This window comes from Stylophora pistillata, chromosome 4 (genome assembly GCF_964205215.1).
Source record: "Stylophora pistillata chromosome 4, jaStyPist1.2, whole genome shotgun sequence".
In the NCBI taxonomy this organism is placed as follows: domain Eukaryota; kingdom Metazoa; phylum Cnidaria; class Anthozoa; order Scleractinia; family Pocilloporidae; genus Stylophora; species Stylophora pistillata.
In genome coordinates this window covers 20,965,802-21,036,827 of record NC_142522.1, presented here as the reverse complement: position 1 = coordinate 21,036,827, position 71,026 = coordinate 20,965,802, and the positions used below count along the sequence as shown (strand labels likewise).

Here is a 71,026-nt window from a genome sequence, read left to right as displayed (position 1 = left end):
AAAGAATTTGGAATTGCAGCAGCATTTTACAAGGCTAATTATCAAAAGGAGTGAAGTGTCAGATGTTAAATAATCCTGCTTTTCACTGAATTGTTACAGTGAGGACATTACTTTTTAAGTGTAGATAGCATTAGATATTGTGGTCGAAATTTTTACTCAAGACAGTTCACCCCACAATATTGCAAAAAATACTTGAGCGATACTCAAAACTACTCCAATAAAATTTTAACCCCTTGAAACTTTTGAGGTAACATATTACTCACTTTAACACTGCCCTCTCTTAAATGTTGTCCCAGATTTAATGTCAAGGATGGGAGAAAAAAATTGAGACAATGGCTGTGCAGCATAATTATACTAAAGCATTCCAGAGAGAAAAGAAACAGAGTACAGATTGTCACTTTAAACACCATAGCTAGAAAGTTTTACCCAAAGAGTGATGCATTTGAGCTCTACCCATTTCATAATTTAGGGATAAGTGTTATCAGTGATTTAAGGTTTATGATTTGGAATAGCCCTCAAGAAAATCTGGTACCCAAATGCTAAACATTAAAGTAAGTAGATGTAGTGTCAGAGGATTGTATGATTGATTTAAAATGGCATTTTCTTTTGGAATTATGTGCCATTGTGGGGATATTTAAACTAGAAAATTCAGAATTTGAAAACCAGATAACTGTTGATGTCATTCACTTAACCCAGTCGTACATCAACCTTATTGTATATTCTTTGTCAATATGAGGCAGTTAGAAAGATTGTGTTATTAATCCCCAGATAGAGAATGTGGGGAGAAAGTAGGGGTTAGGGAACCTTCTCCAGAATGTTTCTTACATTTTTTTTTTTTTACTTAATTAATATCACTTTTTTGCAACAAATTAGACAGGGAGCATATGTACCCAATTATTCTCTTTAGGAGAGAAGGTAAGGTAAAGTCTGTTTTCGGGCCTAGTGGCCCATTGGGCCGGTGCTTAACTCCGGTTTCTGTAGCATAAAGCGACTAGGAGTATTTCTACTCCCCCCTGGATGTGATGCCAGTCCATTGCAGGGTTACCCCCAGCATTAAATTGCCAGTACCCATTTAAACACCTGGGTGAAGAGAGGCGCTGTGAGAGTAAAGTGTCTTAACTACCTAAGAACACAACACAATGTCCCAGCCGGGGCTCGAACCCGAACCACTCAATCCGGAGTGGAGCGCACCAACCATGAGGCCACCATCACTTTTTTGCAACAAAGTAGGCAGGGAGCATATGTACCCAATTATTCTCTTTAGGAGGGAGCAAGGAACAAATTTATGGACTGATCCAGTCTAATCAACGTGTAAGATTTACATCTGAGCTGGTTTCAAGTGGCCAGTGAAGTCACCCACAAGAAAGTTGTGTACTAGAAACAGAAAATTAAACCAAAATCATTCAATATGATTTTCAAGTATGAAGTGATGTATGCAATGATTAATTTAGTGCTCTAGATTTGCTACCTTAAACAATAAGTAAATGCTAAGTAAGAGGACAATCAACACAGAATGCTTTATATCATAAGCATAAATTCTATTCATACAAGAATGCATTGTGCAACTTTCACTGTCATAGAAGTCCATAGTAGCAGTAGCAGTGAGTCATACGACTTGGGTTAGAATACATGATAGAAAACAAAATTGTTGATTTTATTAAAGGTACCATCAAAAAGAAAGATATCTAAACCTGTGAAGGGATTTCATAATAGAATAGTAACCAGCCAATCTATAATAATAAAATAAGTCCAATCATCTTAGATTGAAGCATTGCTCTCATCAATTATTCTTTCTACCTACTTAAATACAATTATATAGCAATTATAAAAGTGTAGCTCAAGTGCAATAGGATTTAATATTTGATCTGTTGTAAGTAGTTGCAGGTTGATACGAAGTATGCATAATGTGGCCATAGTAGTATTGGTACTGTGTTGTAATAAAATTACTGAGACAAGAGTTTGACAGGTCAAGCTGTATGATTCAACATCAATCCAGGCAACCCATGGGCATTTGACTACTGTCCATGCACTGGGGTGGGGAACTTGAACCTTACCTGAGTGGGATGGGGAATTTGAACCTTTGGAATACATTAAAGGGGAGTCAACTCTAGAAAGAAAATGCCATAGAAGAATATTATTTTCAAATTGTAGAATTATGCTTTCAAGTGAAAAACCAAACTGTGGCACCAAAAACTCTACAGCATTGGTGGATCACACAAAGAATCATTCAATAAAAACTTGTGCTTGGATAGGGCATTTGAATGCAGCTTTTGCTCAGAGGGGAATTTGAAAAAAACCAATCATCAAAAATTTCAAATGCCTGGGGGGTTGGATGGTGAAGCTTCAAGTTGATAGACGCATTAGATTCATACAACGTTGTTGCTAATGTGATCAGCTGCTGTATTTGTTTATTTAAACAAAAAGATTTGACCCTTTAACCTCCAATGATTGCCAACTAAAGAAGCTCTTTATCATTAAACAATTTCTTGTTATCAATATCATAGAAAATGTTTATACAACAGTATAGATATAATAATGCATATTGATTAATGGTAGGTAGGTAATGGTAAAAAGGCAAGTTTCTTGTTTTGTTTTTACTTTGGTTTCACAACCTGACCTAGAACTGTTGTTGTGGTTCTAGTAAATGAAATACCCAAACTTGGGCAAATTAACAAATCCCTGATTTATACGGCAATCAATTTGAAGCTTCAACTTCTGCCTCAGGCAACTCCCCCTTTCCCCCACCATGGTATTTCACCTATTTTTTAAGACTGGTTTGTTCAAATTCCTGCCCCCTCTCTCCTTGGAACACATTGATCAAGCTTTAATAAAACCTAGACCTATTCTTCTAAGCCATTTGCTAGCAAAAGTGAACTGACTACCTTTAACATCTCCATATTTAAAGAAAGACCAATTTTGTTCTGCCAGAAAGACTGGGCACTTCTGGTTCAATTTCCCCGGTGCAGCCAGCCCATAGGTTGCTGGGAGGGGTGGGGTGGGGAAGGGGGACAATGAAGCTTCAAATTGATTGATGCATTATGAAAACTTGGCTCAGACTTGACCAAATTCCTCCCAAAAAACTAATGCAAACCAAGGTGAATCTGACAATAATTATTTCAGTTTTAAGGTGGCTGAACACAGTTTATGATACCTTTGTTTCTTTCCCCATTTTCTCTAACACCCTTGATCTCTCAGTCGCCAAACTGGCAGCAAGCAAGTTAACAACACAAACTTTGTTTTTTTGATAGTTAAGCTGACGTATGTGTCATTGCCATGGCAACATGAATAGATATAAACAGGCAATTAAAATTGGTTTTGCTTCTTTATAGAAAATCTAGTTGTTAGATTTTCTTTACAATTAATTTTGCATGCAACGACCTTGTAACAATACTCACAAGTTAACACCATTTTGCTAACAATTTAACAGAGAGATCTTTAATTATCCCTTGTTGAAGGTTCACTCGATTTTCTAGAATTTCTTTTGTTTAAAATCAGTCTTTTTCAATACACCAGTTACTTATTTCCTAAAGTATTTTCGTGCCAAATTTTGTGAAATTCTAATGAGTGGTTCTCAAGAAATAAGCATATTTCCGAGAAAGCAATTTTCCATACAATCACAATTTTTTTACTTACTACGCATGATTTGCATTTAACTGGGTTCTTTCAGTAACGACGAAAAAGCTGAGAATTGCTGGGTTCTTTGCACTGTTAACTTTTCTAACATATCTTTGTAATAAAAGATTAAAGCCTTCAATACACTGCCCCAACTATAGAGAAAAATATAGCACAGATAGTGCAGGTACATGTTGAGTAAATAAAATGACCGCACTACTGACGGCATGTTTGTTTTTTGCAATCCCTGTGCGCGTACTGAATTGCATCAGCAAAAGCGCGTGCAAAAACTGTGTTCAGCCACCTTAAGTGGATTAATTTTTCATGCTTGTGTACACAAAGAAAATAAAACATTTGAAGTGTCACTATGACAGTGATTTGATGGTAAGCCCAAGTTCAGATATTTTGTCAACTACAAAATTTACATAATTATTAGGATCGCTTGCCATTATAGTCAACAAATATCTCATACCCTCAAGAAGTTTGACCACAAATTTTTTAGTAGAAATTCTATGAGAACTGTCCAGCTCCCAGGCACATTGTCACAGCAAAACTCTATGCCAATTAATGTAGCTAGTTCCTATTTCACTTTTTTCTTTTTGCTTTTTTCTATGACAACATTACTGCAATCAATTGGATTTATGTAATATGTATATAATTTTTTGGGAAAAAATTGCCTGATTCTAAATTTAAAAAATAAACATGAAACGAAGACTGCACTCTGGCAGACCCCCATTGTGACAGACAACTATCTTTTGCATCTGGGAAACTTGTATAAATTTGCATTTATGAAAGCTGTAAAGCACTTGCAAACCAAGATTTGGGAGACTGGAGCCTTCATGCACCCTGTGATTCTTCTCTGGGGAACAGTGTTGTAAGTACACCTTATCTCAAGATGATGACAGATACATCTATCCTTTCATGTTCTTGTCACATAACCGTGAATGCCTTGTTTCAAATTCAAAAGATCCTTATCATGGCAAAGAAGGCTAATAAGCATAAATATAAAACAATAATAAAATTTGTTGATTTTGGAATAAAGGTATTAATGGGATATGTCCAAAATATTTTTTAAATTGTTGAGTTAAAAATTAAAATTTAAATCTCATCTCTTTCTGAAATCTAACTACTTCAATACATTTTACAAAATTTATTTTGTTACAAAAATTAATAAAAATTTTCTAATTTTGACTTATACAGTACTGTGTATTGATACTTTTACACCACATTTAGCCTTCAAAGTTCTTAAAATATCATTAATTATTTCTTCCACGGTTTGATCAACTGAGACGTGAAGAGCAGAGTACTCATCACAAGTGACAGGTTCCTCCAGAGTTTCAAACTGAGAGTCAAGTAAACTTAATGGCATAAAGTGTTCTTGCCTTTTTTTCATTCTCTCTCTTATCACATCCTTGGACCCTTGAAGTAGTACAACTAGACAATAAAAAGGTGATGGCTTTGATAGTTTTTGCCGCTTGTCCCCATTGGAGCAATAAGGTGGGTTGTCAGAACTGGCTTCTGCTCCAAAAAGGATTGTTTGTCTGTATTGTTCTTTGAGAGCTGAACAAGCAAGCACTCCAGATTCAGAACGTTTGCTCCATCTACAGAACAAACAAAATTGAACTGAGTTACTTTTTAAACAGGGAAAGAGAACAAAATGATGAATGCATTCCAGCAGATATAGATCCTTCAGATGGAAAGTGCCAGTTCTGTGGGTTTGATCAATGTTATTGCTCTGATGACTGACTGACTGACTGACTGGACTAAAAAGAGATTAAGAAGTGAATGGTATGTTGGTTCTTCCTGATACTGGCAATCTTTTTCACAAAACAAATTCTCACTTGCCAGAAGCATAGTCAAGAGTGGGAGACATGGTGGCCTTTATAGACAACACCAGACTCTGGATAGAATCCTCCAGGTTTGAACCCTAGCACAATTACAGTGTTCTTGAACTCATCTTTCACAATGCTCCTTAAGCCACTCAGGGATTCACATGAGTACCAGCCACCCCTCGTAAAACCCAATGGAGTATTATTACGTGGGGGGAGGATGGGAGTAAACTGTGATAGACTAGCATCCTGAACCAGAGGAACAACAATACTCAGAGTCACTTCATGCCGCAGGAGACAGAATTAGCTATGTCTACAAGAAGGTTTACTTGCAGTTTAACCCTTTTTAGCAAAAAAGAATATCTTTTTACAATATCAGAACAAATTCAAGCAGAGTGGTAATGAGAAGTGACTAAAAAAACAACATCTAGGAGACATTGTTTGATTTAAAGTCACCTTTTTAAGATCTAAAATTCTAAGAAATGTTTGGCAAACAGCATGGAGAATTAGAAAATTGATATTTGGATCTAGAAAGTTGGTGGGATATTAAGCGTTTCACTGGAAAGAACAGTGTACCCTTGTCAACTTAGAGTTTTACTTCTAAATCAATCGACATCTAATAAATGTTTCATTTGTGTAAATGTCTGTTCACTTACAAGCAAAGAAAAATCAACAGTATTTTTAAAATCAAACGAAGTATTTTCACTCTGGTGTTCTTTAATGCCATCTTCAAGCAGGCTGCTCTATTCTAATTCAATTGCCAAAAAACAAATTTCAAGTAGATAAATCAATGATGAAATCAATATCAAATACCTTTCAATAACTTTGTGCAAAGCAAGAAGCCATGGTTGTCTGTCCTATAAAATATAAATCAATAAATAATCATAATACTTGAAGAAGAAAACACTCCTAAAAATTGTTATAAGATGAGGTGAATTATTCACAAAGTCTTACTGGTTCTTACTGATAATCTATTGGAGGACAGATACAAATATAGATGATGACACCATTATGAACATTTTTTTTTCCCTTTATCATAAAGAACAAATAAAATCCATGTTACTGTGGTTTGATTTATCATCTTACGGGTTTATGTCGGACTAATTTGATGACCTGCTCCATGTTGGCTTGTTAGCTCAATTGATAGAGCGCTGCACTAGTATCGCAGAGGTCAGTGGTTCGAATCCCGTACAGGCCTGAATTTTTTCAGGTCTGATTTTCACTATTGCTTAAATAGTACTCTTTCATGCGAGGATTGTGCACAAATACGTTACTGTGGTTCTGTTGAGTAAAAGATCACAGAAGACATCAAAATGTTGTAAAAATATCAGTGACACACTCTCCTGCACCTGGCCATGGTGTGCCACTCTTTTGTTGTAACTGCATTTTGGCATCATCTATGGTCTTTTACTCAACAGATGTACTGCAACATGGAATCTATTTGTTAGGTGAACACTATCTATGATGAGAAGCTAGCCTACTTTAAAACAAAATTACCTCATCTGTAAGTGCAATCCCCTGCTTCATTTTTGTAATGCTTTCCTCAGAATGGAAAGTGTCGGCATCCACATAAGGACAAGATAACTGTCCAAAAGAAATTATAAATAATTTTATGAAGGAGCTGGAAAAAGAGGAATTCTCAGTTGCAATATAATATGCTAAGTTTTCTGACATACTGATGGTATTTGTATTTGTATTTATAGATTCGTACAGTGTACCACAGGCAGCCCAAGCTCACTACCAGAAAAGCGGACGTGACTCTTAACGTGTTGCACAACGTTTTATATTTATAAAGGTTTGTATGGGATGTTATCAGTTTGCCTTAAAAGATGGAAAAAAATGTCTTGTTTTGAAATAAAATGGGCTTACCTTATTGCTTTGTTGTTTTCTTCGTTGATTCCGAGCGTCTCACGCCATTTTGAAGTGTTTTCGGTGAGTTAGCGCTATGTTGGTGTTCAACTGCTAAAAGAAAGACAAGGCCGGAAACCTATTTTAGAAGTGTCCGTCGCCCGAAGCAAATAATTCCGCCAAAAAATTACCACCAGTCTCGATTCCTCCAGAAAATCAAAGCAGAGTTGTTGCAGTCTCATTTCCATTCACTCGATTCCCAATTCCTCCCACAGATCTTTCACTAGCGATGCTTTTATCTCCAGATCGATCGGCTTTCCAATTTCGAATTTGGCTGCTTGAAACATTTGCGGCCCGTTGGCCGATCGCACAGTGTGTTGGGTAATAAAAATAAGCCCGGCGAGGGTAGCCAGCGACCTGCAGTCGACAGACAAACCAGTTAGCTCCCCTGGTCCCCTCGAGAGGTTTTGTCAAGACCGCATTATTTTGATCACACATTACCATTCAATGTTGATTGGTCGATCAAAACAATGCAGTCTTGACAAAACCTCTCGAGGGGACCAGGGGAGCTAACTGGTTTGTCTGTCGACTGCAGGTCGCTGGCTACCCTCGCCGGGCTTATTTTTATTACCCAACACACTGTGCGATCGGCCAACGGGCCGCAAATGTTTCAAGCAGCCAAATTCGAAATTGGAAAGCCGATCGATCTGGAGATAAAAGCATCGCTAGTGAAAGATCTGTGGGAGGAATTGGGAATCGAGTGAATGGAAATGAAACTGCAACATCTCTGCTTTGATTTTCCGGAGGAATCGAGACTGGTGGTAATTTTTTAGCGGAATTATTTGCTTCGGGCGACGGACACTTCTAAAATAGGTTTCCGGCCTTGTCTTTCTTTTAGCAGTTGAACACCAACATAGCGCTAACTCACCGAAAACGCTTCAAAATGGCCTGAGATGCTCGAATCAACAAAGAAAACAACAAAGCAATAAGGTAAGCCCATTTTATTTCAAAACAAGACATTTTTTTCCATCTTTTAAGGCAAACCGATAACATCCCATACAAACCTTTATAAATATAAAACGTTGCGCAACACGATAAGAGTCACGTCCACTTTTCTAGTAGTGAGCTTGGGCTGCCTGTGAGTGTACAGGCGAGAGAACAATAAGACACATAGTTCCCTACTAGGTTCACCCACCCAAACCAACCCCAACCCCAACCCACCCATCCCACCCCAGGGGAGGACATCCATCACACAGTAATCTTGTGCGTGGGAAATTAATGTCTCCTACCCTTTGGCCCTGCAGGAGACAGGACTTCCATTTATTCGTCCCTATCCAAGAAGACTAGAATATCTAACCATTTCCTGATGTTATAGAAAGGTAGCATATTCTTCTCAATTATTTTAAGACCCTGAGTGTTGGTCCGGCCAGGGTTTGAACCCTCGACCTCCTGCACAACAGTCCAGTGCTCTATCCATTGAGCTAACTGGGAGGTAGTGTAATGTATAGCATCTAAAATTTCCAGACAGTATCACCCCTCAATCACACAGCTGCAGTAAGGTCACAAGAATGAAGGAAATGATCACCAACAAAAGAACCTCTTGATGGTTAACCAAATTCTCCTTGTCAACATCTTAGGAAATGTATAGAAAACGGTATAGAGAATATGTGCATTGATATTAGGGTGCAGAGGGTTACGAATACCTTTAGCTAGAGAGGTGATTTAAAAAGAGACACTTCAAAAATATGACACCAAAGTAACAACAACCATAAATTATACAAGTCACACCACTGAGGAAAGGACATGATGTTAGTTTGGAGAATTTGGTACTGGATCGACTAATAATCTCCTGATTGTTACTTTTCTTTATTTTCATCACTTATCTGCTTGATACTGTACTGATATGGTAAGAAGAAATTCTGTCTTGATCACTTGCAAGAGCCAAGGAATTTAATGCCTACTGAAGCTAAATTAAGAATTTTTAAAGCTTTTATTTTACCCCAAGTTACATATTGTCATATAGTATGGCACCATTGTGGCTCATCAGACGAGAGAAAGCTAATGAAAGGCTGCAGGAGCATGCAGTGAGGGCTATTTACTGTGACAGGGCTAGCACTTATGAAGCACTTATCTAGATAAAGCAAGACTTCCAATGTTATGTAATCGCAGACTCCAGGACACGGCTATATTTATGTATAAAGTTATGACTAATTTAGTCCCACCATATATTTCTGAACTTTTTAGTTGCAGCATAAGTAGGTACAATCTTAGGAATGCAGACGATTTCTCCTTACCAAGATACAACACGGTTACATACGGAACACATAGCTTAAGGTACATGGGACCTTATATTTGGCCGAAGCTCCACAAATCAATCAAAATGGCTGACTCTCTAACTGCATTTAAAAATCAAGTCAGAGCCCTTGACCTATCAAATGTTATATCGAAAAATAATTGTGAAAATTGTGAATTATGTAAAACTTAATTTTATCAATTTTATACTGTTTGTATATAGTTTTTCTTATTATTATTATTATAATTATTAGTTTAGTTTACATAGTAGGTGTCGATCCCAAATAGTTTTTACTTGTAAAAACTAGAATGATTGACACATTAATAAAGTTATTCATTCATTCATTCATTCAAAGAGTTAGAAATTTAACAAAACCTCACACTGAAAAATCATGAAATGAACATTGAAGAGACCCACCTTCTTTGCCAGAGCACGTGCTACTGTTGTTCTATTTAAGAAAATAAAGAGGACATTCAATATGGTGTATTTTTAAAGCTTAAAAAGTAAACTGATGTAAACTATCACCCCAGAGCTATGATAAGGATCACAAAGTAGTCAGAGGAAATATCACTGACAGTAACCATAATAACAATAATGATTAAAATATTAATTGATAATTAATAATAATGATAATGGGAATTAAGCAGTGAACATTCAGCAAGGTGGCTCTTCTTGTCCCCTGTTTCCAGGTTGAATTGGAATTTGGAAAGTTGGTTTTTGTGGTGGAAGGAAAACTGGAGAACCTAGAGAAAAACCCTCTGCGAGAGGAGAAGAATCAACAACAAACTCAACCCACATGTGATGCCAGGTTAGGGAATCCAACCTGGGCCACAGCAGTGGGAGGCAAGTGCTATCTATCAGCAGTATGCCATTCCTGCTCCCCTGTGTCAGTGAAAAAAAATGAACAGAGAATTGAAAATAAGAGCTTGTCTCAACTAGCAGTGTTGTGGCAGGGGAGAAACCAGAAAAACCTTAAAGATTTTTTTTTTTTGGAGTGCATATTTTTTTTTTTTGGAGTGCATATCAAAAGCACCAACCATAATTGTGACAACACTGTTGTTTTGAAATGTTAAAGACAAAAAAAATGGTTTATTGTGACCTTTGGTTTGTCCAGACATAGAATAAAAGAGAATTACAGATTAACTTGAAGACATGAATTTTATGATCTCTTGGCCAGAAAAACATCTGATTTGTTTGCTTATAAACTCGCTCATTAGATCTTGTTTCTGCCACTTGTACATAAAATACATATCTTTGCGCCATTGTGTAATATCCTCTATTTATGAGCTGTAACAAAATGCCATGCAGTAAAATTATCTTCAATGTTTTCTGTGTAGGTAAGATTTTGTATAAATTATTAGGACAAAGAAATTCACAGCAAGTAATCAATTTCCATCCACATCCATCCCTTAAAAAAAAAAAAAACATAAAACTGGCTAAAACTTACTTTCCACTTCCACACACTCCTGTTATCAATACAACAACCATAATGACGAGAGAAGTCTGTATCTAAATCGCAGGCTGATATGTATGCTGAGTCAAACCTTTGAAAAATAAAAATGCAGATATTTTTTAACTCTTTAATTTAGAGTATTTTCTCAACTCCTGCTAAAAAAACTCAAGTAAAGGATGTATTTCCAATTATTGATATTTTTGCACAGCTTAAGTGTCTATTTCACAGCGTTTTTTTTTTTTATAATTATGCAAAATTACTTACTGATTTAAGACTGATGTGAAAAGTGATCTATAATAAATACAATAAACGCTCTGGGTTGATTGATAAAAATAATGAAAATTACCTATTAAAGACATCTAAACCGACGAAAAAAAGTGTCAAACCTTGAAAAGATCTTTGTGGATCTTATAAGATACAGATACAAGACAACTTAATTGTCTGCATCTGATTAAAAAAGACCATTAAACTCCTCATATTTGAAATTCAAAAAAGATGCATTATACAGCTCAAACTTCCTTCCTACATAAAGAAATAGTGTTTTGTCTGCACTATATGTGGTGAGACATCAAAAGATACAGAAAAATGATTCATAAAAACACCTGTGGACCATTCCATTTTAGAGTATAAATGTCAAAATTTCAAATATATTTTTTTACACCCAGACATGGTATTTGGAAAGAGGATACCCCAAAGTGTTCAGGAAATAATTAGTCAAAAGTTTGTTTTGTGGTAAACGGAAAAGAGAGGTCATTGATTTTTGACCAATGAGAAGCTTGCTTAAAATAGCTATCAAGCTGTAATATTTCAAATTATTATACCAGAGCACCTTAATTTCAAAAATCTCATCAAGTTAAAGAAAACTGACTCAACACAAGACAAAATTAAATCTTTAGATAGGTTTTGGGCTATCTTGAATGTTATTGCTGTTCAATTAGATTGAAAAACATTTCCGTTACAGACATTCCGTAATGTCCACAACAAAAACAGACCTTTTTTCTTTTTTCTCTGCAATTAAAATCCAGATCTTTTCATGAGCTTGAATCCTTTTTTAGTTTGAAGGGGCCCAAACTATGGTATCAAGAATTTGCAACAGCATTGTGAATCACTGGAGAAAAAGACACAAGTTACGGACATTACGTTATAGACATTACATTACGGACATTACGTTACAGACATTACGTTACAGACATTACATTATGAATATAATAATTATTCTGCCTAAAATCAAACAAAGTAGAGTAGCTTTGCATTCAGAATGAAGTTGCTGAGCACTGTGAGATGGGACACAATGAAGTTTACCGACACAGTGAAGTTTACCGATATTCGAACTGGAATACTTTAACCCTCTATTATAAACTTCAATTAATTAAACTACTCCATAGCGTGTTTATAGGTGAAGCACCTACGGCTCTGTCATACTCAACAAACAAATAATGCACCACATACAATTTTCGAAGGAGTAATTATAATATAATTGTCCCGTGTTTTAACTCGCCGTTTCTTAAAAACTCCATTAGCTATAGAGGCACTATACTCTGGAACGCTGTCTCGAAACATTTCACAGACCGGTTTTCAGTTTTTTATCGCAAAGTGAAGAAGGATTCTTATTTTAAGGATCTCGATTTTAGTGTACAGTCAGTCCAGTCACTACCCAGGCACTACCAAGACTTTAAATGCTTTTAACTATTTTTATGTTTTAAATGCTGTAGTCAATTTACTTAAAGATAAATAATGTAAATCATTTTTATTATTCTTACTGTATATTTTGTAGATTGATTTTAAGAGACACTATTCTTATAATTGTTATTGTAATCATATTCACACAACCCCACAAGCCCCCAGCTTTAAACCACATTGTGTTTAAATAAAGGATATGATTGATTGATTGATGGAGGCAACTAATTTCCAACATTATTTCTCACAAAAGGGGATTGGAGGAGAAAATAAATCTGTACAATTGTAATATCATTACTAAACTGTAAATAGTCAAATATTTTTTTTTAATTCCTTAAGCAAAAATGTTAAGTATAAGGAACTTGCCTGCAGGTACAAATTATCTGATCGAAAAGATAATATAGAGGATAAAGAATAAAATAGAGTTTCCTCTAAATGCTTACAAGAACAACATGTTAGAGCAATAGTAACAAAGCCAGCTCAGTTGTTTTGACAGTAACACTGCATGTGTACTCTACATGTGAAAGTGACCATACTCTGGCTCTTAGAGAAAAGGCACCTTGCAAATAGGCAAGTGTATACTCCACAGTCAGAGAGATTGGCCTGTTGGGAGCATCTTGTTTCCTATTTGAGAAGAAGCTCCACACACTCAGATCAAACACTCTCACCCAGCTCAACCAAGAATGAACCCATCTTAAGAAGTGCATCATGGATAGTAGGTTTAACAAAATCTCCCGCTTTGCTGTCAAGAGTTACCATTTGCTTCTTCTTTGGCATCACTACCAAGGCAAACCAGTGCTCACTCTGAAATGAATTGCATGGGACATTGACAATATCTTGGTGCCACAATGAACCTCCTTCCTTCCAAATTTCTCTTGCTAGCACAATGCCAACAGCTCTTTCAAACCTCTCCCAGGCAATGGTCTTGATTTTGAAATCATCCTTGGAGTATGCATTTCTCATAATTTCAAGGTAGTGATCAATGACAAAGTTAGAGAGCCAGTTATCTCTTTCGACTACGCTTGTACCCAACAGGGCCTTGAGGTCAGTGTCACTTATAATGCTCTGACCACCTCCTGGTTAGCTCAGTTGGTTAGAGCGCTGGATTGTGTTGTGCGGGAGGTCAAGGGTTTGAGCCCCAGCTCGACCAATACTCATGGTCTTAAAATAACTGAGGAGAATTTTCTACCTTTCTATAATATCAAGAAATGGAGATATTCTAGTCTTCTCCGATAAGCATGAATAAGCCATAGGCCCCATCTCCTGCAGGTTTAGGGGTAGGAGACGTTAATTTCCCAAGCACGAGATTACTGTGTGAGGGATGTCCTCCCCTGGGGTGGGATGGGTGGGGTGAAAGGTGAGGTCATTACATGGACTGAAGTGGCTGCCAGAGGTGCCTGATAATGCTGAGGTCCAATCTCAACCTTAATAACATTGTAAACCTTAGCAATTCAGCCCATGCTGCCATTAAGGTATTGAGTAAACCATTCACTTAACTTAACTTCAAAGAAAGAACACCTTTTTCAATAGCATCTGCCTTGCATTGTAAGTGGTAGGGCAAAGAGAAGGGCTTTGAAACATCAAAAAGAAGTTGAACATCTTGTGGCAGACAATGCTGTACTTTTATTAATGCTGCACTTGAGGTATGGACACCTTGACCTCGCTTTACATTGTTTCCATCTGCACTCTCTCAATCACTGGTACTGTCATCTCCATTTTCAACTTCCTCTTCATCAGTGCCATCATCATCTTGATCTTCACATGTAGTTATCTGTTCATCACCACCGGTGGAAGTTGTAATTCTCATCTCCCTCATCAAGCTCACTCACACCAGTGGTTGTTGCATTATCACTCTCCTCTGAGTCAGGATCACTTTTCTTGTGTTGATCTCCAAGCTCAACATAATCTGGTTGAGATGAATAGATGCGGAATCTGATCTGTCCATTCTCTTGTGGTTCAATGCAGTGATATTTTGATATGCCAGGGATGGCTGGTGCTTCTTGAAAGCAAGAGCTAAGGTCTAGCAGATCTGGAGACTTGTCTAGCTCCTCAGAACTGATGAAACTGACTTTAACTGCTTTACACAATGCAGATGCAACCTTAGCAAAAGATACAGCATCAGCAACAACTGGCACCCTCCTAGAGGATACTGCTCTCCACGCAACCCTCTTTACTGTCCCTCCAATACCATCAACAACCCCCTTCCCATGTGATGTAGCAAAAAAGTGCCATGTGAAATTCATGTCCACTGATCTAAGCTTGAGGTAGAAATTCACCATATATCTGTTCTTAAACTAAGAGCTGGGCCCATCTGAGAACACATGAACATGCTTAAGCTTAGGAACCTGGTCTGAAACAAGCATTTGAAGCACCCTATCCATGAAGACAGCAACAGCTTTCTTGTCATGATTTTTGTCATCAGTTATGAACACTTGGGAGCTGTAGGTCTTCTGGCTTTGATCATCATTGATAGTCCAAATGACAACAGGGAAAATGGTTACTTGTTCCTGGTTCCAGTGCGCTGTCTGAACTTCATCCTGCTGTTGGCATGTATAATTTTCTGAGAAGTCAACTTGCACTCTGCTTCATCTGCCTGAAGGTGCTCAATTTTGCTCTCAAAGTAATGTTAGTAATTATTGCCTCTTGATATAAACATGCTTTACAAAATTTGGCAGCTTCTCCATTTTCTAAGCACAGCTAATGCATCATTTGCTGTTCCTTCTTTGCAAACCTTTTCCATCCTTTTGACCACTGAATAGCTCTCTTTTCCATCCATCTTCTGCACAACTCTCTCCCACTGATACCAAGTTACCATCAAATTCAAATCTTCCTCGATCAGACACAGTCTCAAGCCACTGTGGGCATTTGTCACACTGCCCAAGCATACAAACCTTGGAATCAGGGCTGCATGCACACAAAACAATCAACAAACTGACCCAAATAGCTTGGGAAATCAGGGATGCTGTTAGATAAGCAGTCACACAACAAGCGAATGTTCTCATGATATGAACACAGGCATGCTTGGTGTGGGTATTTTCCTAATAGCAGGACATTTTGGGGGCGCAAAGTGCAAAACTTACTTAACCCAATCTTAACCAAGGAGTGCTCTTTCTTAAAGAGGGCATATGTTTCTTCTAATGACCACAACAAGTGCCTTTTCTGCATTTGCTGTTTCTTGCCATTGACTCTTACTGTCACAAAGTCCTGTTTTCCTGGTGCTTGTCGAGAGACTGAATCCAAAAGAAAAAAGCTTTCAACTAGTTTAACTGTTTCAGCGGGAATACAGTTTGGACTTCTTTCAACGGGCATTTTTTTCGCTGCTAACTTCATGACGACAGCTTTCCTCTTCCATGGACTGTGTTGGAGCACTGGTTTTACCCTACTGATCGCTTTTCCAAGTGCTTGAGGAGTCTTGTACACAGGTTCTGCAATCCCACACTTTCTACTTTTTTCAACTTCTTTCTTCTTTCTAGCCCTGAATCTTCTTACTCTCTGTCTGTTTAGTTTTCTCTTTCTGTCAGCATTAGCACCTGCAGTCTTTTTCTCTTTCTTTCTCACTTTTTGTTTCCTTTTTCTCTCCTTCTGCTTGTAAGCTTCATACTTCACAGGATTAGCTTTTAGCCTCTTCCTAAAATCTGATACTCCTTCTTTAAGAGACTTTGCCACAATAATATTATGGCAAAAGGCTGATAGTTTCTAAAGAAACTGTCTGGGGCTGTGTCGGTGGGGGTAACGAAATAATTTGAATAATATCAACAAAGTTGAAATGGTAAATTGGCCACCTGCACCATTACGATTATAAAAGCTGATGTTTTGAGCGTTAGCCCTTCGTTGGGGTGAATAGGGGAATTGTGGGTTGTGTGTGCTTTTAAAGGCAGAAAAAGGAGCTACGTGATTGGTGGGAACATGGCAACGAGAAAAACACGAATAAATTATGGCAGTGTATCATGGACCAGGAATTAAGAGACGGCAGAGACACTAGTCTGAGTATGCTCAATAAAAATGAATTGTACTGAGCATGCTCAATATGGGATAATCCACAGACCACTGTAATTTTTGCACCCAGAAGTGTATAGTTCAAATTTTAGTGATCAGTACAAATAAAAGAGAGAACTAACTTGGAATTAAACCTGATTTCGATCAATTTAACAGTTTTGACATTGTTATTTGATAGAATTTCATAGAAAAAGGCTAAATTTAATTTGCCTTTAACTTTATCTGTGTAAAACACACTTTCACAGTGTAATGTCCTTAACAAAAAACATGTAATGCCCGTAATGGCAGTTTTTTGCCTCTAGCTCAAAATGTAAGAACAGAATATATAAGGGATACAACATTGTTTTAAAAAACTAAGAAGCAGCTTTGTTCTTTTCACTATTAAGGAAATTAAGTCTGGCATGTTAATTCACATGAATAGTAGTATCTAGTGAACATGAAGAATCAAAGGTTGATTTTTTTTGTAATGGCTGTAACACTGTTTAACTGACGAGCATATTGGCAGCATTTGTAAAGGAAATCAAAGTTTCTTGTCTACTGCTAGTTAAGGACCCTGTGAGGGAAATTTGTACAAATTAAAAACTATAAAAGATAAGTTTGTAAAAAATAGTTTTATTTCCAAAATTTGCACTCCGGATGTAATGTCTGTAACGTGGTAATGGCCCCTGTCAGCTGGGCACCTGGGGAGACACCTGGGATAATGGAACCACTAGCACAAAACTAAATAGAATTTTTCAATTTTCTTAAAAAAAAAAATAATAAATATGATGCATGACAGCAAATTCCTCTCTTTTCCAAGCCTTAAATAATAAGATGCTTCTTATTAACAAAGTAGGATTTTGTGTTTCCTTTCATGCAGCTGTTTGACGAAAGTTGTAAGAAAGAAGAATAAAAGAGCATGGAACAACCCTGAAAGGTATAATTGCAAGTTTTCAGGTCATGGATCCTTAATTTAAGGATTTGCGAGGAAACCTGAAAATTCACAATCTACAAAAACAAATTTCTAAGATTGGGTGTAACATGAAGTACAAGGGATAGCATGGAAGAGGACTAACATCACATAAAAGTAGATTGCACCCTGATGCTAGTTAGGTAACTCTACAATCTGTCAAATTCATTAGTAAGATCAGGCATATGATGAAGCACCAGGGGTAACCTGAAAGAAGACTAACAACACAGTACATACAGGAGGAGCATTTATATCCCTGGTTGCTCTCTGCTAATTAAAGGAATGCCAGAGGGGAGATGAAAGGTCTAGTTTTCTGGACCTGTTGGCTATTATATTATGCATGACTACAAATTAAAGCCACAAGAGCTAAACAAGAAAAAAAAAGTAATCAGGTAAAAAAAAGCTATATATAGTAATTTCAGCGAAGAGAGATAATTTTTAACCCCTTCTAGAGAAAGATCATTAAAAAACAAACAAAACCAAAATTAAAGTTAAACCTCCAACCAGTTCACTATTTCTGCGGAGCACTGTATATACAAAATTTTGGGGTATGTTGTCAGAAACTGCAACAAATGAGCCGCTTCCAAAGGAAAATTCAGTTTTTTTTTTTCACCAAATTCAAACCAAAAAGGCCCAATTTGATGTAGAACCAAAGACAACTGCATTTGCCACATGGTATTGTAACCACCTTTAAAAAGTCGTCAAGAATTCAAAGTGTTTATGTCGACATGTACAGTGGGTTAACACAACTCAATGTTATACCCACAGGCATTTTTAAAGAGAAGCTGAGATTTGCCGTGTAAAAAGCAACTAATACAGGCTGGTCAAGATAGAATAACACTTTGAAAAATTCCCAGAATGTCGGCTTTAAGATTGAACCTACATCTACAAGGAAAAAATATATTGAAAATGTTCTTCATAATACCGCAAACATGATCTTGTACTGACTTGGATTCGTTTCAATTCCCATCCACCAAAAGCGCAATCATTCTTTTGCAATCAAAATAATGATTCGAAGCAGAAATTTGACATTGTCACCACGTAGGATATTGCAATTTACTCGTAAATCGACACAATCTAACGAAAACTCCGAGATAAGTTACGAATCGATGAACAAAACAAGAACGTCAGGGTCGATATCGCTAGGGTGTACAATTTCTGGCACGTTTTGGCACCTCGCGAAAAATCAGTAAAATCATGAAAGGTGTCGAAGAAATAAAAAGATTTTTCTACCTGCCGGCATAAATTCGTTTCTAAAGTGAACCCAGAAAAGAACAACCAGTTGCTTTACAGTACCTTCTTGTTGTGATATCTTCACTTAATCGGTTTCCAATTCAAAAGAGCTTTACGCTGTAAAAGCATTCATGCATTCAACGCGCACAGAAAGCAATACATATTTTTTCCGAGATAAGCTCTCTATCGATCATCTCTTTTAAAAATTTAAACATATCAAATTAAAGTATGAATTTACCTGCAAAGGAACTTGTCAACGGTAACCCAAAAACATGCTGTACCTCATCAATTCAATCTCCACACAGACCGTGATGCGTACCGCATACACGACATTAATAGGTCCATAAAGAAACCAAAAGAATCCGGCTTAACTCCAATTGGATGGTAAAAATAGCAGTATTTAACTTCACAGACCTACAAATCCGCGATATCAAAATATGGGACACTCTTGCGTCTTATGTGGGACACTCTTCCGTCTACAACATTAAATGAGTGAAATTTAAAACAAATAATGGCAAGATTCTTCGATTCGGGTTCCTCTCTCTCGTTCGACCCCAGGACTTTCTGTGAGCGCGCGTCCACAACAACGAGAAAATGTCATTCATGGCCCCCTTTCCTACTTTCTTATCAAACCTTAAACGTTTCTACAGACAGCCTATGCCTAAAAATACAAGAACTAACAATATTATGAAGATTTTTCCTAACTGACAGTGGAGTAAGGTGCTGTTATGTGATATAGAAAAAGAAGGTTGTTAAATTGGGAGTGGGATCACCGGAAGTTTTACGTAGTTTGTTATTACACTTATTCCTAAGCCATTCTCAAGGAAAAAGCCAGGCCGATTTCCAAATATTGATGGTCATAAATTTCAAGGGAAAAAATTAATCGTTTTTCTTTTTATAGTTTCCTTTGACATTCTGGGCAGGGCATTCAATAATTCTAATCCAGGTATAAATATCACTGCGTAAAAACGAAGTCAAATATCGCAGATATAAGCTTCCGGTGTGCAGACATTCAATCTCATTGACCGCATTGTCATCAAAAATGTGATCTTCTCAAAGGAAAGGAAAGGCTCTAATATTGAAATCTGACGAGTAAGTTTTCCCGTGTTAGCAAGTCTTAAAGTCAATTCGCCACCACAACAAACTCTCAAAGAAAAGAGGCCAAGTTCGTTTCGGTAAACTTCGCTGCATTTGAACGCGCTTTTTTTAAGGTCGCAGTATACTACTACTTCTTAGCCTTCATTTCATGAAATCATATGATTTCATATTAAACATCGGAGAAAATCACTTGGCGAAAATCACTGGGCTAATATCACTAGGCGAAAATCACTGGGCTAATATCACTAGGCGAAAATCACTGGGCGAAAATCACGGGGCAAAAATCACTGGGCGAAAATCACTGGGCGAAAATCACTGGGCGAAAATCACTGGGCGAAAATCACTGGGCGAAAATCACTGGGCGAAAATCACTGGGCGAAAATCACTGATCAACATCCACGTGATAACGTTACCGTTTCATAATTGAGATGTTACACGTAGCTTCCGAGTATCTTTCCCTTTTCGCAGTATACTACTTCATCTTAGCTTTCACTTTATGTAAGTTTCATTCGACAGGCTAGCCTACACATAACGTCAGGGTCAAATCGCCACCGGTGGCGATTTGACTCTCAGTGGTGGCGAGGTTTTTGTGGTGGCGAATTGACCGAACACCATAAGCAATATAACCCCTTTTCAGAAATGTTTGCGAGGGGGATGGGTAGGGGAGATGAGGAACGGTAGGGAGAGTGACGTTTACTTGGGCAGAAAGGCCTCATTTGCGTGGCTACCAAGAGGGTCTCAATGGGGTGCTGGCTCTTACGGTTATCGGCTAAAATTTTGGCTCTTTTGCGGCTATCGGTTAATTTTTTACAGTTACGGTTAACAAAAAAGTTAAAAATTAATTTCTTTGGTTCCAAAAGGTTAAATATTAATAAACCTGTGTTTTTTTTTTAATCTTTAAAGCAAGATAAAGGTGTTATGGTGATCTCAGGCTTAAATAAGTTATTCTTTTGAAAAAATTTAATATTTGATAAATCATACCACTTCTAATATTATTTTACGCATAGAATTGTGAACTACGAAAAAGGATTCAATACAAGGCCATACACAACTTAACTTACGTCATGCATTCTTACATTTACTTGTAGGAGTGGTGACCTGTTTGTCCTTCTATGGTGTTATATGCCTGTTAAATTGTCTCAAAATATAGCCATGCTTGACGCCTCAAAATCCTTCAATGTACAGTCTAGCTTGTCTAGGGTACCTTTTTTTGCCTAGACATTAAACCGTGTCCACACCTTGACTTGCCTTCCGGACCTTGTTACTACTGGGTTACTGATGATAAGATCCTCTGAGTCACTATCCGTATCAACATCGCTAATTTCAGAATCGCTTTCGTACTCCTCCACCTGGTTGAAATCAGCAGCAGACGCGAGCTTCACTTACGGAATGTTGGAATCGCTTATGAAACTTAATGACACATCGGAGACTAGAGGGTTGACCTCAGAGGAGGCAGGGAGGGTTCTGTCGTCTTGGTCATCGGGAAATCGTACCTTTGGAGTAACAACCTTTGGAGTAACATCCGGCTTTGGCTTGGCGTACGCTGCCGGGGGCAAGGCTCCTGCCTTGTCTTTCGTCGTTTCACTCCTCACAGTTCTTTGCCTCACTAGACGATAATTCTCCAACCATTCCTTCATTACTTACTTCGAGCGCCATATGCCTGGTCAGTTCCGCGACCAGTCGAGTCGTTTGCTGTTTACTGATAAGAGATGATAGTCGCCGCTGTGATAGCTATTGTTTAGCCCGAGTTTTCCGAAATCTACCTGCCCCACCCAAGCACTACGGTGTCTTTGATGTTTTGGCCGGTTTTCAAAGTTTTTGCGAACTGGAAAAGTTAGGGTCGCATTAGGCAATGTGCCCCGATGACAGATTTTTACACCAAAGTGACCACATTCACACCAAACTTTGCCAAGTGCGACCCATGCCTTTGTGATCAACAGTAAGCGTTTTGCAAACAGTGACGTCTCTGCTAGTTGCTTTACTCAGGTATTTCAAGCTCGCGATCTCCTGAAAATAACAAATATTAATCCTCAGTAAGAAAACCAGTATTTCGCTATCGAAACAATTAGCTCCCCAAACATGTGGGGAGCTAATTTAGTTTCTGCAATCCGCAAGATAAAAGACCCGCAAAAATTTCTTGCCACGCGGCATCCTTGTAGTCACGTACAAAATTCATAACTTAAAGAGTACTTACTGTTCAGCTCGCTTTCACTATCTGAGTCAAGCAACAGGGGTAGTTCCAGATCTAGCTGCTGCTGGGTCGATAAAGAATAATTTTCTATCTTGCTGCTGATTTTGGCGAGGCGGTAAAGTTTAACGTCAAATTGCCCAAGACCGAACTTCCTGGCTTGCTCGTTAAGACCAAGAAAGTCAATAACGTTTTTCTTGAACGCTGAAAGTGTCCGATGCTCTTCTTGGACTTTGAGTCTAGCCTTGTATCTTTCGCTTGGCCTTTCCTCACCCGTTCGATAAAAACTAACAACAGCTTTCAATACCGACATCGTTCAACTCTCATGCACACTGGGTGAAGAAATTGGAAATCTTAAAACAAAAAGCTGTCAACTTGTCCTACAAAACGCAGGCCAAGTGAGGTCAAGGGAGACTACCGGGGGTCCTTGAAATGAGCTTGGCCTATAAACGTATGAACCACATGTACGACATGTACGGAGTCAAAGTCAGCAAAGTAAGAAATGAAACAGGTCATAAGTAAGTTTAGCACCTTCCTTAAAATTAAGAAATTTAGAGAACAATTTTTTTTTTACGGTTACCTCTTTTGACCCCATTTACGGCTAACGGTTAAAATTTTTCAATTTTTACGGCTATCGACTAAATTTTTGGCCATTTTACGCCTATCGGTTAACCCCATTACCAAGGTTGTGGCTCCACGAACACCCCTCCAAGTCGTTAGCATTCCGGTAAAGAGGAGATTATTGTGCATGCAGGTTTCCGCTGGTATCTAGACGAACTGAACTCTGCTTGGTTTCCGCTGGTATCTAGACGAACAGAACTCTGCTTATGGTTGAGGCAATTTCCGATGGAGTATCTCGACAGCCAATCAGATCGCAGGCGAATACTACAAGGAAACCATAAGAACTCAAGAGATCACAGGATGTCTTACATTCTTCTCATTAACCTTCAACTCTCAAGAGAATTTCGTCTAACAGCATCAATACATTATGAAGCAGACAAGTGATGAGGGGATCGTTAGTTGATCCGATACCAGATCCTCCAAAGTAAAATTATAAGACTCGGCGTGAGTAGTCCAGTGGTCAGTGCGCTGGACTCTGGGTCAGTTGGCCCGGGTTCAAGTCCTGGCTGGGGCATGAAGTTGTGTCCTAAAGCAAGACGCTTAACTCACATTGCTTCGTCTTCTCGGATAAGACGTAAAGCCGTAGGTCCCATGCACGAGATTACTGTGTAGTGGATGTCCTCCCCGGGGTGGGATGGGGTGGGAAGGTGAGATCGCTACATCAACTGAAGCGGCTGCCAGAGGCGCCTGATCATAAAAATGAAAAAAAGTAAAAAAATGCTGACGTCCGATCTCAACCTTATGATACTGTTAAGCGCAACTGAATATATCCACATAGAAGTCTGCGCTATATAAATGTAAAAAAATGTTTAAAAATGTAAAATTGTATGGCAGACGGTAAGGAGAATTACTAAAGAGATCTTGGGAGTAGAAGGGTTAAGATGACGTCTGAGAAATTGCATTTCCTAACTGCATTTACTTTAACACAATGTGTGTTTGGCTCGCTGGTCCAGCTTCCGCATGCAGCCGCTCCAGCTTCCGCATGCAGCCGCTCCAGCCATATCAAAATAACAAACATTTTGACTTAGAAATGAAGTTTTAATGTCAACCACATGCTTTACAGTGAAAATTTGGCGAAGTATATTTTAAAATCCTACAGTGATATATAGAGCTTGAACAACCCAAATTTTCCAAAAGTGACCCATTATGGAATGTTTTCACTAAAGTATTCCCAGAGTAATGATTCTTTAACGTCCACCTCAACATTTTTATCAAGCAAACGACAGACAAGGCTGAGAAAATACATTGTAGCTGGGCCTGTGTACGTTTGCCTACCTAACAAAATCATAGAGTTTACATGACTTTCCAAAGATTTCAGTTTTCAACCGTGTATCAGCTATGTCAATGTCACAAAACAGTGAGGTGCCACTGTACCAATGCAAAGAGGATTCCTGTCTGTTCTAGAGAAAAACTCGTCAAGTGGGAAGAACAAGAAACCAATTGGGCATCGTCTCCGGGAATGGACTGAGCTTACGGACATTAATACAGGTTACTTGGAATCGCGTGGTATTCCTGTGGTCGTTCCATTTCTTGATCGGCAAAAAAAAACAAAAATCACCCTTTTTGTCACTTTGGCCGAAAATTTACAATTCATACTTGCTTTTCCAAATATATGATTGTGTGGCCGAGACAGAGAAACTCAAGACTTAAAAAGAAATTTATACCTACATCACAATAACATACCTAACGTCTAGTTATTTTACATTAGCGTCTCGCTCTACTTATTTTACTAGAAAACATTCTAAAATTCTCTCTCTTAAATACCCCTAAGAGGTGCATTCCCCTCTAACAAATCTACCACATAACAAATAATAATTGTTACAACTAATGATGATTAAGTTAAAACAACTCGACCACGTTCGAATTATGTTCCCAAGTCACGTATGACTTCTAAAAACTACACGAGCCTGCAACTGTTGTCTCAGGGACCAATCATTACCACTAATTCATTTCTCGCTGGGGTGGGGGTTGGGTTGGAGTTTATTGGGGGTAGGATCACATGGTTTTCAGGGAGACGGAAGAGGGCTCAGTTGTCGCTAACAGAGTGCAAAAGAGGGACTATAGAAAACTGACCGTCAACGAGGGTGGAGGGACATCAGCATAGTGAAGAGCCATAAGGGGGAGGGGGTAATTAGGTACATTTTATCGACATAACTAAAATCCACCGAGCCCCCCTCCCATCGATAAATAATAACCGGTCCCTGAGCTAAGAGGGTTGCTGGAAAACACGACAACAATATGATAACAGCTGACGAGCCAATAAAGCATTCACACGGAACATGTTGTCTCCGTTGCACGAGTCACACAAACGCTTAGCAGTCTCGTTTTTTCGATTTGTCCGCCCACTGCTTGCTTCTTGAAGGAATACAGAGTTCTCGACTCCTTTTTTTTACGAAAACTTTCTTTTAACCTTGAGATCCCCAGTTTCTTTCACAGAGTAAGGATGTTCATGAAAACTACTTTAAAAATGAATTTTTGTTGTCCAGATCATTCAAAGAAATATCAGTAATTCTCTAAGAGATAAGAGTTTCGTAGAATTGGAAACTCTTTTCAATTCGATTAGGTTGTTATTGCATATAATTATAGACTGACTTTGTATCTCTTCCCAACTAAAACAGCTATTTCTCAAAACATCTTCATTTAAACACGGAATTCCAACTGACCGACTTCACCGAAGCACGAAAAAAAAAAAAAGAAAAAAAAAAAAACCTTCTAACTAATCAAACACAAAACGGATGAATGGTTGACTAACTATTACAACGAAATTTTCAACGATCATGCCTGACGATGAATTGATAGAATTGTTCCTCAGCTAATGATTAGAAATTCTCAGTATCGAGTCACCCGTTAGATTTTGTACCCAAAAGATCTGAACACCCATTTGGCAAGTCCCTTGTATGCATCTGTAGACTTGATGTAGCTCTTTCTAGTTTCCCAAACGATGGCAATAGGTATCATTATCAACGCTAGAATGAACATGATGAAAATAAACATCTTGAAGCCATAGTTCTCCACTTCGGCGTGACTTGGAGCAGCACGCTTTGTGGTGACCTGCACAAAAAATGTAAAAGAAAGTTACGATTGGTTTTCTTTGAAGAAAGGTTCACGAGAAGTGAGTATTCAACCCTTCTCGCCCTTTAAGTGATAAGTATCTACATTTTCCCAACAGTATCAGCCCTAGGCTCGATTACCAGTCGGTGTTCGGGAACCGGAGCCCGCACTCCTCCCCGAACCCACGGCTGGACGCGAGAGGTTTCTTTTGTTGCTTATAGCCAATCAGAATTTCGCCAGTCGTTCTTCTCGGGGAGGAACGAGAAAGACCGGACCCGAGAGAGCGGCGGAAATCGAACCTATATCAGCCCCGCCGGCGAGATTCCTTTCTTTACCTCGTTCGACTGGCGATTTATTCTTGCTTGTCTCGCTAAATTCCGTGCCAAACACAATTCTGACGACGACTGCATATTTCTTTTGAGACTACCTTGACCAGATTTCGGTCACTACAAAGCAATTTCTTCAAAACGACGCGAAGATCATTGTGCGGCGATTTTTTTCTTGTCCAATTAAACTGACTACCTTAAAAATATAATTTTTGGTCTGGTCGAGAATTTTGACCTACCTCATTAGAAGGGCTGACGTCAGGGCCCACGTGATTGGTTGTTGGCGGAGCGTCAGTCATTTCAAAAGACGTAACAGTCTCGTCAGGGGGAGGACTGGGGGGGAAAACTGAAGTTTCGAACTTCTTCAATTCACTCTCTTCATTCGCTGTGATGTCTCCACTAGCTTGGCCGTTGGGAGTATTAGGGAGGTTCAATACTCCGGTACTTTCCGAGATGCTATCTGAGGGAACTTTAATCCGCCGGGAGATCCTAACACTTGGTGCCCTAACAAACCAAAAACGTTGTGTAAGTATAGTCGAAGCGCGATTATTCAGACCTCGATTATTCGCCTGTCTGGTCCCATTTGTTTAAGGACAGCTTTTTCCTATCACACACAGCACAAGTAATGAAGCAACGTTGACGCTATTCTATCAGTAGAGTTCAAAGAATGACAAAACTGGCGATGCGAACACACTGATATACGTCATCGTTTTAGGTCGTTTAGGAGAACCGCTGGACAAGGACCGGCCCCGGCCACGGCCACCGCCAACCACATGGTTGCTGCAAACGCTACAGAACACACGCAAACGCAGTGAAAACACTAGTAGGCAGTCAAATACGCAAACGGTAGGCCAGCAAAATGCTACCGACCAGATTAGCTCCTAGTCATTAACTATGTTAAATTTCATTTTACGATATAAAGCGTTGATGGTAAGCTTGGCAAGTGATAACAATAATACACAATGATTTACATGAATACGTATTCAGTTTTAATTTTGGCCATTTTCGATTATCTAAACTATTCAGCTCAATCCACACGAGTCAAGATAATTAAGGTCGACTGCAGTAACTTTAAACCCCCAAAAAAGTGTTGGACAATCTCCGCAATGGTTAGCAGTTTTAGAAGACCCAGTGAAAGCCAGGCACTGAAGAACTGAACTTAGTAAAAAAAACCCTTTTAATCTGAGACTCTACATCGCTAAATTTCGTGCCAAACATTACTATGACGACGACTAAATGTTTCTATGGAGACCACTTTGACTAGCTTTCATTCACTACCAAGTGATCAACGCACTAATTATTGTCCGGCGAGTTAAGAAATCTTGGGTGACGCTCTACCATAAGTAATCCGTAAAATCGCCACAGAAATTTAAAGTAGTAATACTTCATAAGTAATCCGTAAAATCGCCACAGAAATTTAAAGTAGTAATACTTCACGACTGAAATTGTTCTAGAGGTTGTAGAAGTTCTAATCGCCATCGGACAAAGGCTTAAAAACTCAACTAGAGGTTATTAGAGCTGCGTTTTATTCTTTTCTACCACAAATAAATAAATAAATTGCACAGCAGCCATTTGAAATGTCGTCATGCCGTAAAGTACGGATTATACTATGATATATAACGTGGTTATTGATCTATCAGAGGGCGCGTATTCCCATGGCTGATCACCGAAGACGAACGCATGACGAACACACCGAAAAGGTTTTGAGTTCTGACTGGTCCAAGAAAGAACCACAGCCATTTCTTAATGAGTTGCGAATATTTTTTCACTGTTCACTTGTCGTTTTGAGATTAAAACTCCTCTCGTGTATTAAACAACAAACCGCAAGCGCTCTTTAATCAAACTGATTAAAAAATAAAGTTTTCCGAAAGAAAGTACCAATAAGCTTCTAACCACACGCAATCAAGCTGTCCGCAAATCGAAACCCGAGTGTATAAATCTTGTTTAACCATCGCAAGGTGCAAATTCTTTTTTCATAAAGTACACTTAAAAATGATCCATGTCAAACTCCGGTTTAAATATCTCAGTTCATTTTAAGGCTGGATAAAAAGGCTAAGAAAATTAATAGTCTAGGAGAATAGGAAGATTTTTAGCCGCGGAAAAAATAATAAATAAATTTACGGCTACCTTTAAGGCAATCTGTTATGTTAACGCGTAAAAACTTTCGTTGAAAACAAGACTGAGAAATGAATGCCCCTTGTTTTTCCTGAGTCTGGGAGAATAAAAAGACTTTACGTCTTGAAAAAATAATGAATTAATTTACGGCTGCCTTTCAAGAAATCTGTTGTGTTGACGAGTAAGAACTTTCAATTTTGCGCATCTTGTCTCTGAAAGCAAAGTTCCATGAATTGTTTTCAAGGTCAGATAAACATCTTCAGAAAAAAACGCAACAGAAGACAAAACGTCGAATATAAAATGAAAACGAAAGGGAGAATATTAAAAAAACATAAACATAATTTGCAAAAACAGCTGTCGACGAAACGGGAAGAAACGCAACCTGCCTTCGCCAGAGAATAAGAGGATGAATCTATAAATCCAAGGGCTGGAAGTGTATCCCATTGGTACAAAACAGAATTGCTGTCACTACTTAAAAACAAACGGAAACGTTGAAAATAACGACGGAACAGAAACAGCTGCCAAGGAAGCGGGGATTCAGGTTGAAGGGAGACATTCGATTTTAAAAAGCGAATGAACTGCGAATGGAGCATTGGTCACTGCTCAACAGAGTGCGGTAAACAAAGCAAACAGTGCAGTGAGGTGCTGTGAGTCAAGGTATACAACTGTACGTATAAATAAATAATTGTACAAAACTAAAATGAACTCACCTCTTGATCAGCGGCTCTGGACGACTGATCTTCTCACTTTCTGCGATAAGCTGGTCTTGAGTGGGCCCGCTAAAAGTTCAATGATTCAACGAAAGAAAAATCCACTCTTAATTCACCACGCAAACTCAACGCTAAGAGCGAGAACTGCTCCGCTGCCTTTAGCGACAAACTTGCTTTTGACCCCCCATCAGCAGTTAATTCAAATGAGAGAACCTACTGCAACCGTATTTACACGTATGTCATGATGTGGAAAACAAGCGTCCAATCAGATAAATCGATTTCTAAGCAGATTATCCTCTTTCTAGGCAGGGTTTTAATAAAAACCGTTTACCGGCGCCGCGGTCTACCGATGCGCATAAGACCTCTTATTGCCGTCTGATTAGACTGCGAACAGGTTCTCTTGTTAGCCTTTCGCCTGACGGCATAGCCGCAAATTAGACCATCGACAGCTGCTTATGGAAAAAAGTTATTCTGCTAGTGCAATTAAAAGAGGTTTTTACCAATATCGAAACAGCTTGGCTTTCTAACGGTAGCAATAATAATTAAACATTCGCGCGATCACAGATTGTACAACTAAGCAGAAGCGATCACAGCGTAAACAAAATCGCGCTTTAGAAAACTTAGAGAAGTTGTGATTACATGAACCTTTGAAAGGAAAATGCTTTTGAAAAAAAAAATGAATTTCCTTGATTAACAAAATGATAAGTAATTACTTTCACACAAAAATTTAAGACTATTAATTTTTGTTGCTAACCTCTCCTTTTAAGTTTACGTATCTCTCATGACAAGAAAACAATCTTAAGTCCATGTAATGAGGCTGTGATGCGTACCCCTGTTATGTGTTCCTGTTATGTGTTCCTGATAAATGTTCCTGTCAAGGGTTCCTTATTATTTCCTATTCTGTTTTCGCCCCTGATAAAATTCTTTCGCCTGTCCCTAATGTGTTCTCCCATAACATGCCCATGATATGTTCCTTTCACCTGTCCTTTTTGCATTTCCTTATTCCATACCCCCGCTATACCTCCCTGTTCAGCTATTCACTTGTCCCTCCCCACTATGCGGCCCTCCTGTGTAAATGCCTCTAGTATATGCATTGACGAACGGATTCGACATGTTCTCATGAAGTTACCCTTGCCAAATCCTAAATGCCCGTCCATTTTATTGTCGCTCCCCAACCCGTGTCCCTGTTGCATACACATATCCCCTTACACGAATCATTACAGAGCAAGGCGACATACTTACATGTACTTATGCTTTGATCTTCTAAAGAGCCTCTGAGGTGAAAGTGCCTTTCGTTTTGGCTTTGCTACTGAACTCTCTGAATGACTGTTAAGACAACAAAAGACAATGGATGTTCAAGGAATCAAAAACCAAGTTAAGAGCAAGGGTTTTTCAAAAAAAAAAAAAAAGTTTATGAATACAAACTTGTAATTGCCATTAGCAAGCTATTAATCCCATGGCTCTAAAGGAGACTTTGTTACCACCACCCCATCCTAAGCTGGGATACTAGTCCATCTCCAAAATCCTAACCAGAGCATCTGTTTATCTTGCCCAACTGAGAGGGTGCAAGGGGTCAAAGATAAGAATGCTCTAGGAATAATATTGGTCTTTTAAAAGTTATCCACCACACCCCACAGACTTTCATAAAATCTATTGAATTGTTCATTTGTACCAATTTATACTTCTACCTGCAGTTGGAGAGGTTTGATCATTTTTCTAACATAATTTTTAAATTTTTTTAATTACCTTTTTTTTCGCAGATGGGGGAGGTGTGGTTTGACAGTAAAGTCTCATAACAAGGAAAAAAAAACACAATAAGCCCAGCTGGGACTCAAATCTGGGCATTCCAATGTAGAGTTTTGCACCCCGACATTTAATGACCATCATGTTTCACCATTTCCTCTTTAAAAACAACCACCATATCGTTTAGACAACCAACAAGTACAAACGGTATTTTTTCTGAAATTCCACATACAGGGTATGAGAAAGCTAGGTGATTGGTACATCCGTTCCACCTTCACCAACTTGATAATAATTACCTGTAAAATGCAAGATGCTCTACAGCACATTTCCATAAATGCTTGCATGCCAGAGGATCAGGGAGTCTGAAGCCATAGTTAGCTTTACGCTACAAGAGAACAAACAAAACGCCAGTTACAAAAAAATCAAGTTTCTTGCCTGTGGAAACTCCCCACCCAAGTGTCAATATTCTTCATACTGTTTTCTATACATTTCCTATGGTACTAACTAGGAGAATTTGCTTAACAATCACGGCTTCTTATGCTGACAATCATTTTCTTTATTCTCATGTCCTCCCCTGGGGTGGGTGGGTGGGTAACAGGACCCCCGTTGATACCAGTGTTTACTACACTGAAGGGGCTATCTTGTATAAATATAGATATCTACTCTACTCTACTCTATGTGTGATTCAGCACTTTTAATGTAAGGAGAATTGATGCCTTTGTCGCTCTTAGGGATTAAGGGGCAGAGGTATTACAAAATTATTGACTGCAGCCGTGCTACAAAAATTTATCTGCTTCAACAATAAAACTTTGTACAAAACCCATAAAACATCTGTCAGTGTAGTCTTAATAGCTGAAAAATAAACTTTAGGGAAGTTAGTCTTTTCTTTTACTTACAGCATCCTTTTGAACCTGCACATAGAAGACTTTGTTCTCATAAGTGCACTTTAAAACCTCGCTCCTTCAAACATTGAAAAAAAGAAAAAAAATCACAAGGAAAATTTCTTCTTTGTTCAATATAACATATTTGGGAAAAATAAAAATCATTCATATGTATATCAACAAACTTGCTTGCAATCAACGCCTCAATGGCTGATGATCTACATTACCTGTAAATAGGTTTAGATGTGAGCCACAAAAACTGAGTTACACACTTCAATTAATTGCTTACTTGTAAACTTTCAACATAATATTTATAAAAATAGGCAAACAGAGTTTTCTCTTCAGTTTTTTCTACTGGTTCTGTTTGAATTTTGCTTTCTTTTGATAAGATCCTGCCAAATTCTTTTTTTCCAGCAGTGAGAAGGCAATACAGCAGAAGGAAAAAAAGGAAACATATTTGTTCACTGTAGTCTAAAGTTTCCCTGCAAACCTTAACTTCACAACATATAGAATATGGGTCAATAAATAACATGTCTAAAAATAAAGAGCAAATGAATTAAAATTGATTAAAGACCCATACTTGTGGGAGGCATTGAAGCTTGATACACATACAAGATGCAGTAGACTACGTCACCTTGAGACTACCCACTCTGCAGGACAGGGCACCACAGACACAGAGACTCCCAAGACACAAATGCAATTGAGTTGGAGGATTGGAAACTGGTAACCACTGATATCAAATTCACCATCAAAAAGGCCACTTTGCTATGCCCTATCCTCCAATTTAGTTGACAACAATGTGGAGGGTCTAACATATCCCATGTTACAAGAACAGAGCACTCACTGACTCACCAAACAAATCCTGACACTTTCTTTCCTTCTCTGATAATAGCTATTCCTCCAGGAGTAAGACCAAGGTAAAGTTGAACATTGTCTTGATCCTGTGGATAAAACAAGCATAGATTCTGATATTTAGTATCCTAGAAACCCCAGCTGTTACATCAATCAATCAATCAACTTTATCTAACAAGGGTAACACGGGACAGAGCTTCAACTGAGTAACTAGTGGCCCTCAAATGAAGGTTTAAATGCTGTGTACATCAAAGTCAATCATGCAAGTACTACAGGAACCTTCTTTCTTAAAGATCAGCTAGTTTTAACAAAGAAAACAAATCTAATGATGCTTGAGAGAAAAAACAAGTGACAAGGATTATTGCCACCCACCCCCCTTGATGGGATGCCAGTCCATTGCAAGGTTACCCCCCCCTCCCCAGAATTTCCACAGGCTTCTCAACAGTTCACTGGTACCCATTCCTACTCCTGGGTGGAGAGAGGCACTGTGAAAGTAAAGTCTTTAGCCCCAAAACCCAACACATTGACCCAGCCAGGTCTCAAACCCAGACCCTCTCAGCCCAGAGTCCAGCACACTGAACAATGGCCTGCAGTGTCTCTATTCGTGATCATGATGATTGATGGGAAATGACCGCCGAATCAATATCACAGTTTGGATGTTAGTCTGTCTCCTACCTTGCACGGGTGAGGATCCACTCCATACATATCAAGGGCCTTGACTTTGCCAAGAAAGTTCTTCTCAGCCACAGAAGGTACCTGGCCACTTTAAAAGAAAAAAAAGTTTGAGATCTGATCAATTAATGGTCAAATATGACTGATTATTCAAGACAACTCTGTAATAGTTGGAAAGGTATAAGAGTTCAGGTGGGATTGCCTAGCCCTGGGACTAGCAAAAGTGTCTCGTTAACAAATGTGCCCCTCAAATAAAGGCAAAAGATGCAAATGTTACAGGAGCATTTTTTAAACCGTAACAAAAGTTTGCATCCCTTGAATGAAGGTATCAGTAGAAGCGTGTCAAATACAAGGTCCACCAAAAGCCCCTAATGCCTGTCCAGATATGCAAAGAAATTACTGTCCTATTACTGTCCTACAAGATGCACCTGTTACCTATATCTACTTATTTCCTGTAATAAAAGTTGTGCGTATTGTAGCAATGCAATAGGAAAGAACATCTAAAAGACTTACGCAAGCTGCTTGTGAATTTCCATGATCTTCTTCTCAAGCTTGTCTGATTGTTTTGGAACAATACGGAACTCTGATACATAAGAGTCACCATGATCATCTGGGTCATAGTCCCCTATTTCACCTGTTAAGAAAGAAATAAACCAATGAAGTTAAAGTCAACTTTTATTGAACTATATTACACTACTCTACAAGGAATTATGGATGTACTTATATTATAGACTGAGATAAATAGTATACCACAATTTCCTCTGCTTTGAAAACATAATATCTTCACTGCACCTAGTGAACATACCATCCATATCTTCATGTGTGAAGATGTGAATACTGTCAGGGCAACCAGGTCAAGTAACGTGGCAGTTTTACTTTTTGTGAAGGGTTTACCTAATCCTTCAGCCCCTAAGAGTGACTGGTATCTAATTTCTCCTTACAACATCACCCCTAAATCAAACATTGAAGTCATGAGAGTAAAGGAAATGATCAATAACTAAATAAACCCTTGATTGTTAAACAAATTCTCCTTATCAGTAGCTTACGAAATGTATAGAGAACAGTATGGAGAATATGCAATCTGTTGTTAGGGTGTAAAGGGTTAGATTAAAAAATATTATTTGCCTTGAATTCATTTTTTTTTCAAGGGGAAGAACATTTCTTGGTGGTGAGAACTTGTTTAATTTTTATGTCAGAGGCTAAATAGCTTTTCTGGGGGGCTGAGTCTACATGTATGTGATCTCTGTTTTTGCTGCTCTTTTCAAATATATGCTTTGATCTAAATAATGTAACCATATCTTTAAAATAAAGAGAATATTACATTTTTGCTTGTGGATACCATTTACTCTCCTTGCATTCATATCATATTACTTACACTAGTTTGCTTCAATCATTTGTAATCGATATTATCAACAACCAAAGGTAACCTTCCTGTCAATGCCTGGCAGTGTGTTTCCTTTATGTATCAACTCAATCTTGGGTCACTTGTACTTAATAAGTAAAATTCAGTTTATACAATCAAATAAGTCGAAGTCGCAGTGAAAAGAGCATTAAAACTTTTTTCTCCAAGTTACCTTGCACAATGTATGCTCCCAGTTCAACCAAATCATTAAATGAGCAAAGGAGTCTGTTACAAATAAAAGTAAGCAAATTCTTATCAAATTGAGTTAAGCTAAATAAATATACGACATGTCATGACTATGTATGTACGTTGTGACTTTTGCCAACAAAGTGGAAAGAGAATACACTCAACCCTCTGCTAGCAGATACTTCAAATAAGCAGGAAAATCTTGACAACTGAGAATAATTCTGTTCACTATTTAAGTTGGAACTAGCTCAGCATGACACAGGGCTCAACACTAACGGTAGCCCACTAGCCACAGACTTGTAGAAATTCGGTTTTAGCTAGTGGTTTTCAATTTCCACAAGCCAGCTTGGCAAGTAAACAAACTGAAATTGTCGTACCATCTAATATTTCACTAGCCACTTGGCTAGTAAGTTGAAAAGTTCGTGTCGAGCCCCGAAGACAGTCCACTCACTGAGAGAGTTCAATGATGACTCACTCTGACACGAACATTCGCTTCCTAAATTGTATCCACTAGATATTCTGACAGAATTTTTCAGAAAATTAGGAAACCTCTCAGAGAATAAGTGTTCTGGAAAGTCAATTTCAGTTAGTGGTAGAGAGGCAACTATTATACTGCTTTTACTTGAGGTCCCAGCAATGATAACAACCTTCCAAAATGGACACCACTGTTGACAGAGGTCTGTCTCCATGCTTTGTAAAGGAAATTTCTACTATTGAATGTAGCATTTTTATGATAGCAAAGTCACACAGGGAAGCGGTAAATCTGGTGTACATTTCTTACCTGCCATGCAAAATATCCCTTTTCACTTGAAGGAAAAACTGATATCTGAATTAACATATAGAAGAATTAGATCATGTCAGCAAATCACATCTTAGACAATGGGCAAAATGTTTAAATATACCTAGCATTTCATTCCTATCTCCCCTTATTGATAAAATTATTTTTGGTTCTTCTTTTTACTAGTCTACTTGATATGGTATTTATATTGTAAAAAGAAGTTCTGTCTTGGTCATTCATGGGAGTTTGAGAGTTTTAACACCCAGTCTAGGAAGTTTAACCGTCAAGTTAAACAATTTTTGTTTTCAAATTTTCCCTGCCAAATTTTGATTTCAAAGGAAGGATTACGTTTATCCAAGTATCAGTGACCAGTTGTAACCCACCTGGTTATTTCCTCATGGAGAACACTTGGGTCTACAGCATAAAACTTCACCCTGAAAAACAACTTGTAGGGAGGCTTCAGAGCTGCAAGTAAAGAAGAACAAAGAAGAGGTTTAAGTATTATGCAAATATACACCAACCCATCATTCTCAAGCCTGTTTGTGCTTGTTGATCTATTTCTTGTTGCTAACATGCTCACATGAATACAGCTTTGACAGTCACATTTTTGTAAATATTAAGACCAGAATTAACTCAAAACAAGGTAAGAAAAGTAAACACTTTGGCAGTCTTCCTAATTTGCACAAAACCAATGATTTTTAAAAAGAAAACTGAATAGGAAAGATTGCGTCCGAACTCTTTGATACATGTTAGGACCTTTAGAGTGTCTTTGGAAGTGATCAGTCCTGCACAAAAAATGTTGAACCATTGAGTAAAAAAAAAAAAGAGGTTGGTTTTCAACAGCAAATTGAATACCAACAAGATGTTCAAGTCAAGTTATAAAAACCTTGACCAACAAACTGCTCTGAATTGGCTATAATGAGGGTAAAACTGGATGGAACAAACCACCTAGACTTCAGCAATAAAACAACTTGAGAATAGAATTCTGCTTTGCTCTCACCAGTTATACTGGTAAGGTTATCTGAATTAAAATGAAGACCAGAAAATACTTACTCTTCATCTGCCTGATAACACTCTTACTAGGATCCAGCCAATGCTATAAACATAAAGTAGTGATTTAATAAATTGGCGATCATTTCCATCATTCTCATGACCTGTACATACAATTCAAGGGTGTGTGATACTGTTAAGAGAAACTACGAGTAGAAAGCCAATCACCCTTAGAGGTTAAAGAGTTCATGCATTTGTTTCTTTCCAATCTAATGCAACATATTTAATTTTGTTAGGCCCATAACAAGAAAACCTAAGTATTTCCTTGACTCTGATGATGACTTCTGCACAGGTTGTTGAAACATCAGTTGCCACCACAGGATTATCACACTACACTTTCCAAAGTATTTCAAAAGGAATTTTTGAAAAGTTTGAGGAACACAGAAATTCTGATGAAGTTATCATGGATTGCATTCAAAACTTAATTATCAAAAGCTAATCCTATTGCAATAATAACAATTTAAAGCATGATTTGTGAGGCCTATTGGGTTATTGTGTGACAGTCATTCAATTGAGCACAAGCACGTGTCATTAAAAATCAATCAGCAGACAGGCTTATCTCTTGAATGATTGCCAAAATTAAAGTAAGAAAGGGCGTTGAATTTAGCTAAACAGACATCAAGACCTTTACAATTAGTAACCCTGTAAGATTCTAACTTGACATTTAAAACTCAGGGGGGGAAGGGAAAAACAAAACAAAACAATTACATACAAAGAAAAACTTAAATATTAGGAGCTGAAAAAGACACCATGCAGAAACATCAATTACAAACAATTTAAAGTTCTTAAAACAAACAACTACTATACATTACTTTATTTATTGCAAAGTAATTTATACAAAAAATACCAACCCGTTGTTTAGCATCATCAACAAAGCGAAGACCAAAATAATCTTTCTCCAACAAATCAAGGGTTTTGCAGACTTCATCAAAGACTGCCTGACCCTTCACATCTCTCTGTATTCACAGGCAAACAAAAGAGAGGTGTTAATTAATCCATATTTTTGGACTATGAACATCAATGCCCAGCCCAAAAATACAACATTGCAAGACAAAACAGGATACAACCCTCCACTGCTTCACAAAACTGCCACATCAACTTGCTCGAGCAACTACCAACATGTCACTGCTCGCAAAAACAAGCTGGAAATTACGATCTGTTGGCAAGTTTCAAAGAGGTTTCGAGCCGCAAAAATTGACGAAGCAGACAGGATATATGCATATTTCTGCCGGCGTGGTAAATGAAAAGAGATACACTGTAATTTAGTGCAATTCTTCGAGACAAAGATCGTTTCTAAATTAATCTTGGCCACGAACTTTTGTCAACAAATCAGAAATTTTTTCAAACTTAGGTTCTCCGGAATAGAAATTCTTTAGATCGAGCATTCTGGTTTCACGTGCACACTGCAGAATACAAAGATCAATACTTAAACATTGTACGCAAACAATCCGACACTAAACATTAGCACGTTTCCTTTGACACTCAATTTTTAACTAACTAGGTGAGAACTACTTCCATGCCGCCTCAATAAAATAAGGTCGGATCGAATAGAGTAACTCCACGAACAAAAATCTTCAAGCTCGCTATGTCACGCTTGAACGAGTATAACACGATCGCGTGTAACTTGAGCATGTGTTCATTTCGCCGCTGTAGATCGTGAAATTTCAGTCACTGCCAATACTTCCATCTCTTCGAATGTGTGATTCTAAGCTTCTATTTAACAACTGACGGTCTGAAACGCATTTGTGATGAAAATGCTAATTACTTTTATCCTAGAACAAAAATGGTTATTCACCGCTCCTGAGCTTGTTTGAATGAATCGCATTTAACAAAGCGACTGCGATAGGGAAGTACTTTTCAAAAAATGAATCCATATTTCTACAAATATCGGGAGAGCAAGAAAAGATGTAAATCCCTTCAATTTACAAAACATATGCTGGTTATAACAAATTTACACAATAAAAGATAGATGGCAGTTCGACGTTTCTTGATCTTGCACGCAAAACTTTTCGAAGTTTAGAGTGAAATTGAAGAGAATTCGGCGGGATTCCACGGACGATCGACACAAAATAAGCTTGAAGACACAGAAAATTTGAATTTATCTCTTCACATAAGAAGAGAAAACGATTTTCGAGCCAATAGTTTAAAATCCAATCCATGTTGCGAATTTATTCCACGAAACGTATGCGTAGTTGTTTGTTATCATTCCGGTTCTTGGATAATACCGTGTGTCTGAGGTTTTAGGCTTAATAATCTCTGCAAACGAAATCAATAAGCGCTTTCCCGACTAAAACGAAATTATAGGATCTGCAGAGAGAAAACGGGGTTAGATTACGGGTTAGTTATGCAATTCTGGCCACCATAATTGTGGAAGGACGCAGCAAAGATCACTTCGAAGTAGCTCGTCTATTATTACTTACTCAAAACATGAATTTTACCTTGAAATCGCATGTCAACTCCGTATCGTCTAGAAGGCTGACTTTACACTGGAACTCTCCCTCTAGGTTACTCCTACTGCCAAACTTAATCATCTTTAGGTAACTTTAGAATAATTTGCTTGAGCTGCTCATGAACGGAATTGAACACGATGATCGGACGCCGAAAGAGCTGGCCTCACTACCGCGTTCTTTCTGGTGCTCTCCCTAAGAACATTGCGCATGATCATGAATTTTTAAGAAATTATTGCCCGGATGTAAAAGCCACAGGTGTAACATGTAAAACTCTCACGAATCGACCGCAAAATCCACCAGTCTACACGGTTTGTTTTCGCAGTTTCACAGTGATATGTTCAAATCTCACGGTTCTTAAGTTGTGTTGCAAATCTATCCTTTAAAAATAAATTGGGGAGTGTCTGAGTGAAGGCACTCCCAGAAGATTTCAGCTATGGGACCAGCGAGCATTGTTCCTCTTGGAGTTGGAACAAACGGAAGTGTCTACTAGAAACAGCGTTCATCTTACAAAGAAGACTTCTTTACGCCAGCGAAATGACTGGAATTTTTTTTTATTATTATTATTTTATTTGGGGGGGGAGGGGACAAACTGGAGGGGTATGGGACGCGAGAGGTTCTCTCTTTCCCATCCCCGACTCCCCCTTCCATACCAATACGACCGATGTGACGTCTCGAGTTTTATAATGAATGACTTTTACCAAGAGATTACAAACTGTTTGTAATCTCTTGCTTTTACCTTTTTTTTATCAATAATCTCCCTTTTACATATGATGCACGATCCTCGTAGTAGATAGCGCTATTTAAGCAATAGCGAAAATCAGACCTGAAAAAGATCAGGCCTGTACGGGATTCGAACCACTGACCTCTGCGATACCAGTGCAGCGCTCTACCAAGTGAGCTAACAAGCCAACTGGGAGCAGACCGTTAAGTTGATTCGTAATAAACCCGTGAAAGTGATAAATGAGATACAATGAAATAGATGAAGTTCATATATTTTGTACTGCGGTATTAGATTCATATGATGCACGATCCTCGCAGTAGATAGCGCTATTTAAGCAATAGCGAAAATCAGACCTGAAAAAAATCAGGCCTGTACGGGATACGAGCTCAATTGGTAGAGCGCTGCACTAGTATCGCAGAGGTCAGTGGTTCGAATCCCGTACAGGCCTGATTTTTTTCAGGTCTGATTTTCGCTATTGCTTAAATAGCGCTATCTACTGCGAGGATCGTGCATCATATGTATCTAATACCGCAGTACAAAATATATGAACTTCATATATTTCATTGTATCTCAATCTCCCTTTTCATACTTAGCAGAAAGATATTGAAGGCAAATTGAGGTTACGTCAGTGGAGCCGATATTGAAACTATAACTACAATTAATGATGTTGCGTTTCGATCAGCTTTGCCAAAAAGTTCTCAAATCTGATATCATATAAAGCCCATGGTTATTTTCGGCATTACGGCCTCTTCTTGCCATTTCTCTCCTTTGCCTATCTCCTATGATCTCTGTGAGATCAAAAATTACCATAATTTGTTAATGAACTAATTAAATCGTAAGGCTGGAAAAATGTCCAAGCTCGATAAAAAGTACCCTTTACCTCGGTGCCAGCCTGGTGTTAATTAGTTTGTGTGCACTTTACTAATCACAGTGATGTTGCATGCGGGCGAAGAAAATTTTTAGCGACAGCAAATTTCCGATTTGTCTAGAAGTCTGTTATTGCTGAGGAAAGGGACAATCCGTATCAGAAGAAGAGCCTGGAAGACTATTTAGCGAATTTCATCACCTTTCAGTCCACTCAACTAACTCACTTGATTTCTTGGTTACAGGGGTATCGGAATTTGCATCGTTTTGTGAGATGATTAAATCTAAATGCAAATACAGCTTTAGTAAACATTTATTATCATCACTCTGTCGGGCATTGTGGTGCATTTTGCGGGCTAAAATGGAGATTTCGGCGAACTTAAGGTGGCTCGATAGTCTAAAAATGCTCATTTTGGCAACAATTTTACCAACACTTAAACTTTAAATCATATCATTATACTTGTGCCACAAACTTAAATAGGTCTTACCCATTACTTTCCACTAAGTTAGGAGAGCATTCCATAAAATTCAGAGGAGCCACACCATTTATTCTAGCCACACCCAATTCCGAGAGACAAAAATAGGTATGTTTTTTGGCAAAGATATCTCTACTCTGCTTTATGCTATAGAGCTAAAACTTCAGGTGCTTGTTGTACTGTATCACAGCTGTGCAATGACCTACTTTGAGGTAAGTACTATGTTGCATTCATGAATTAGCTCTCAACAAAGAAAGACCAAAAAATAACCCTGACTACACTTCAATTTACAAGGCATAACCCATGAGTGAGAAGTCCAAACACTATAAAAATAGGTCATTGCACACAGCTATTGACACTTGAGATGCTGTGAAAATTTGATCTACTTATCGTAAATATTTTTTGAGATATTATTGTCACAAGGTTTCAAAACCTCTGAAATACGGAAAATTAGAAAATAGCAAATAAAGTTCACAAGATCATTGGGCAAGCAGTCAAGAGTTGAAAACAATGTTAGAAGGCACCAGCACCATACTGTTGTCCTTCTATTGCCTCTAAAGTGTCACTGTAACCTTTTTTGAAGTTTCTGATCTGTTTTCTCCTTTTTTTGGCTTGCTCAGAGCTTTTACGGCGAGAATGGCGAATTCGATTATGATCTTGCTTTCGGCAAGCTTTGATGCAATGAAATCCTGGGTCAATTCCCAGGTTTCGAAGAACTAAAATGATAGAAATAGTGCCATTGTTAAAATGTGAGACTGCCAAGAAGGTAGCAAGTTCCACCACTGCTAGCCCAGAGTGGGTTTCCTTTGTAGCACGCTGCCAGATAAGGGCATTGATGGCCTCATTTTGGTTTTGCGTACCACCATGTAGACAGCGTGCAAGCAGACTTTGCTCACTCAAGGCTTCAAAGGTGGGATAGATGGCATTAGCCACAGCCGTTGGAAGGGGATGGTTATGTCTATAATCAGAGGTTCCCTGTGCAACATCCCTTTGAAAGCCACACCATGAACTCTCTCCAGGGGGGCACAGGTCGTGATCTGGGCTATCATCAGTTGACTGTGTATGATGCCAAATTGCCATTACAGCATTCTCCATAGCTTGGATATCATGAGTATTGTTCCTAATGGCTTTCCCATAATATACTTGCAGTTTATCAATGACATTGTCTGTTAGCCTGCCCCTTCCGCCAATTGACTTTCCATCTTGAAGACGTGTCTGACCAGTTCTCTTCTTCAGTGAGCGAAGTCGCGACCCCAAACGTTTCTGGACATGGCCCACACATTCCAATTTTCTTACTTCAACAGGCCCATAAACGGCTTCTTCAACAATAAGTTTGTGGGATTTACTGTCTCCATCCCCAAGAAATTCTGTATAACGAACAGAGTAGTTTTGAACAGACCGTTCAAATATGGCAAGCATTCCAGAAGCATCCATCGACCCCGAAGAACCAAAATAGTTTGCCTGGCAAAGATGCTGGTGTCCTTCCCACCACTCCTGAAACTCAACAGTTCCTTCTTTGCTTCTCCAAACCATGCATTCCTTGCACTCTTTGGACATTACTTCCACATCGAGAACTTTACCAGTAACTGTGGATATTGCAGTGACGACCCCATAAGCTGAAGAGTACCCCCTTCTTCTCCAAGTTCCATCCCCTGACACTCCAATGTCAAAGACCCCATCTTCTCCTGGCTCATAAAATTCTTTTGCCTCTTCAGCTGCATTTTGCATGCTCTCCTTGGCTACAGTCTCCGCAGAATTGCGAATTGTGGCAACATGATCTCGATAAGAGTTCTCGTTCATGGGCGGTAGCATGTTCATCACCGCAGCGAATTTTACAAGACTCTGGTGTCCAATTCCAATGTTCCTTGTAGCAAGGACAACTCTTCGGTTGACTTCATAAGCCTGACTCCCTTCGATTTTAGCAGAGGAAAAAAACCTCTTCGAGTATTTGCACTTTTGGGATGTGCATTTTAGCACAAAAAGAGTAGCAAAACCCATCTTGGCGCTGCAATCCTCCTCGAACGTGACGTGGCCATATTTACACATCGGACACCAAAATGACTCGAAGACTGAAGCAAGTACAGAGATATCAATCAAACGAAAACCCTCTATACTTGCCATCTTTTCCTCCTCATCGTTTTCAGGGTCTCCAGAATCGCTAGACTTATCGTCCAACTTTCTCAGGGTAGCAGGCATCGATTTAGTACGATCAGAATTCCGTGTGATGTTTTTCGGAATCTTTTCATCTTCGATATCGGTGATGTCTGATTCCTCGCTTTCTTTCACTGATTCCTGATCATCAGTTCCTTCCATTTCTTCAGAATTTCTTTTCTTAGTATACTTGTTGCCTGTAAACCTCCTTTTTTTTCTTCTAACGTTCCTAAATTTCCTTTTTGGAGGCATAATTCGCTTCAACTCTCAGTAGATAGATCGTAAACAAGCGAACACGTTTTTCTCATGCCAAGTACGTCATGTATCAGCACACAATGTCCTCATTTAGGGCCTAACTATTTACCAGGCCCCTGAAATCTATTCTGGTCACTCCTGTGAAGATTTCTTTGAAATCATTGGCTTTTTTTGGTGGAAAACGACGCGTTAACAATGCTGGTTTCCATAGCAACCGCTCAAACAGATCCAAAAACAGTTGAAAAACATACAATAGCCATGGGAAAAATTACAAAAGACTTACTTTTCTTGAAACTACAATGACTGTTGGTGCCCAGAAACTTATTTCCAAAAATATGAAGTTTTTATGATTTTTTGGCCTATCGAGCCACCTTAAATGTATTTTAGCCTGTTCGCACGTTCACGCAATCCTTCAGACCGTTTTGTTGACACTTCTTTCAATGCTTCTTTTCGGCTCCAAATAATAGTAATACTGTCTTTGTTTATGTGCATAAACTGTTCTGGGTCGTTCTCAGAGTTGTTTTAATTCTCACCTAACGGCTCGAGCTAAAATGACTCTGAGTCGGGCTCAAAACCTACTGATACTCTATTGATATATAGTATTGCCCCATTTTAGAAATTCCTTCAATACTGGACACACGGTCCTAAGAAAAAATTGGATTTTAGAATCAGTAATTATTTTTAGCATGCCATAAAATCTTCCACACCAGCACTTTAAGACTTAAGAGTCAATATTTTTGGATTTGGACCTGTTTCAAGTGTTTACTTGTTTCGTTGTTTTAGAGCGAATCTTCGAGGAGCTACGTCGCAGTTCCTATTGCGCATGCGTACGCGTTCGGTGTCAATCAGATCATCAATCAGTGTACTCGCGAAACCGCAAAACTTTCGAAGACGTCACTGAAAAGTGTGTGTGAAAAATGACTACATACCGCGGTTTGAGATTCCAAAGATAAACTAATAAGTCGTTCGAATGAATTGCCTACAAATTTGCTGAAAATTAGTCATCGATTAGTCATCGCCATTGAGAAGAACTTAGTAACCTGGCCGCAGGCATAAAATCGAAGCAGCTGCCGCCTTAGTTATAGAAAACCGATTATCACGGAAATATACATAGTCCTAGACATGTAACAATTATTGTCCAAAGGCGAAGTGAATGTTGTTATGTAATCTCCTATACGAGGTCGAGGGGTTTATTCAACAGAAGTACAATTGCTCTTGTGATTACAGAGAAGCGCGCGCTCTGATCGGTCGAGGAATATCTGGGGAAAATGGCTGCTTTGCGTTTCGTCAAGTTTCGGGAATTATTCGTTTTTATCTTTTTTTTAAAATTTAATTCAAGATGAGAAAGATGATAAACGTTGTGTGGTTGTCACAGAATAAGGAACATGGTTTGTTTTTGTTCATAAAATCGAATCGGAGAACACCGAGAAGTGAAGAAAATAGCCTCCGCGAAAATATGCTCGTATATTTGTCTTTGGACATTATCTGTTCCACGAACCTCACAGTTTACCTCGAGCTTCGCCCTCGGGAAACTGTTCGCATCACCGCTATTGTGTTTATTACCCTTAAAATGTTTTTCAACACTTCGATTTTGTTGACGAGCAGCTTACTGTTTACAGCGTGAGATGTTCATTTTTCATGTTCACTGATACAATTTTACGAACAAAAAAACGCTATGTTCCTTCTTCTGTAATAACAACACGTTTCTCATCGTAAATTAAATTTAAAAAAAAGATAACTACTTTTACACCAGAATGAAACCATCAACAACAACAACAAACACTTCTTGTAAGCTTATCTAAAAATATAGGTTTTGAACGCTTTAAATCTAAGCCTTTTGCTAGCAGAGCACTCTAATGGGCAGGCGCCTTAGCAGAAACATTTTATCCCTTGTTTCTACCTCGTTAAAAAGGATCTCAATGGGGGAAGATGTAAGACGGAAAACGGCCAAAAATTTAGCCGGTAGGCATCAAAATGGGCCAAAATCCACTGTTAGTCTTAAAAAGTGTTAACCGTAAACATTTTCCTTCTTACAAGTTTTCATTTTGATAGTGTCAAAATATTACAGTGTTTCATATACATTGTATTTCTCTACATAAAGTAGTATTGTTACTGCATTAGCATGCTACAGATTTCCGTCACAATTCTTATACAACCGTAATTACTTTGTATGTCTATTTTTTTGTTTTACGGAATTTACTTAAGAATTGGAGAAATGGTCGTAAATGTGTTTTAGAAAAATAAAAATTAAGTCACAATTAATTTTTCACATTTCTGTTCTTCTTAAGTCTGAATTCTTCGGCAAAATCATTGCAAACGGGGATATCAGGGATGTTATCTGGGATTACTTTCGACACTTAATTGAAAATTCCCTTTTCTATTGGCTGATACCCCTTGAGACAACGGGTTCTGCTGAAATAAACGAACTGCATCATCCATTTGCTGGTACACAACGGATATCTTTAGAACTTGCACTTTGATAAGGCCTCCAAACGACGTCGTCATTGTAGAAGACTTGAGAACAATCAGAGTTCACGGCTAGAACCTCTGCCCCTCGCACTTGTGGAGTGTTATCCAAGAGTGAGCGCACAAGTACGATACCTCCGTACGCACAGCGATCAATGTTGAGGTAGTAACGCACCCCTTTAACAAAGAAAACGAAAAATATGGGGAGGGATTCCAGTCAGACTGTCTATACAAGATGGTTAGTACCCATACCCGTCAGTGTGTTCCGGACATATGATCGTCAAGAAAACGCATTAATTTCGTACCCAGATCCTGCCGTGTAACTGTAACTGAACCGTTACAACTACTTGATTATGAAAGGTCGGGGAACGAGACTAGAGAGGCATTTTATCCCCCCGAGCTCTAATATACTCTAAAGATTGACTCAGAGCAAGGTAAATAATACCGCTTGAATACTGGGACCACAAACCTTATATTTTACTTTTCAATAGAATACTTTAACGAATTCATACACCTGGGAGAACTTTATTCCTGCTGTTTTACTTCATTTTCTTTTTTTCTCCAAACAGGGTGACTTCGTTTTCGAGTAACGATGCCTTTTGAAAAGAGGCTTTATCTGTTTGATGCTGTTGTGTTCCGGAGCAATTTTTGTCAGAGTGTCAAATGTAATCTGAGATTCCAAAGGAAATCTTGCACCTTCGTGCCTACCAATCAGAAAGATTAAAATTGAAACCATTGCGACTGGTTTGACTTAAGTTACGAACATCATCGCTCATCGCACGTTCGAGGCCTCTTATTACTTATCTTAGCTCCGATTCTTATAGGTTCTTTGTGATATCTTTCTCTGTGCTGTTTGGACGTTGTGAATTCTTTGATTACTGCGCTTTTCCGGATGAGTGCCGTAAAACCAGAACCAAAGTAATTAAAACAGCCAATCAGAAAAAAGGAAAGAAATGACAAGGAGCCAATGAGAACTCAAAGTAAAAACAAGTTTACTGCCTGAAGCGCGGAAAAACGTGGATGACGCAAGTCGTGGTTGGTTTTAGTTTGAAATCTGATTGGTCGAGAAAGTGGCGCGAGTTTTCCGGACCATTTACAGAGAAAGTAATCCGGAGTTCGTTTTGATGTTTACTTGACAATTGCTCAACGGTTGCCTAAAACGCAATGGAAAGTCGTAAAGTTGCATGCAATGACACTGACATGCTGTTGGCTGCTAAAATAATAAGAAATACCTGGGTCATCAAGTGGACGGAACTTGAGGTTCATTTTCTTTTTTAAAGCCTCCCAGCTGAACTCAATTCCATTCACTAACGGTCTCTGTTAAGATAACACAATAAGAGTGATATTCATGTAAATAATAGCTCCTCTTAAATAATAAAACGTCTTGTAATGAAACTGTTCTGAGTCCACAGAATGTTAAGTCTAACCATGACAGTTTATTGTTACATTTTAATAACAATACATTTAGAATCATTTCATTGGCTGATTTCATTAGTTGATAAAAGTAATCTTTGTTTGCAAGCTAAAGGCTTCAGAAAAACAATAAAATTTTTATTTCACTTTCGAATTTCTCATCATTGTTTGTTGACGAAAAATTCAAGGTTAATTAGATCTTAAAATTGTGAAGAGGCAGCTAAATATATATCATAAAACGTTTTGGTGTGTAGTACGAGGGCTCGTCAAAATACGGCACATCATAACTCGTAAAAAGTACTCAGCAATATTACACACACTATACTTCTACACACACACCAAAACGTCTTATTAGTTATTTATTATCCAACTGCTATATTTCATGCGCATTTCCTATAAAGTGGGAAAAGCGTAGCAGACAGAGAAGCGTTGCGCACGCAGCCGACCGGTTGAACAGGTTTTTTACATTACAAAATAACCAAATGCACAATATCTTGGATATTTGTACTCGAGTCGCGCGTTATTTTTACTGTACTTAGTGCAGTTGGATAATAAGCGGTAATAGACCACTTTTCATAAATGGCTGCCGTATAAATATTCTTTTGTTTAAATTTAAATTAGCCCTTCTGGCCTCGCTTAAGATAATGTATTCTTTTGAATTTTGTACTGGAGAACGAGGCCAGTAGGGCTAATTTAAATTTAAACAAAATAATATTATTGAGTAAAGGAGTTACCTATGGATTTCCATCAGTTTCTCTCACTTGGTTCATTTGCACAGTCAACCACAGGAGTTTCAGTAACTTTTTCCTTGATGGTGTAATGGACCGCTGGGCCTGGGAAATAGTCTACGTGTAGCCGTACCCTCCCCCGCAGAAGAAACGTAAGGAAGGGGGAGAGGGTATGGCTATATGTAGGCTACCTGGGAAAGGTTCCACAAGGCGAAACCCTAACACAAGAGCTGGCTCGCGGGCTAAATAGACAGAGGTACAAGGTCCGATAAGCAGCGGTGGACCATCAGTAACTGGTTTTTATTGAAACAACTGAACTAGTCAAGTTTTGAGTGTTTCACAAAAAGCCAGAAGGCTGAGTTATAAGAACAGATGGGGAATAGTCCAATTTTTACAGTTGTGTACTTGGTTGCCCAACCTTCAGTTTGAACAGGTTGTGTTCTAAGTGTGACCTTGTCATAATACAGACAAATTACTTTGTTATCATTCTAAATAGATACTGGTCTCCATCACAACGAGGTCACCTTCAACCTCGCTCCAAATCAAAGGCTTGGCAACCAGTACACAATTGCCCGGGGGGGGGGGGAACTCCCGCGAATTTCGATAGGGGTGTGCCGCGAAGGTTCGCGAGCCCTAACTAACTAAGAAAGCGAAAACTGATACCCTTTTTAAGGCCCAAAGCCGAAAAATGACACCCTACAAGAGGCGTTACGTGTATTTACCCGCTTAACGGCTATTAAACCTCTGTTGCAAAATCATTTAGTTACAATACTCAGTGGTGGATCCAGGGAGAGGGTCCGGGGGGTTCGGACCCCCCCTATCAGACCTGACGCTTACAACTTTGAGACTGAAATTCTTACATCCGCAGGATCGTATATCACTTTTTAACAGGCTGATTTTTTTAATTAATGAATCCAAGTAAACGGTAAGCGGCCAAAAAATTTTAACGTGCAACCGCGACTGGTGGGAGGGGGTGTGCGGGGTGTGGGGGAGAAGTAATTTGCATCATAAGAGTCCAACAGTCTTTTCTAAACCAAATTTTGGACCCCCCCCCCAAATAAAAAATTCCTGGTTCCGCCCCTGATACTTAAACAGATACATCAAGTTTAAAAAAAAACCGTGCGTTTAGGCGGGCGTTTTCACACTCAGTATTAGATAATACAATTAAGCTGCCTTATCTAAGGACCACACAATGGACACAGAAACAAAAGGGTCAAAAAAGAACCCCATTTAAGGACCGAGAACCGCAAAAACCATACCCTATTCCGCGGCAGGTACCTATATGGCTCATATATGCGAGTAACGCCCCCCCCCCCCCCGGGCACAACTGTATTGGCTTATCCTGAACACTTATTTTACCTGGTGGTCATTTGTTTTGAAAAAGAATGACAAAGTGTGGCCTTGGATGCTTCCCCTTCTACAATACCAATAACGAAGTTTAGATCCTGGAGTATAATGCTCATAGATGAAAATCATGAGGATGCTCAGCACTAACGTCACTGGGATTTTCCAACAGAGACCTGAAACAGAAATAAGTGAATTAACAATAAAAAGACATGAAGAACTACTTTTTTTTTTACATTGACTATTCTCCAATCATAAATTTACCACTTGTGAGCCAATTTGTTTCTTCTGAAATCAACTTTTCCATCCCTTGAGACAAACCAGCCACTTTCCCTTCCAGAAGCTCTTGTTGACATTGAAGACCTTTGTGCTTCTCTTCGTAGCTATCTTTAACATGCTGTATGAGAGACGCATTTGATGAGGTCATCATTTCATTTTCCACCAGAGTTTTTTTAATCCTCAACTGATCTTCTTTAAGGACACTGAGGCCACTTTCTAAGGCAACATGACTAGCTTCAAGTCGTTTGATGTCAAGTTCAAAAAGTTGTGTCAAATTTTGAAGATTCTTTCTCAGTCCCTCATGATCCTGCACCCAGGTTTCCTTATTTTCTTCAACAGATATAACCAATGTTGCCATTTCCTCTTGAACAAGTTTCAGTACATCATTATTAACTGGTTGTCCAAAGCACATGTCAGTTCCTGTATTTTATTTGAAATCATACATAAGATGTTACCATCTACTGAATATTACTTGATAAGCCTCTCCCCCCATAAACTTTCGCATGATTCTATTGGCTACTTTACATCACATGGTACAAAATCACCCAACAGTTATCATGCAATACAACCCCTGTTTACATAAATATTTGTCCTCCTAATATTTTCATAAAAGGAACAAAGCCAGCCGAAAATAGCCAGCTCAAGAGTTTGACTTCTTCATCTTTATTACTTTCAACAACAACCAAAAAAAAAAACAAACTTGTTTTGCAGAGTCCAGTGATAATGACATTAAATGCAGCTCCCAAACATACAAAAAAAAACTGACAAAATTTGTTGTGAGTGTACGATAAGAATATAAATGGGAGAGTTATAGAATAAATAAACCCCTTTCTGGCTTGCCGGTATGTTAGCTGATAATGTCCTTGGCTAAGACATTGTCATCAAAATTCCAAATTAATTTTACCCTCTAAGCTTTTCTTCTGGATGAAATATTCATTTCTCAGACAACATTTCAGCTGTGGACATTATCATGCAGCCGACATACCAACCTCCTGAATGGGATTTATTTACTAAATATTGCTGTGTAGCAAGTACCTTCTCATGATAATACTGCTGAATCATGAATGTAATGATCATTATAACATAACCAAAGTAAAGTGCGCGCTCTGATTGGTCAATTTAGCATCCCCCATTTGCCCATGGGTGTACGCTGCTGACGTGAGCAAATGCAAAGACTATTTTTACACGCGCGCTTGTTTTTTCTGGTTGCGTAAGATTTGTTAAATAAAAGGGAACTCTTTAGCTACAATGTATCAATGTTATGTTATAAAACGAATGGTAAACACCACAGCATACACTATTGAGTTATGGATGCACTTGGGAGGTTTGCTAAGCACTCAAGAAGCTAGAGTCGCTCTCGGCTATTGCCTCGAGTGACTCTTTCGCTTCTTTCGTGCTTAGCAACCTCCCGCGTGCATCCATAACTCAATAGTGTGCGCTGTGGTGTTTACCATTTGTTAATAATAATAATAATAAGACTTTATTTATTGAGGATAGCACGTGATAGTGCACAAACACTAATAAACTTGTGGTCCTCTTAATTACAATAAATATATAAATGCAAATACAATAGAATCATTAATATATTGAAAAAAAAAAAAAAAAAAAAAAAAAAAAAAAAAAAAGAGATTTAGAAAAATAGAAATTTAGCTAATTACAAATAATATTTAATTGATAAAATATATACACAAGATAATATAAACAAGTAAGAATATATAAAACTACTATCAATAAAATTTACCGATTAAAATGAGCTAAGCATGATTTGTCATCATAATAATATTTAAATACGTTGTCTTTAAAGGCCTTAAGTGTATTAGACTTTTTTAATTCAGGCTTTAACTGATTCCATAATTTTATGGCAGAAACTAGAAAAGTTTTCCCTCCTTCTCTAGCCCTTTTAAACTTAGGTAATAAAAAGTTGTATTTACAAAATCTAGTGTTGCGTGAATGTACTGAACTTAATAATCTTAAGCTATCATTAAGATAATTAGGTACACAATAATTAATCCTTTTAAATAGTATTGAACATTTAGCTATCTTAGTAGAGTTATAAAATGGTATCCACTTTAAACGATTGAATAGCATAACTGATGAACTACGTGGTTCAGCATCTAATAAAACCCTAGAAGCTCTCTTTTGTAGCCTAAGTATTCTTAAAAGAGATTCATTAGAGCAAAGTGACTGCCATGCAACATTGGCATAATCAAATAATGGCTTAATCAAACTATTATAAAATAAAAGTCTTTGGTTAAATGGTAAACAAAGTTTGATCTTATTCAAAATTCCAATTCTTTGTGAAATTTTTTTGCACAGTCTGTCAACATAAGTGTTCATTGATAAATCGTGGTCAATGTCTATACCAAGAAGTTTAGCTGAGGGTACTTGTTCCAATGATACACCATTCATAGTTTTAAGAGATAAATTATAACCATCTGGAAGTTTCTTCCCAAGGCGTTTGCCTGTGACCAGTAGTGTTTTAGTCTTTTTTTCGTTGAGAGGAAGTTTATTGGTGTGCGTCCAGCATTCAATTTCCTTCAAAGAAGCAGCTAGTGAATCTTGTAGAGAATCAACCGCTGAGATATCTGCCGATAATGTCAGTGTGGTGTCATCAGCATAGAGATCCAGGTCAGCACCATTAACATGTAGAGGCAAATCATTGATATAAATGACAAAAAGTAAAGGGCCAAGGATACTACCCTGTGGAACACCATGCCTCACAAGAGCAGAGTTAGATGTCACATTATCAAGAGCAATAAATTGATGTCTATCAGTCAAGTATGAACTAAACCATTTACGTGCAACTGGAGTTAAACCATAGGCATTCAGCTTTTGCAAAAGAATTTCACGGTCAACCATATCAAAAGCTTTCCTGTAATCAACTAAAAGAAGACCGCTGACTTGATCATTGTCTAGATTAAATAACAAATTGTCTATGACTCGTATAAGAGCAGTGTCTGTTCCATGGTGTTTCCGAAAACCTGACTGTAAAGGGTACAATAGATTGTTTTCACATAAGTAATTATAGAGATGATCGTGTATATGACGTTCCAGAATCTTTGACAAAACTGGTAATATCGAAATGGGTCGATAATTGTCCGGATCCTCACGGTCCCCAGATTTAAACAACGGAATGACTTTCGCTATCTTCCAACAATCAGGGAATACACCAGAATTAATTGAAATATTCAAGATTTGAGTAATTGAATAAGCAATAGCTGGTCCTGCTATTTTCAGATATCTTGCACTTATCTTGTCAATACCCATAGCTTTGTTAGTTTTGAGTCCTAACAGAGCACCCAGCACAAAATCTTTAGTAACAGGAGGAATATTGAAAAGAACATCCGGATCTTTTCTTGAACAAACAAAGTTTTCAACCTTTGAATTGCAATAAGGTACATTAGGTAGTAGATTCCTCAGTGAATCAGCAATTGAAGTGAAGTGATCATTAAACTTTCCAGCCAAAACAACATTTGGCGTCTCAACTGATTTTGATACATCGCCCATTAGCGATTTTATGGTTTTCCAGATCTTTTTAGAGTTTCCCTTGTTGTTGTTGAAACAGGTGTTATAGTATGAGAAAAAAGGAAATGTTCACCAACCTAGGAAGCTTTAATTGCAAAATGAATTCTCCTTGTCAGTACCAAAGTAAAAGTATAGAGAATATGGACTCTGTCATTAGGGTGCAGAAGGTTCACCAAAATAAAAACATATGAAATTCTGGAATGCACTCCTAATTACAGAGTTTTAACAATGTTGAGTGGGATCTGAGTTGAGCCACAAATGTATCAATAACATTTGTCACATGGAAGGCTAAAAGGTATTTTATCCATTATGTAGCTGTATCAGGGCTATTCTGATGAAAGGGGCTAACTGCCCTGCTGGGCTTTTCGAAGCTAATTTTCTTAAATGGTTTTGAAAATGACACTTGGTGATTGAATGATAAATTAAAACAGTTATTGAGCTCTGTTTAATTGAAAAATATTGTTATATGTCAGCACCCCTCTGATAAATTATCTGCCAAAGCCAAAGGCAGAGGCTAATAATTTGTTTGCTCATCCCAATATTTTTCCAAACCTAATATTAATCACTAACTGAAATATACTATATATAAAAAATTATACTCAGCTAAGGTGGTTCTTAATGTAACTCACCTCTATTTCTCCACTCTTCCAAGTCCTTTAAAACCTCCCTCTCTGATGCTTCAGGTAGGTTCAGTCTTCTGATCAGTTTTTCCATGAGTTGAAAACACTTCTCGTAATAAGCTTCAGACCAAGTTGCAAATTTACAATGGCCCCATTCATTACGAACCTCATCACGTACATCCTTTGCAATAATATCAATTCCATGATAAACAAAGTTTGGTGCTCCACATAAAATGGACAGTGCTGCAGATGAATCCAATGTTTCATCAAAACTTGTGAAGCCTGACATGAATGGCTTCACGAAAAGTTTAGCCAAAGACAGTTCATCTTCAACACAGTAATCATAGCTGTGGTGAGATGATTTTGTTGCGTTGTTGTTGATGTTCACATAATTAAGGCGCACTGTAGAAGGTGGAAGGCTTCTAAGATAAGAAGACGATGTTTGTGAATGAATGTGGGTTGTTGGGAGAACCATGTTCTGATATAACTGATGCATTTCTTGCTTAATGATCTTCCTCACTGCAGGTGTTAGAACTTTTGAAAGGCATATTCCAACCACAAGCCATCTCTTTTCCTCAGCCTTTAGCATATCCATGGTAGCTTACTTGATTAAGTTAAAAAACTGAGCATTTTCTGTTTGAAAAAAAAAACAAAGCAGTTGCAATTGAATGTTATTTTTTTTTTTGTTCATCACATCAGGGCTTGACACTAATACAATGGTAGCCAACTAGCCATGGATTAGTAGAAATTCAGTTTTATCTGGTGGTTTTCGACTTCTAAAAGCCAGTTTCACTAGTAAACAAACCAAAATTGTTGTAACATCTAAGTTGCCACTAGACACTTGGCTAGTAAGTTGAAAAGCTAGTGTTGAGCCTTGTCACATGTTAAGCTGCAGCTACAGTGTAACCCTTCAAAATTACTTCTTATCTTATCAGAATACAACCCAAGAATAAAGCCCCTTAATGAAAGAACAGGGATATTTGTTAAGAATTTTGAATATACCCCTTAATGGGAACTGACTAATGATCCTAGATTGGGCTCAGTGTGATCACAAAAAGACATAGAAAAATACTTATTTAGAATCTTTAAAGAAGATTGATAAATAAGAGGCAGTTAAAACACTGATGTTTAATTTCCTCAACCATAGATAACAAAACACAGTGTGACAGCATTTGATTCTTTCATTTGCAGCCCCACAGATGTCTTAACAGGAAATTAGTTGCTGCTAGGTCCTGATAGCCTCAATGTGATTCAGGGGGGGAGGGATTCAAGACAATTCTGGTTAGAGTGTTGGTTAGAGTGTGTAGCTGAGACCCTCAAGGCCTGACCCTGTTTGAGACAAAATCTGCACATCATAGTGCTTTTAACTCAAGAGGCCAAGTCAAGCCAGGTCAAACTTATTTGAAGTAGATTCAAAATCCATTTTTACCACCACATGCACATACTGGACACCCCCAATGTCACACTTTGGCTGATCGTGAGGTGACTCCCATGCTCTGATTAAACCTCAAGGTACCCAAGCCCTTCCCTGCTTGCCGCATATTCTGGCTTAATTATTCTACATATTAAAGAGAAGGGTGTTACGAAACCGAAGACCCTCGAAAACGAAGACCTAAGACTCGGTATTCGTTTTCGTTCTACGTAAACGAAGACCCTGTAAACAGAAAACCGTAGAAATTACAAGTTAAACGCACATTAAACAGTAACAACGCTTAGTAATATAATACATTGCACTTCACGCGTTTCTTCCCATTATTATATACTGCCCATATTATTATACTGCCCGTCCTGTCAGTGTTCTGTTTCAATAGCGAGCCAATTTGGTGCTGATATTCTCGAGGGTTTCCTCGGGTTAACTTACCACACATATTATTAATCTGGAACAGCTAGCAGAATTCCAACGCCAGCCGCCTTTGATTTATAGTTAGCATTGCGTGACAGAATAACAGGGGACGCGTTCTGTACAGGAAAAATGACTCTTGGGTTCTGTCAACAAATAATCGATTTCTACTGTATTTCGTAGCTAAAATAGATTCTGACGGTCGTTAAGCTTTCTCTGCTGGAAAATTCTCGTTAAAAAGTAAGCAATTCTTTTGGCTAATGCAGTGTCTTCGTTTTAACCCGGGTTGGTGGGAGAGGGAGCGTTGCGTGACGAGCCCAAACAACGGCTGCGAAGGAGACTATCACATTATTGGAGCTGTCCACCATCAACTTTCACACTTCCCTATTCCTAATGATTTTCTTAAGTAGACTTTATTAGACAATGTTCAAGGCCAGGCGGGCGATATTTGAATAACAAAACTATAATTCTCTCTCCTTCAAGAAGAAAAAAACAACTTTTAACCTTTTCTCGTAACACAGAAATCGCCAAACAGCAACGATACGTATGGAGTTCCCAGCCCAATCCAACAGGCCGGAAGTGATAAAGCTTAGTCATAGACGAAAACCTTGATAGCTGCTTCTCGGTGGTTTCTTTGGTTGGTTATTGACTGCTTTCCCCAGGAAGATAAGTCAGAACTTTCGTGTCTGGTTTCAATTTTTGTAAAACGTCATGAAAAAAATTATATTCCTCACTTCTTGAATCAATGAACTACTATCGGATCTCATTTCCAGTATCTTACTCCATGAATGAATGCGAGGGCTTGGGTCGTCTCTGGGAACGACTTCGAGACCCAGCGCGCTTGCCCAATAAGAGAAAATTTACTTCGGTTCTGTCCTCGTCTACCGGTTCACAAGAGCCGATATACAAAAGATCGAACAATACACAACAGCTAACCAATGACTCCTAAACAAAGAAAGAACAATGGTAATTCCCTTGTGAACTGGTACACCAGGACAGAACCATTTACTTCTCTGTACAAATAGCTACTGTATGAGAGGAATACGTCATACCTTGATCTGTGAATGATAACAGAAAACGAATTGATCCAAAAAGTTTAATTGTGGAGCAATCTGCTTAACCCCCCACATAAGGCTTAATAGCTCAATGTATAGCTGTAGCAGTATCCAGGTTTTACGGTGGGGTTCGATCCACGTTGAGGCCGTTTTTTTTCTTTTTGTCCATTATTTTGTAATTCATTTACATTGCATTTTACCGATGAGTATAGACTCGTTATTTTATTATTTTTTTCTAATCTTCTCTTCCGTGTTGCCGTTTTAGGAAGGAACACGAGATAATGATGATCGTAATAATCTCTTGGAAGGAAACATCACTCTTACAAATAACAAGCTAACTTGGACAAGTGAAGTTTGGGTGGGGAGGGTGGGTCAACAAGGCCCTTAACCCCCTTCTCTGTTATCGATTGTGCCGTATCAACTTCAAGACGCAAGCTGCTGGTTTCACACATTATTCAAGGCTTATCATCCGCCAGAAAGGCACTTTGTACAAAAGACTAAACAGTGAACTTTTACAACATGTTTGTAGGCATGCACGTACTTGTTCAGGCCATTTGAGGAAGTGCCATCCCCTTCAGCCCCTCACGGGATTTCTACACAAACATTAGGGTCACTTAAGAAATTCAAGTGGCTCGTTGCATTGTGGAAAAATCATTTATTGCAAAACGCCGCTTGTCTTAAGGATAGTGGCTTTCGCTGGAAACCAGCATCTCCTAGAATAAGCTGATATACCTTCCATATTTGAACCAAATTACTATACAGTCCAGCCTGTATTAAGCAGTCACCCACGAGGAATAATACAGGTTCCACAGATTAGGGGTATTCTAAAAAAGGCCATTTTATACCACAATTGACCACTTAATCTGCAAAAGTACTACTAAATTGATTTCGGGAGATAAAAAAAAAGCATTTAATTGAAAGATTATTCTTAGTTAAGTGTGGGTGGTCCCGCTGCAATACAGGTGGAAGACAATACTCGTGCTGTTAGGACTCAGCTAAGGGCGACCACTATCACTGTACACTAAAACAATGGATAGCGTTAAAGGTGCACTCTGATTGGCTGCTCAAACTCCGAATATCCTTTGCTATTCATCTCCAAACAACTCGCACGGAATTTGCGCAGGAATAAATGACTTAAAATCATCTTTTTGTGCTATATCATCTCACTGTTTTATCATACACTAAAACTACTTTTATCTCAGTTTTGGTGGCTAGTGGTGGATAATTTACCTCGCCGCTTCGTGGTTTGGTAAATGTCTACCACTAGACACTTCTACTTTGGTGAATAATTGTTGATTATTTATGGCAATAAGGACAATGCAAAAACAACAGATAGGGGAGGTACATAAAATCGTTCTAAAAGAGAAGAAGAGAGGCCCTGGTACCGAGTTTGTATTATATTAACCTAAAAATAATATATTCATCAAAACGTACAAAAGACTCAGTTTTTTAACTAGTTGCAACATTTGCATTTCCATTACAACAGCACCTTCACATCCTCATTTACAAACCCAGCTTTGTCTTCTTCCTTTCTGTGTTTCAAGTGTTGATTGAGATGGCCACGCTGTATTACTTAGCAGTGGAGAATCCCACAGGTGATCAAAAGGTTAGGGCTCGCATCTTCTTTGGAAATTAGAGATGTTCTAGTCAAACCACGCTCACGAAAAATAAACTGTTGAAAATGTTCTTCAATAAGTCGATAGAAGAAAAGTTTTCTAAGCTATCGCACATCGATGCTTTCTTAGGAGGGTTATGCCACCTTCAAATTAATCTTCTGATTAATCTGCCGTATTTCGGCCTGGAATAAGCGTCCGGGCGCTTACTAAAAATTTCGGCTGAAAGGGGGACGGGAGGGGGGGTGCTTCTTTCGTTTGTTTAAACAAAAGAAAAGACTTAATTATTTACTTAAAAAGATGACAGGGAAGAAGCCGAGAAGTATGACGACAATGTAATTGGAACTTACAAAGTGAAGCATGTTCATGGCACTGACAGTTAAAAGTTTGTTCGTCACATTTCGATTGGGCTATAATTCCTTTTCTTTTGTTTTCTATAAATACATCCCAACAACTCTATAATCAAAACCATATCAAGATTCTCGAACGTGATTGGTTATCACCAGCCCGATTTGAGTATTAACAATAATAATACTCTTGATTAACAGTTCGGATTCCAGCTTCGCGGTCGTCCGATTTTGTCAATCACTCGCACGATCACAGACCGAATTAGTCTCCATTCATTCCTATTGTCATTATTAATCGTAAAAATTACTGATCCCAAAGGCCAGAAAATGGTCTCGTTGTGCCTGGGAAGTTAACGGCTCTTACCAAGAGCGCAGCAATAGGAAAAAAAATTAAAGGAACAGATAACGCGCGTAGAGGAGCTCTACAAGCGCATGAAGATAGAAATAAATGGAACGGGGGGAAAAAACTATTCTCCTTCACTGATTCTGCTGTAGTTGAAAGTTAAAAAGTTACAAACGAATTGACGATATAAACAGGTTTTTATTATATCCCTACTGATGTGAGAGAGCGAGAGAGATGGGGGGGGGGGGACGAGCGCTTATTTGAGGGAGACGCTTACGTGACATCAGGGACCTTGAGTAAGCCAAGTTAAGCTGAAGTTGAGGCTTGGCAATGTAAGAGATGGAAAACACGTCCAACCACTCGTGAAATTCAAACTAAAGATAAGAATTCATGTTTTTTCTATCGACGTCTTGGTTGGCTTTGATTTCTCTTTTTCTCGTCTTTATTCGTCAGGTCCTTATTTGGGGGGAGCGCACGAACACCTTCGGGAGTAAAACAGATGTCTCTTGCACTTATGTAAAGATGCCACGCCCTGTTGTTATGGTAATACACTTGAGTGTATTCAGAGTTTACCGCAAAGATCTCTGCACCTCTTACTTGAGGAGTATTATCCCACCAAGAGGCCACTTGCACAACACCTCCGTAAGCACAGCGGTCTATGTTGAAGTAATAAGGACCTTAAGGAACCTCGACGGCGACGGCAACGAGGACGTGGAAAAACAAGCGATCTAATTGGCAGAACAATAGCTCAGCACGTGCGTTTTGAAACTTTGTACATTTCTTAGCCGTCCTATGCAAAACAACAACGTGAAATTGCCAAAATTTGCGTCGTCTGCGCGAATCGAAACCACGACGGCAAATTAATTTAATTTCCATTTGGAAATCAACGCTACTTCTATACGTCATGCTGAAGTTGAGCTGTGGCGCCGTATGAGACGGTAAGCTCATGCAGCCATTTTTGAAATTCTAACTGTTGAGTAGAAATTCATTTTTTGATCGAAGTCTTCCTTGGCGTTGCCGTCCTAAATGCTTAAGGTCCCTAATAGTGCATCCCTAGAAAAAAAGGGAAAATAGTTTAAGTGCAGCAATTACAAAGAGAATAGAAAGAGTTTCCATTCCCATTTCATCCTCATTAATCAAAATTGTTTAAGATTAACAACTTGAGCGTTGTTTTTTTGGAAATACGTCTGTGTTTGTTGCCTTACTTTGCAACTTATTTGGAGAAACGAAGACCACCAGGCACCTTATGTTAGAAAGATCGACTCTCTTGGTTTTTATTTTAACCCAAACAAGTCATAGAAAAAGGAAAATTCCATATAAGGTCTTTGTCATCTTTGCTTGCCTCATTCCTAAGCTGTGCTTAACACAACTAGGTTATGTTGAATCCGTTTTCGTTCCCTCTTACGTGCTTAGTAATTTTGATTTCAGTGACTGGCAGCAGTGCTGTCACCATGACACAGTATGATGCGTACCACTGTAAACACTCTCTGATTTGATGATTTTTGTTGCGGTACCTCAGAATGCATCACTCTATTTATTTTCGGTTCGGTTTTGTTGTTCTGGGTTCTTAAAGACGAATTATTCAAGATTAAGTAGTAAAATACGTGGAGTATCCATGGGTTCAAATGTTAAACCCAGTTTATTTTTTAACTTCTGCCATTCAAACTCTACTCCATTTACCTTTGGCGTCTAAAACAACATGGGAAATCATGTTACTACTTTTTGATAAAACAAATGAAAAAAAATCACAGAAAGTCAAGATGAACAAAATTTTGACAGTGCGTGCAAGCTATTTGTAATTTGCACTCATATTACAAACTTGCACTTATGTACATTAAAAATGCACCCTTTTTCAGCCAATCAGAGGCGCGTAATTTTTTTATGTATATTACTTATGATGTACTAAGAAGCAAAATTTGCAATCATACCTCTATCTTTCCATTCTCGCAAATCATTCAAAACTTTTTCCTTAGAAGCCTTAGGAAGATTCAAACTGTTAATCAATTTCTCCAGACGTTGAAAGCATTTCAAATAAAAGGACTGGGTCCAAGTTGCAAATTTACAATGGCCCCACTCATTACGAACCTAAATACGAAACATCCCATGCAAGGTTATGAATTCCAAGACGAACAAATTTTGGTGCTTGACATAAAATAGAGAGCGCTGCCGATAAATCCAATGTTTCATCAAAATCTGTGAAGTTTGACATGGATGGCTCAACAAACAGTTTTGCCAAAGACACCTCGTCTTTAACACGGTAATCTTTTCCGTGGTGAGGTGATGCATTGTTGTTGATGTTCTCATATTTCAGGAGCCATTTAGAAGGTGAAATCCTCTCTTGATAAGTAGACGACGTTTGTAACTGAATGCGGGTTGGTGGGAGAGCCAGCTTTTGATACAAATCCTGTATCTCTTGCTTAATGACCTTGTTGATTCCTGGTTTAAGAACTTTTGAGAGGAAAATCCCGACGACAATCCATCGTTTTTCTTGGGGCGTTAGCATTCCTTAGCGTTGGAGCTTGCAGGGAATGGGCCTGAATTTCTGCAAAATTGACACGGGGAGTATTACACATGCATGGTAAATCTATCGATTAAGTGAACCACAAGCTAATCTATTTATAGACTTAACTTGGAAAGAGGGACTGTCGGGACTGCTGGTGATCTAAACAGTTATAAAATACTCCCTAACTGCATGTCATGGGGGCGAAAGGAAAAACGAAGCCTCTTAAATGGGTACAAGACAAAAGAACTGGAGTGAATTTCAGAGTCTAATGTTATTGATATCGTAATAACGACAGCTACATTCTCATATTCTGTTCACGTGCAGTGCTAAAGCGGACAAAAGAACCTGAACCATAGCGCAGGTCTCGATATTCTTGCGTATCAATGCAACACGGGTTAAAGGACAAGGTGACTCCAAAAATCGCTTATTTTTTATAACCACCAATAAATAGTTTACACTAAGCCGAGTTAGCTACCGTTTTTTCAGCTTTCAAAGTTGCTCCGATCCTAATGAAAATCCACTGCTATGCTGCCATTTTAAGTACCTAATTAGCTTAGGTGTTACGTCAAACCGTCCAACTTTTCATTACCCCCCACGTGTTTCAAGTGTTTATCTTTCGATTGTTGGGCAGGGCGGTCCTTAAACCGTACCGTTTCAAACAAGTTCGAGCTCGAAATCTGGAATAAAACAGCGACGGAGATGGTGCAATGAGTGATCTATTAGAAACTACGGATAGGTGTTGTAGTGGCTTATGCCAAGTACTATCAACGCTGAGAGAGTGCATTTACTGTCGAAAACAAGCAGATTTGGAAACCAAGACGAAGGATACAAATACTGTACGTAAACGCTCAATGATCGTCGGCTATAAAAAATGAATACTTCAAAAGGAAGGCGGAGTCTCTTTGTTTGAATTAAGTGTTGGAAATTACACATGTAAGAAATGAGCTAAAACGAACTAGATTCATATCTATCCCAATGCATTTTGTCTCTGTGTTTATTTTTCTGCTGGGTGAAATGAAGGGGTTTCGTGTATTTTAAAGACGGAGGAATTCCAAGCCGTGTGCTTAAATCAGCGTTATTATCAACTGCGATAATTGGCTTCCACGATTATAGTAGATCACCCATGCCCTCAACAATGCAGAATCGTTAAGAGCTAAGCTGATAAGATTTTAGTAGCAATAACAGGATTCTTTATGTACTATACTTGTCCATCGGTGACAGATTTTTCTAAAATTAATTCGAGACTGTGAAGTCTGCCATCATTCTGACGTGAAGCTGTTAGGAGCAAATCCGTGCAAAAATCAAACATTGCATGGCAAAGTTAAAAAAACCTATATTCGCCGTTCTTTTGCATACAAGTAGCCTGTAGAAAGTATACAATTGCTGTGCAGTTTTTTCCGTAAAAAAATTATTTGCTTCCGAAAAAACGAAAACGTTTAGTTTTCACTTCCAGGATTTGGCGACACCGAACAGGTTTAAAATAGGTCATGATCCACTCGACTCGCGTCTCAAAAAAACTGCGCTAGAAAAAGCTATCACAATTCCAAGTTGTTGTACAACTTGTCATAGTCTAAACACCGTGATTTCATAAAGATTAGATGAATTCCAGTGTTCAAGAGAAGTCAAAAGCTTATGGCTCTCCCGTGTTGCGTAAAACGGTAGGCGAAAAACAACGATAATTTTTAGAAAGTGCCTTTGCTCAGAATTTCGTATGATTACGAATGATAATATTAGAGTTGATGATCTTTTAGAACATGTAAAGTTTAGTTTGGGGAAATGAACTTGGAATTTTTTACAATTTTTTGAAAATTGTGAAGGAAGACAAAAAAATCATGCCATCCTGTTGTGTGCATGTGACCATCAAGACATTGATATAATAAAAATGAACACGACTCCGATGCATATAGCAAAGTAAATATAATAACCTTAACTCAATTATTATTCTTAGCTGTTCATGAGTCCAGAGTTTCAGTGTGTTTTGCCGTTTCCTCCATTCTACTGTCTCTCTAAGTTTGACATCTGCACCGTCGCTTTACGTCGCGGCTCGATCAAAACGGCTGCTCTCGAAAACGTCTAAACTGTGCAATTTGTATTCCTTGATACGACGTGTTGGTGTTCTTTGCGACAAAATTCTTAAAACACTGATCGAGCCGACTATTTAAAGCTTATGTTCAGAGTTTTCTGCCATCGATCCTGGTCATCAGTTATCTTTTTGACAGACTGTACGCAAATTTGTTTCGCTTGAATCTAGAAAAAGATCTGCATTGAGGCCGAACGAGCCACAGGCGGCCCAAGGTCAGTGTGAGAGGTTAATCATTAATACATGTGGTTTCATATTGCGTAATTTAAAATGGCCGTGAATATAAAGGATTAGTATGGGATTTCAGGTAAACGATTCAAGTTGATAAATACTCACTAGAATTATCAATAAAATACAGCTTACCGTATCTACTTTGCTTGTTTTTAATTTCTGTTTGGTTACTTTCCCGATCCATTGCGATTTAAGCGTTTTCCTTTAACCCCGAGTTTCCCGAACTGTAAGAGAAAGGACCTTTCTCTTTCCAACTGTAAGAGAAAGTCCTTTCTCTTTCCAACTGTAAGAGAAATAAAAGAATTTGACAACTCATGGTTTGCAGTTAAGAACAAAATTGACGAACAAGTTTTGAACCCCAGAAGAAGCAAACTGCCTAATTTCATTAGAGGGAAACAGGAGAAAGGAAATGCTATCATTCAATTTAAGCAGGATAGTAAAATGTGAATTCTTCAAACATCCTTCAGATGCAAGATTTGGAGCCAGTCCTGATGCTGTGAGTACTTGGGAGCAACAATTTCTTGTTGAAATAAAAACTAGATCCCTTCCTAAAGACAAGAAAATAGAACATCCATTATTAAGACAGTATCTTTGTAACCAGAAGCCCAAAATTCTGAAGGTAACAGTGACATAACTTCTCCTGGATATGGACTTAGATCCAAAGAATAAAAAAGTATAGAAAGGAACATTATCCATGCAGAGAAAATTCTTGACGTTGTTGCATCACTTGTATTTGTTACGGAAAGCCATGATTCCAAGGTGTAATGCATGGCGGCAAATTGTCAAGAAGCACAACAGTTCCGTTTTCTTTGTTGATTTTCTCTGTCAATCTGTGTTATTCTTACAATGTGGATAAACTATTACAGAGACATAAGGTTCAATGCATTCAAACAGACAATTGTAATCATCAACAGTTAATCCACTCGTATAAAAAAATTTTTTGGAATTGGTCTCAAGGCATTCATAAGAAAATGTCAAGTCTTTCATCAGCTCTTTAAAATGAGAGAGTTTCTTACACAAACTGTCATTCATTTCAGTTAGATCTTTCACTTGCTGGGATAGTATATTTGCTTCTTTAGTTTTTTCCTCAAGCTTGTCTTTGAGGTCTTGTAATTCTTCTTGTAATTGATCATTTTGAATATAAACATCAGAACCATTGCTATCCTCCTTTGAATATCGTAGTGTTTTCCTTCGTTTTGGTCTAACATTGTTATCAATAGCAAGAGATCTTTTAGCAGCAGCTATTTTGCTTCTAGGAGTAATTTTATCTGTTGGTTGTTTGTTGATATAATCAGGGTGACAAGCTCTATCTGGGAGATCGTCTAAGTTCTCTCTAAAGCCTTTTTTCCAGTGCTCCGAGCAAATAAAGTCACGTTTGAAATCGACTGCTTTGTTTTTCAGAACTTTATTATACGCGTGTTGTTTAACTTTGCTCAGTGGATATCACTCAAACGATAATGTTGTAGTTCATCGAGTTATGTTCGCCAAGAATTCGTACACAAAGCTGCAGCACAGTTCCAATGCTCACGAGTGATTTTAGACATTTTTTCTTCTGTGTATTGGATTGACGGTGGATCTTCGAGATTTTGGCAAAAACCATCAGGCCAATGTCCTGTACAGATCACGTGCCTCTTAAAATCAATTCGAATTTTTTTCCCAGGACAATCAAATACTCTAAGTTTAAACACGAAGGCGCGCTATAAAAGGAGCCTTAGGTCCCACTAGACCATTTGTCAACCAACCGTCGTGTGATGTAGAACTCTTAGAGTCAAGTCAGCTTGAGCTACAGCTACTCCAAAGCAGTGAATAGCGGGCTCATTCCTCAAAATTGTTTTATGTCTTCATCACAATACAAGAATTTTTGAGATTTGTATTTCCTTTCTCCAATGGAAACTGTCTTTATTTGTGGCGGTAAATTTGAGATCGAAGTAGGTGGTTCGCACGTTACCTCATGCCACGTACCATGCTGGTGGAAGTAAAATGGAATTTCTGGCGTTTTATTGCCAACGAATAAGCCGGAAATTAAATATTTCTGCGGCACGAGAGCAACAGGACAAGGGACTGGGCCCTTGAGTATAGATGCATTGTGGGTATAGTGATACGAGTATTAAAGCTTGTGATTGCACGTGGGCAATCATTCTAGGCCGATACCTTCTCAGCTATTGCTAAGTTTGAATATATATACAAAGTTGAAATGGTAAATTGGCCACCGTTACGATTATAAAAGCTGACGTTTCCAGCGTTAGCCCTTCGTCGGAGCGAATAGAGGAATTGTGGGTTGTGTGAACTTTTAAAGGCAGAAAAAGGAGCTACGTGATTGGTGGGAACATGGCAACGAGAAAAACACAAATAAATAAATAATTTAAACACAAATAGATTTATTCGTGTTTTTCTCGTTGCCATGTTCCCACCAATCACGTAGCTCCTTTTTCTGCCTTTAAAAGCACACACAACCCACAATTCCCCTATTCGCTTCGACGAAGGGCTAACGCTCGAAACGTCAGCTTTTATAATCATAACGGTCGCCAATTTTCCATTTCAACTTTGTTGATATATTCAACGTATTTCGTTACCCCCACCGACGCAGCCCCAAACAGTTTCTTTAGAAACTATCAGCCTTTATACAGGGCTATACACAGCTATACACAGCTATACAGGGCTATACACAGCTAAACCCAGCTATACCGAGCTATACCGTCCGGCACACCTATACACAGTTATACAGAGCTATACACAGCTTTACACAGCTATACAGGGCTATACACAGCTATACATGGCTTTACACAGCTATAAACAGCTGTACACAGATATAGTGGGCTATACACAGCTATACAAGGCTATACTGACACAGCTATGTACAGCTATACAAGGCTATACACAGCTATACGCAGCTATACACAGCTATACACGGCTATACAGGGCTAAACACAGCTATTCGGGGCTATACACAGCAAAAGAGAGCTATTCACAGCTATACAGGGTTATGCATAGCTATACGCAGCTCTACAAGGCTGTAGACAGCTATACAGGGCTATACATGGCTATACACAGCTGTTCACAGATATAGAAGGCTATACACAGCTATACACAGCTATGCACAGCCATACAAGGCTATACACAGTTATACGCAGCTATACGTAGCTATGCACAGCTATACACGGCTATACACAGCTAGACAGGGCTATACACAGCTATAGGGGCTATACACAGCTATCGAGAGCTATGTTCTTATTTCAGTTCGTGTAAAATGATTGGTCAGTTTTGCCGTGATGTTATTGGCTGTAAGACTCAAGTGGCGTAAGTCGGTCGTGATTGGTCTGTTTCGATCCGTCGGTAAAGCTAGGTAGTTCTGTTCGGTTCGTATGCAATGTTTAGGTCGTGAATGAGTCGTTTGTATGGGGCCGGTAGTAGTTGACAACTGTTTAGGGGAGTCTGTTCTATAGTAAAGAAGCCTTCCAGAGTCCGTCGTTGAAAGTAGACGTTGCTGTAGGTTAGGCATTGCGCAGTCCCAGCCAACATTGTGGTTCGTAAGTCGATGATGTTCAGCAAGCGATTGTTGACCACCTTTCCTCGTCGCCCGTCTGTGTTCAGTCAGTCTTGTTGCGAGGTTTCTGCCAGTCTCTCTGATTTTTTTTTTCCCAAACGTCGACTGCGATAGGAGAGTCAGACCAGCATCACTCGCGAGAGTTCCGGTCTTTGGAAGCTTTTAGTATGTTTATCCTTGCTATTCTCTATCGCTTTTACTGTAGATGACAACCTAAGAGTGATTGGAGAAACAGATGCTCCTCCTTCCATGTTTGACTTGTTTAAACAAGCAGAATTTTGCGGAGACGCTGTTCACTCCAGAACGTCATTTCGCCATCTTGAATCTGGTGAATATCGCGGAAAGCGCTTTTTGTCTTCAAGGCTTTGTTATTATTCTAATGCCGTTTCTGGCTATCAACTAACTAGGATTGTGATTGCTGGTGATGTTTCACCAAACCCTGGGCCTGTAACTGGAAGAAGAAATGTCACAGAAAACTCATTGTTGAGTGCTTTCTCCACGATTAAACATCATGAAAGGTGTGACATAACAGTGGGCCACACAAACGTTCGTGGCCTTCACAAACATTTGTCGCAAGTTAAATTCCTGTTATTTCATAATGGCCTAGATGTTCTAGCTGTCTCAGAAACTCATTTGTCTCCAACCGTAGAGAGCTATGAAATCGTTATTCAAGGATACCAGCTTCAAAGAAAGGATCGCCTCAGCAAAATCGGCGGCGGAGTTGCGGTTTATTTTAAAGATTCCTTAGATTGTATTTCAATTGCAAAATATGATAATTGCGACATCGAAACAACGTGGCTGGAACTCAAAGTCAAATCTCAAAGACTTCTTGTTGGCTGGATATATCGTCCTCCAAATTCTGAGGGTTTCTACGATAAATTTCTTCCAATTCTTGAGAAAATCTCTGCGAGCAGAAAAAATGTCATCATCACCGGGAACTTCAATTCGAATATGCTAGACAACTCTAGAAAAGGCAAAAAGTTTAAAGACGTCCTGCAACTCGTTAATTTTAAAAATGTTATTAAGAATCCTACCAGAGTAACAGAACAATCCAGTACAATCATAGATCTAATTTGCACAAACAACATGCCAAAAGTTAATAGTGCTGGTGTTATCGATTTCTGCATCGCCGACCACAAATTTATTTACATCTCATTTAAGTTGGCAAAGTCACGCAATTCCCCTCCAGTAATAAAATACGCCAAGAACTTCAAAGGAGTTAAGGAAGACCCAAAATCTCTTCAGTACGACCTTGAAACCGCACCATGGTGGATTTGTTCTATTTTTGATGAAATAGACGACATTACATGGGCTTGGGAAACAGTGTTTAAAGATGCTGTTGATCGCCATGTTACAAAACGCCTAGTTAAAATTAGACGGCATTCACTCCCATGGATGAACAGTGAAATACTTAAAGTGCACCTAAACCCAAAAATATTTTTTCGCTTAACGAAATAAGCGTATTTTTTGGAGTATTTCTGTGCAAACATTTTTTTATTTGCTCAAATCTTCAATTGTCTGTGCCCAGTCAAAATACGGAAAATCGGCCGCCATCTTGCCTCACGGCCGAGTTTAAAGAGGAATGGCTCTAGCGGGTAATGTGACGTCAAATCGAGAACACGAAAGTCTGCACTTCACACATTTTCGCTTGTTTAGGAAGGTTGTAGTCGATTTTGTCCGAAAATATGCCGACTAAGTGTGTTAGAGGAGGATGTAGCAACGTGCGAAATTTGCAAGAGGGTATCACCCTTCATACATTCCTCATACAATACACCTGGTCGGCATGTTTCGGAGAATATCGACCACAACCTTCCCATACAAGTGAAAATGTGTGAAAAGCAGACTTTCGTGTTCTCGATTTTTGCACAGAAATACTCCAAAAAATAAGCTTATTTCGTTAAGCGAAAAAATATTTTTGGGTTTAGGTGCACTTTAAAGCCATGAATAAGCGGTATAAACTCTTAAAACTCTGTGATGGTACGCTAAATACCAAGCAATACTGGGAGGAATATAAATCCGCTCGAAATCAAGTCACTGCTTTATTAAGATCTGCAGAAACTCAATATTGGAAGGAAAAGTTTGATAAAGCCAATAACTCAAGTATGTTCTGGAAAATTATACATAGCATATCTGGTAGCCAGAAGTCCTCCAGAATTGGACCAGTCAAAGATGAAAACAGCTTGGAGGTTTTAGATGATGACATGAAGGCTGACTTATTCAACCAATATTTTGTAAATATTGGCAGAGATGTCGCAGAAAACCTCCCTAACATCCCAAACCAAACCGATATACAACATATTTATGGAGTCTCAGCATCTTCCCGCAACTCTTTGGTTCTGGATTATGAAAATATTTTCAAAAGTCTTAAGAATATCAAAAGCAACAAAGCAGCAGGCCCTGATGGTATATCAAGTACAATAATTTCTCTAGCCGGCCCTGCAATCATTAATGGCTTGGAAAATATCTTTGGAAAATATCTTTGTCACAAGAACTGTTCCCATTTCATGGAAAAGAGCAAAGGTTACCCCTATCTTTAAAAAAGGGAGATAGAACTGACATTGCCAACTATAGACCTATATCCTTGCTGTGTATCCTAAGTAAATTACTGGAACATCAGGTCTGTAATATAATTGATGAGCACCTAAGTAACTCCTCTCTAAAAAGTCCTTCACAGTGGAGCTTTACAAAAGGACTATCATCAGAAGGCATGTTAGTAAAAATGACAGATACCTGGAAGATGAATATGGATAAAGGTATGATTGTGGGTGCAATATTTATTGACTTTAAGAAAGCTTTTGATAGCATCTCACACAACATCTTGTCATTAAAACTCCAAGCTATTGGATTAAGTGGGAATCTCCATGAGTGGCTGATGGATTATTTGAAAGACAGATTTCAATACACTGTGGTAAATGACCACCCTTCCAACTTGGATGAAGTGAAATATGGTGTTCCCCAAGGATCCCTCCTGGGTCCAAGGCTTTATACTATCTACGTCAATGACCTCCCTAATGCTATTACATCTGGAGACTCGTTCATGTATGCAGATGATACAACATTATATTGTGTGGGGAAGAACTTTGATCAGGTCTGCTCACAATTAAACAACATTCTCGAGCAACTTCTGCTTTGGAGTACAATGAACAAACTTTGTATTCATCCTGTAAAGTCTGAAGTTATGATCCTTAGCAAATCGGGCTTCATTGGTCCTGCTCCTCCAATATGCTTCGGAAATAATTTTATTAATGTTGTTAGTAACACTACTTGTTTGGGATTAATCATTGACAATAGGCTTACATGGGCATTGCATGTGGACCATGTAAAAAAATCTTTTGCACAGAAAGTGGGCGCACTAAAAAGAATGAAGAAGCTTCCTGTGAAAGCGCTGGAGGAAATTTACTTTAAATCTGTTGTACCTGCGGTATCGTATGGTATTGTGGTGTGGGGAAACTGCAATTATTCTAGTATGGAATCCTTAAACCCTATTCATGCAAGAGCTGCACGAGTTATCCACCAGGATAAAAGTCTTGAAGAGTTAAATTGGTTGCCAATATCTTACATATTTAAAAGAAGACTCCTTCTTCTGATGCACGATGTTTTCAATGATAAAATCTT

At 38.5% G+C, this 71,026-nt stretch overlaps 6 protein-coding genes, 1 long non-coding RNA gene and 1 pseudogene across 9 annotated transcripts in view; 3 read left to right on the top strand and 5 right to left on the bottom strand.

Annotated features, from left to right (window-relative positions):
* LOC111327225 (mucosa-associated lymphoid tissue lymphoma translocation protein 1) overlaps positions 1-1,957 on the top strand; it is a 16,339-nt gene extending 14,382 nt beyond the window's left edge. Inside the window, exon 16 of the mRNA XM_022931356.2 lies at positions 1-1,957. This exon is cut by the window's left edge and continues 90 nt beyond it. Within this exon, the coding sequence (XP_022787091.2) occupies positions 1-54 (54 nt within the window). The 3' untranslated portion in view covers positions 55-1,957.
* A 431-nt stretch (positions 1,958-2,388) lies between these two features.
* LOC111327246 (gluconokinase) lies at positions 2,389-19,431 on the bottom strand. Its single transcript, XM_088757515.1, has 6 exons — positions 19,129-19,431; positions 11,030-11,126; positions 10,000-10,030; positions 6,939-7,025; positions 6,255-6,298; positions 2,389-5,213 (listed from the first exon to the last, which is right to left on the bottom strand). Exons 2-6 carry the CDS (start codon positions 11,068-11,070, stop codon positions 4,805-4,807), a joined length of 612 nt encoding a protein of 203 aa, XP_088613641.1. The 5' UTR covers positions 11,071-11,126; positions 19,129-19,431; the 3' UTR covers positions 2,389-4,804.
* Positions 19,432-25,397: 5,966 nt separating this feature from the next.
* Positions 25,398-39,205, bottom strand: LOC111327224 (FERM domain-containing protein 3). The gene is made up of 15 exons (XM_022931355.2): positions 39,002-39,205; positions 37,415-37,519; positions 36,567-36,609; positions 35,897-35,978; positions 35,517-35,561; positions 34,722-34,774; positions 33,661-33,781; positions 33,151-33,238; positions 32,476-32,564; positions 31,639-31,702; positions 31,039-31,127; positions 30,242-30,325; positions 29,000-29,068; positions 26,414-26,678; positions 25,398-25,848 (listed from the first exon to the last, which is right to left on the bottom strand). Exons 1-15 carry the CDS (start codon positions 39,092-39,094, stop codon positions 25,645-25,647), a joined length of 1,494 nt encoding a protein of 497 aa, XP_022787090.1. The 5' UTR covers positions 39,095-39,205; the 3' UTR covers positions 25,398-25,644.
* Positions 28,806-30,809, top strand: LOC148732827 (uncharacterized). The gene is made up of 2 exons (XR_016000202.1): positions 28,806-28,946; positions 30,760-30,809. It is a non-coding gene; the product is annotated as an uncharacterized LOC148732827 (long non-coding RNA).
* A 1,920-nt stretch (positions 39,206-41,125) lies between the features above and the next one.
* LOC148732826 (uncharacterized) lies at positions 41,126-43,860 on the bottom strand. Its single transcript, XM_088757919.1, has one exon. The coding sequence runs from the start codon at positions 43,475-43,477 to the stop codon at positions 41,588-41,590; it is 1,890 nt and encodes a 629-aa protein (XP_088614045.1). The 5' UTR covers positions 43,478-43,860; the 3' UTR covers positions 41,126-41,587.
* Positions 43,861-45,501: 1,641 nt separating this feature from the next.
* On the bottom strand, positions 45,502-56,474 carry LOC148732825 (uncharacterized). Of its 3 annotated transcripts, none has more exons than XM_088757923.1 (6): positions 56,200-56,474; positions 53,865-54,488; positions 49,696-50,130; positions 49,447-49,607; positions 47,179-47,263; positions 45,502-46,123 (listed from the first exon to the last, which is right to left on the bottom strand). In XM_088757923.1, exons 2-6 carry the CDS (start codon positions 54,448-54,450, stop codon positions 45,912-45,914), a joined length of 1,479 nt encoding a protein of 492 aa, XP_088614049.1. In that variant the 5' UTR covers positions 54,451-54,488; positions 56,200-56,474; the 3' UTR covers positions 45,502-45,911. The 3 variants fall into 3 exon arrangements, with proteins under 3 accessions (XP_088614049.1, XP_088614046.1, XP_088614048.1); XM_088757920.1 differs by lacking the exon at positions 56,200-56,474 and adding an exon at positions 55,717-55,850; XM_088757922.1 differs by lacking the exon at positions 56,200-56,474 and having other exon boundaries at positions 53,865-55,393.
* Positions 56,475-60,829: 4,355 nt separating this feature from the next.
* On the bottom strand, positions 60,830-61,572 carry LOC148732824 (uncharacterized; annotated as a pseudogene).
* A 5,068-nt stretch (positions 61,573-66,640) lies between these two features.
* On the top strand, positions 66,641-69,948 carry LOC148732823 (uncharacterized). The gene is made up of 3 exons (XM_088757916.1): positions 66,641-66,722; positions 67,617-68,761; positions 69,337-69,948. Exons 1-3 carry the CDS (start codon positions 66,641-66,643, stop codon positions 69,946-69,948), a joined length of 1,839 nt encoding a protein of 612 aa, XP_088614042.1.
* Positions 69,949-71,026: the final 1,078 nt, after the last annotated feature.

Excerpts from the sequence above, each read along its gene's own strand:
- LOC111327246 (XM_088757515.1), bottom strand. The coding sequence starts at position 11,070 with ATGGTTGTTGTATTGATAACAGGAGTGTGTGGAAGTGGAAA. Across the intron at positions 10,031-11,029 it reads GGAGTGTGTGGAAGTGGAAA|AACAACAGTAGCACGTGCTC; the intron begins GTAAGTTTTAGC and ends TTTCTTAAATAG. Across the intron at positions 7,026-9,999 it reads CACGTGCTCTGGCAAAGAAG|TTATCTTGTCCTTATGTGGA; the intron begins GTGGGTCTCTTC and ends TCTTTTGGACAG.
- LOC111327224 (XM_022931355.2), bottom strand. The coding sequence starts at position 39,094 with ATGATTAAGTTTGGCAGTAGGAGTAACCTAGAGGGAGAGTTCCAGTGT. Across the intron at positions 37,520-39,001 it reads AGTTGACATGCGATTTCAAG|AGAGATGTGAAGGGTCAGGC; the intron begins GTAAAATTCATG and ends CTGTGAATACAG. Across the intron at positions 34,775-35,516 it reads AGGGATATTTTGCATGGCAG|ACTCCTTTGCTCATTTAATG; the intron begins GTAAGAAATGTA and ends TATTTGTAACAG.
- LOC148732826 (XM_088757919.1), bottom strand. The coding sequence starts at position 43,477 with ATGCCTCCAAAAAGGAAATTTAGGAACGTTAGAAGAAAAAAAAGGAGG.
- LOC148732825 (XM_088757923.1), bottom strand. The coding sequence starts at position 54,450 with ATGGATATGCTAAAGGCTGAGGAAAAGAGATGGCTTGTGGTTGGAATA. Across the intron at positions 47,264-49,446 it reads TCAAAACAAATGACCACCAG|AGACCGTTAGTGAATGGAAT; the intron begins GTAAAATAAGTG and ends TTATCTTAACAG. Across the intron at positions 46,124-47,178 it reads CCGTCCACTTGATGACCCAG|GGGTGCGTTACTACCTCAAC; the intron begins GTATTTCTTATT and ends TCTTTGTTAAAG.
- LOC148732823 (XM_088757916.1), top strand. The coding sequence starts at position 66,641 with ATGGCTTTACACAGCTATAAACAGCTGTACACAGATATAGTGGGCTAT. Across the intron at positions 66,723-67,616 it reads GGCTATACTGACACAGCTAT|ATGACAACCTAAGAGTGATT; the intron begins GTACAGCTATAC and ends CTTTTACTGTAG. Across the intron at positions 68,762-69,336 it reads AAGATGCTGTTGATCGCCAT|GTGCACTTTAAAGCCATGAA; the intron begins GTTACAAAACGC and ends TTTTGGGTTTAG.